Here is a 72,089-nt window from a genome sequence, read left to right on the forward strand (position 1 = left end):
ATCAAGAACTGATTCCTAGTACATCATGGCGAGATACATTGGTCATGTCTACTCTAGGTTCTGACTCGACTTACTGAGGCTTCCAAATAATTCCTAAGACATCCCCACGAGATACGCTGGTTATTCTAGCTATGGGCCCTTTCAACAGACTCCTAGAACATCCTTTCTAGATACACTGGTCATGTCGGCCCCATTATACGCACACAATTAAGTCCTAGTACATCTTTTGCAAGATACGTTGGTCAAAGAAAAGTGAGTCATAGTCTCGTAGAGACATTATTAGGCGTACAAGCCTTCTTTTTTTCTCTCAAATATGTCACAGCTGATTTCGGAGAAACTCAACCGCGTGAGACAAATCTCAGACGACCTCATTCGCGTCGGCCAAATCTCATATAGATTCAATTGCATCATCCAAATCTCATACGGCCTCAGTCGCGTCGGCCAAATCTTAGACAACCCACTACAAGAAAGTGAGTTTATTGCTACACCACTTCGCCACACATCAGCAAAGAGTGAGGCAATAGGTAGGTTTGAACCTCACCACACAAAAGGTGTGGCTTTAAGTGAGACCTTTTGCCACACCTATAAATGGTCGAGGCAAAAAAGTAATGTTTTGCCTCCTATAATTTTTAACTGTTGCAACAAGTCCATTTTATGCCACATCGGTGTGGCAATGTATACAAATAAAATAATTAATAAAATTGTGATTCCCTGTTTGCTGCACCTGTGTTGCTATAACTATTTACAAAAAAAATAAATCCTTTTTTTTCTGTACCCGATGATAAAAATAATTATCAATCAATATAATTATTATGTAAATGTCACATTGATGGATGGCCCACCACTTACCGTCGGAACAATCTAGATTTTGCTGAGACTAAATTTCGTTTCTCTCACTGCCTCATATTCTCTTTTTAGTCTTACTTATATCAATTGTCACCAAACTATACAGTACCTGTACACACGAGATTTACAAGCTTTCATGGACCATGAACCATTAAATTGATTTGATATTACAACAATGATGAGTCTCTAAAATTAATAAAAAAAGAAAATCGTGTTATTTCATGTGATTCAAACGCGCCCATGAACCAAACCTCCATTAGGCCATTACTTGACGGAGAAAACGAAGAAAAGAAACAGTGAAGTTTGAGTTCGTAGGGTTCTTTGTTTACCAAAATTGAGATATTTTTTTTTTAATTTTGTTAAAGTTCGATTATTTCTAAATTCGTATTGGGTATAAATTTGTAGATTTAGATTTGGGTTTTTTTCTTGTTAGGGCAGAGAGTTATTTTCATCCCAAAATCCTTTTTTTGTTTGTTTGTTAGTGTTTGATTTTTGATGTTTTTGAAATAATTGAGCCTTACGTGATCTTCCCAATCTTGTTTAACATCAAATTGCATCTACTTGACCTTATTCTTATCCGAGCAGTAAAAAGAAGCCGCCGCTGCTCAATTGGCGACGTCGTTGCCCACTTTCTCCGGTGATCTGGTAGCGTCAGCTTCTCTATTAGATTTCCTTGAGAAGTGCGGTGTTGCTTCACTGCAATGAGGACTTCCTGCCTCCTGAGTCCCTACACAAATCTTCTAACATTTTTAGATGGGACTATGATGGAGTCGCCTGCCTCCCATCAGAACTTTTGGGTTTTTCATTTTTGTTACTTGAATTTTGTTTATTTTATGTGTTTGCAATATGAGAAGCGTGCAGGAGAGTGTGATTGGGAAATTGAAAGGAGTCTATATACAAACCATATGATTCATGGTGCAATAAATTATTGAATCAAGCGAAATTTCTAATTTCTTTCTTGCATTTGCTTCATGATGACTCAAACTCAATCCACATCTATCCACCTCATGTACTAGCATCCAAACTTGGCCTATAAATTTTCTCACATCCTAAGTTTCTGTGGTTTCATCATAAACATTTTACTTTTGTTTTCTAAGATTCGAGTAGGTTCATAATTTACTTTTTTTATTTTATCTGTTTAACTATGGAGCTTATTAATAGTATTAGGTCATCGCATATGGCCAGTATGTTATATAATATACTAGCACGTCTTTTATGTTCGTTGGCAGTGCTGTTCGTATGATGTACGAACGTATCCTTTTTTTCTTTTCTTTTTGGTATCTAGTTAGCACTGCTCAGTTAGATGTAGTTTTGGTGTTGTGGTGTTCCACGTGTCTGTTTTTCTTTTGATTAAAAAGGGGTGGTGTTCCACGTGTTTTCTTATGGATAACAAAACCAAGAATCGAACTTATCTTCTCCACACCAAAACCCCAAATTCTACTTTTCTTTATCTCCTAGCTCTGCAACTTAACCCTAACATTGTTTACAAAATCTAACGCCAAAATTTCCCTCTAAAATTTTCGTGAAAATCAAATTCCCACTAAAATTCCCCAAAGTTCGCTCAATCCCCCAAAGTTTTCGCATCTTCTCAAATAAAACAGATTCAGTTTTTCTCTCCAAAATGGAAGAAAAAATAAAATCTCTCCAAACCCTAAAAAAAAATTCATCTTCTGTTCGAAATTAAAGAAAAACTCATTCTCTCGAATCTGCACAGAGCAGGTCAATTTTTCACATCTCATAGCAGGTCAATTCCATCTTTGGTCTAGATATCTACACAACACTCCTGACTAATTTGGGGTTGTTTTTTTGGTCACTCTCCAATCTCATAGCAGGTCAATTTTTCACATCTCTCTAAAGTTTCAATTCGGGGTTTCCTTAATTTAGGTTTTAATGTTTTTAATTTTTGTTTTTGTAGGTTTTTTTGTTCATTCGTTCATAAGATGCAATCTGAAGAAGGGTAATTTTCCAATTAATCCCTTTTTTTTGTTGAAATTTTAACTAAACTCAGACTACAAAGTCTGACAGTGTCTTAGGACTTGGTCTATTGATGTTTACTACTCATCATCCGTAGAAGTTTCATAGTTTAAAGAGTGCATCACCCTTGGCTTATTTCATATGTAATTGCTTGGATGTTTCACCTGAGTTAGATGTTGGAGACTTGAGCATATTTTTACCTTCTTGGAAGTTCCTTTACTCACATTTGAAAGTACTTAAGTATGGATATTTTTCATTTGAGAATTTGATTGAAATGAATGTTGAAAACGTTGTTTTACTGTCAGTTTTCTGCGGTCTTTTTCCCTTGATAACGGGCACAAATTAGAAAGGAATTAGACAATAGTTTCTTTTGGAAAATGTCTCTATATATCTTTTATAAAATGGGTTTAAAGGGTTTGGTGTTTTGATTTTTAGTTTAGGAGATTTGTCCCTTGAGGTAGAACACCATAAAACTGAAAATTGTAGGTTCACAGATCTGTTACATACTTTACGTATACTTTTGACCGACCATTTAAACTCGAAATTTGTATTTTTAAAATTATTATGCAAGGTGATTCTTTCTACTTTCTAAAATTGGGGTCAATCTCTTAATTCCGACTTCTAACGAAGTTTGGAGAGCCTTGACAATCCAGACCGTTAGGAACTTGTTTCTGCGGCATTTTGTTCAGATTTTTGTTGTGCCTTGGTTAGCTTTCTCTTATTTACTTTTTGTACTTTTGAAACAAGACTTGTTAGATGGATTTTTAAACTTTTTAGTGAGACTAATTAAGGACCGGTTAATAAGTTAAGAACATAAAATGTAAGGAGTGAAAATAGATTAAGTTTCGATACCCGCCCGTAACCTCTGGAATTTGGGTTGATCCATGATCCGAATTTTAGGGTGATACATGGTTGGTCGGTTGTACAATACCCAGGGAATTCTGGTCCTGAATTATTGTAGTGTTGTATGAGATTTGGGTTTGGTTCTCATTGTAAAGTGTCTCATTGTTTGTTCTTTCCAATTTTCGGATGCATTTGCTTATGTTTTGATTTTTTTTATTTATTTTTTTGAATTGTATGGTTCTACACAGAATGGAAAATCAGCAAAATGGTGAGCATGGTGAGCACTTCAACACCTTCGCTACTGGTATAGTACTAAATTGTTTTCTTTCATACTGATGTGTATTTTAGTAATACCATAGATTGCTAACTTTTCTCTCTAAGCAGTTATTATCCCTAAAGAGAGAAAGGTCTGACGTGATACCACTCTTGCATCTTTTATGGAAAAGCGGGAAGAAAAGAAAAAGTTGATTGGGATGATGGCAAACCTAAAGGATCCAATCAAGTGCGATTTTCGGACGCCATTGGGGTATTGTTAAAACAATCTCGGAGGTTCAACTGGACCAAGCACTGGGATAAGCAGGATACAGTGGTGAAGGACTGGCTATGGGGCGAACTTCAGGTGAACATACTTAGCATTAGTTAATACCATGTTTGTTTATTTTGCGTCTTATTTTGCGTCCCATATGATTAGTACCCGATGTGATAGAAACAAGAGTTGGTAAATGCGCATACTGTTTAAATGTTATAATTATAATGATAATCTTTTCTGTTCGGCATTGTCAATGTGCAACACGTACTGCTACTTTACAAAATTTATTTGTACATGCTCTATGTTTGTAGGCTTGTAGCCATCAACTCAGAACCAAACATCGCTAAGAAATTTAGTCTTATGTAAGCAATTGAGATTGTTATCATATTCCTTGTGTTCCTCATGCTTTTGTTGGTTTCAACCAGTTAAGTTGAAGAACTTAAATTGTTGATCAAACAATTTTGAAAAAATATGAAGTCACATGTCTGAGGTTTAATATGTTTGTGAATAAGTTATGCTGCTAAAATTACTTTTCTGGTCATATCAATGATTTTGTGGAGTTATCAAATAAATATTGCTATGAACTCGTTGATTGGCCACATCAATGATTTTGTTATCTATTTTGACACTAAAGTTGTAGGTGTTTACCCGTTAGTTGTTCACAGATATAGTCACTACAAGTTATCATTTTTTGTCTATTTCAGGATTTGTTCATAGTAGATGAACGTTATAAAACTTCCACCCTCTCTATTGCTGGTGATATATTTAGGGGAAAGAAAGGTGCATGGAAGGGAAAACACTTTACACGGCACGATACAACTGCAAAACGTCTTGCAGATAAACCAACTGCTTTAACTGAAGGGAAGTGGAAGGATCTCGTAACATTTTGGGAAACTGATGCAACACCAGGTAAGTTCACACATCTTATATGTCTGGGTTTATGTTTTGGTTATACACCATGTCTAATTAATTCTGCCTTTTATATTCGTAAGAAATATTCCCAACAAAATGTCAAGAGTAGAAGCTGCCAACAAGTAAATCACACAATGGGCAGGAAAAACCACGCTCGATGCAAAGCTGAAATGGTACATACATAATTTGGTCTTTACAACCACTTTTCACTTTGCAACTTCATTTTTTTTTTTGGATTTAAGTAAGGAGACATGACCTGTAAAAATTAGAAGTTTTTTATTTGTAACTGTACTTAGGCATGTCTTTCATTTCGCATATTGTAACATTTGTTGATCATCCAGATGGATTAACTGCAAATTGCAAAACCTTATTAAGAATTGGAATATCACATGCTAGGATAGTGCCTAAAGTTTTTCATATTTTGCTTTCAATTACTATTATTCATTGTACATGATGGAATTTGTACAGGCTGAAGATAATGGAGGAAACCCACCAACTGATGGTGATGTGTTCATTAAAACCCATGTGAATAAAAAAACTGGAAAAGCTTTGGACCCAATTTCACAAGGCTTCATAGTAAGTATCTGCTCTAGTAAAGTTCATACACTTCTTATCATAGAAGATAAGATCTTTTATCCTACATTTTTTATGATATACATAGGTCCAGATGAGGGAACAATCAGGGTTGGATGAGAATGGGTTTGACGAGGATGATAACCAACATCCAATTAGTGATGAAGTCTATGGAAATGTATTACCTACAACAAGGCAGAAACGTGTAAGAGCTGAAAGATATCCGACGTGCTCTAGTATGAGAGAAATGAAGATTTTGAGAGACGAGTGAAAGAGCGGGATGAAGATTTTGATAGACGAATCAGGGAACGAGATGCAGAATGGGAGGCACGGATAAAAGCACGTGATGAGGAGGCTAAGATGCGTGAGAACAAAATGTTGGAGTATGTTAGGGAGTATGTTAGATTATGCTGCAGGCCAGGGCACGTTTTGAGTCCGGGGCAGTTTTCAGGACCTTCATATTACCACTTCAGACCTGCGCAGCCACTATTTGCACCTTGGGAGCAGCCTTACAGACCTTTATATCAACATAACGGATCTGAGGAGCAGCCTTATAGACATGAGGAACGTCTTGTTAGACCTGCGAATCATCCTTACAGGCATGAGGAGCAACTCGTTAGACCTGCGGAGCAGTCTAACAGAATTGAGGAGCAACTGTACAAATCTCAAAATGATTGTAAGTATCATTTTCCTTGATTTTAAATTTATAGAATTCTGACTATCTCAAACAAACATGTGAATTAACTTTTAAGTGGTCATAATTGTTGGTATGTTAGTATGATATTTTCTCTTTGCATGTTGGTGTTATATTTAATATTTCTCTTATAGCCCAATATATTTAGACATGATGATTCTCTGCCACTCCGTGATTTTTTTTTACTTGTTGGTGTTTGTTTTGATATGTGATGTTCTTTTTTCTTGTTGGTGTTTGTTTTGATCTGTTTAGCAAGAGCGCGAGGCCCAGGGGTGGACGGCTGGGATGGATTTAGCATTGAATAGGTCTAGTCTGAAGATTAAAGTTTCTTTGAAGTTTGTTTACTTGGGGATTGTGTAAATCTTTTCTTATGTCAAAGTTGGAATCATCATGTAACAGATATTTTTCGTTTTAATTCAATTTGAATTCTTTGTTCTGATTTATTTCACGCGAGTAAAATGATTTCTTTTTAATACAATTTTACTGTATAACGTTCCTGTTTATGAACGCGTTGGCGCACATGTTGCAATAGATATTTTGTTGCTGTACTTAGGCTTTTGGTGTGGCAAAAATACTTTTTAAATAAAAAAAAATTAAAATTATTTATTATAAAAAATTGTTTTTAGCCGCACATTATTGCATCACTAGCTGTGTAGCAACAGATTTTTGGAATAAAATGAAACTGAAAATAAAATAATAATTAAATTATAAAAATGCCTTTTGCCTCATGTTATTGCCTCACCTTTTGGTGTGGCATAAAACCTACTTATAAATAAAATAAAATTGAAAATAAAATAATAATTAAATTAGAAAAATGCTTTTTGCCTCATGTTATTGCCTCACCTTTTGGTGTGGCATAAAACCTATCTATTTCCTCACTATATTAAAGGTGTGCCAACAACTTCTTGTCACACGGTTTGTTTCCACACAGTGTGGCAAAAAGTTTTTATGTGGCAAAAGGATGTTGCCACACAAAAAGTGGGTTCTTTCCATACAATCGACGTGTTGCAGTACATGAAGTTTCTTGTAGTGACCTCAGTCTTGTCAGCCAAACCTTCAGATGGCCTTATCCGAGCTGAGCCAGTTCGTATGAAGAGACTTATACAAGCATAAGACTCTGGCACAAGCCTCACTTAAGGCTCATGCCTCTTTCTCAGCTTCTCAAACACAATCACGGCTAGTAAATTGAGCCTGAACTGTACATCTCTATCCAAAAACGTGGATAAGCTCCTTTGAGCTCCACGTGCTCAACAAAGGGACCCGCATGCCATAATACGGTGTTTACGTGACATATTTGATCGACCACGGAGAAAGGGAGCCCAACATTAGCTCCTCTCACATTCTACACATGATTTATGAGTTATCTCATGCCTTTTCACGTGACTCATCCTAGTTATTTTCACAAATCAGAGAATATCTCTATCTTGGACAATCAGCTAAAGGTAATGTTTCTCTCGCTCAAAAAATCATCACAAAGGCTAACTCAGCTTTACACGAATGTGGAGATATCGGTTAGGGTTGGACTGGCGGTCTATGACATGTGTGAGAAATACCCAATCTATTTCTCATAATAGAAGAGAATAATAGTATCGTAATAAAGAGATAGACTCATCCTAGTTTATCTCTATCTATTCCTGAATTAGAGAATTCAGCTATATATAGGCCTTATATTTTTCCAAGATACACAACTTTCTTATAACCTCTTAGAGCAATAACTTGTTCTCCGATCTCTCTATGCATCGGCTTGCCTCCCTAAGACCAGCCCTAAGCCCCCTTCCCAGTGACTGAAGCATCCTTTGATTTCCCATTGTGCGTGGTTTAGGAGAAGACTGTTTGTATTCAATCTCCCGTAACCCACTGTCAGAAACCATAGAATCCCACTTTTAGCCTCTCATCGATTTTAGGTAACTAAATTTAGGCGACCACAGTGGGAAGTTGTCCACTCAGTTAAAAATCACAATCATGGTCACTATTAAGAAGGAAGCCAATTCCACTAATCTAAACACAAAACATCTCTTTAGTTCAGCAAGTATTCCAGAAACTTCTAGAACCTTCTGTATATGGAAACATGCCAAATTGTCATGGGACAGCGGATTTTACCAGTGACCCTTGACTTTGACCGTCAGGGTTTACTTTTATCGACGACATAATGGTGGTCCAGATTGAAATCTGGCCCATATGTGGGATTTTTACTCATGGTACAAACTACTTTTCTTCTTCTTCTCTTAACAGACGGTTAATAATAGTAATAGATTGAAGAATATTTTTAAGTTTTCTTGTTTTATGAAAAATCTTATTAGTAGTATGTAATGTGGTAACCATGAATGTTTGGGGTTCATGGTGATGGTCTTCGATATTAATGTTTATGCAAATGTATTGGTTAAGATTTCTTGAAACTATGAAACATCGGTGTGGAGGGAATGAATGATTTAATATGTAATTACGTTCCTTACTTATCGATTGTCAATATAAAAATCAATGATTTGAGGAAACGTAATAATCTATTTATGAAATTAAAGTCCCGGTCAAGTTAAAATAATAAACATAGATTAAAAGATTTCGAGATGAATAAATAACATAACATGTGAGAGAATGGTAGAACTCCATAACAAAGAAAGTTTAAGTCATGATGACAGAGCAGGGCTATTTTTCTCTTAAAAAAATAAGTGTCGCGGGGCAAAAACTTAATAACTTCTATCAAGAATGAGTATCTCAGAATGTATGGCAAATTGGCAATATGGCATGTCACTAACTACTTATCTAATGAAAGAAAAATGTTAAAATAATACTTTTATTGGGTGTGCAGGAAAGGGGACTCATAGTAATACGCCATTCAAAGGTATGTTTTTTGACTTCAACAAATCTAGGATCTTCTTTATCAAAAAAATACTGATGCACAATTAGGCATCAGGGTAAGCACTATTATGGTAATTCAGATAATTGACTCTGGGTTCCCATCTATTTAAAATAAGAAGCAAAATTATATCTTTCAAGCTTTGGAGTAGATAACCTGAAACACAAATTGGCTGGTTGGAAAACTACACACCTGATGTAGAACATCTAGACCAAGTCACCCCTGTTTGACATTAGATTCAAGCCGTATTCTATTTCTAGTATTATTTCCTAATTTATGATTTCCCTATTCTAGAACTATTCTAGAACTTATTAGTTTCCTAGTTTAGTATGATTTCCTTTTCTAGTTTTATTACTTTTAGGAAATAGTGAAGCCTATATAAGAAGGCCTAGCATTGTAGAATTCTTACACATTCAACATTATTATCTTATTTGATTTATCAAAGATATTTATTTAGTTATTGTTCTCTAGTTTTCTTATAGCTTTTTTGAATCTATTGATTTCACACTAGTTTTCACTATCTTTTGGATCCTTGATCCAAATTATTACACTTCCGCTACGTTAAGTGGTACCAGAGACTCGATTGAGAGCCTCCACTAACATGGGTGATAAGAAGATTGAAGAATTGGGGATTAGTTTGAACAAGAAACTAGAAACTGATATGCAAGCAATGTGAATCAGTATTGAAACGAAGCTAACTACAGTGATAAATAAATGTTTTGAAGATTTCAGACAAGAACTCAGAAATATGTTTCCTACTAACTTCGTGGGATAAGATGAAAAGAAGGTAGTTGGAGAATTACCTAAAACCCAAGCTGAAACTGTCCATTCCCATACTTCCACCCCTCCCAACTCTAATGCTCATCTTCAACCCCCCCCCCCCCCAGCCACTTCTTCCAGCCATTACGCCTCCCTAAATAAATCATATTATCATCCATTACAATCCACTCCATCATACTCTTCTTGTCCACCTTACACAACCCCGCAATTTGAATTCTTTGAAGATTTCAGCTCTTACTCTATTCCTCAATACTTGCTCAAATCTTCTGTAAAGCAACAAGCAATTGATGTTGAAGATTATGAGTCATATTATTATCCTCCACCACCGCGCCAGCAAAGGAACATGGGAAATCCACAAAACTATCGCCCCAAAGCTGATATAACCTCGTTTGATGGATTCTTACACATTGAAGATTTCTTAGATTGATTGTGTACAATTGATCGCTTCCTTGCTTATATGCGCATACCTGAAGATCAACACGTAGAGCTTGTTGCTTTCAAGTTTACTGGACCAGCTTCCTCATGGTGGGATCATCTTTAAATAGAACGAGCCAATCAAGGATATATTACGACCAGTTCAATCCTGGACATCCATGAAACAACTGTTGAAGAGAAGATTTCTTCCTACGGATCACATGCAAACCTTGTTCATCAGTTTACAAAATTGTTGCCAAGGCAACCGCACAATACAAGAGTATATAACAGAATTTTCCCGTTTGTTATATCGGAGCTAGCTGAATGAGACGGTTGATCAAACAATTGGGCAGTTAATCAATGGACTTGATTGGAGTATATAAGAAAGGTTAGATATTCAACAATACACTTCTCTTCATGTTGTCATTAATAGTGCTCTAAAGATAGAATCCACTACACCAAATTTAACATTTAGCAACAGCTAACATCTGTTGCTGACTGGACTTGCAACAGATTTTGCCGTTCTAAGAACCCTGTCGCATTTTTTCGCAATATCTCTAGCTCTATTGCTAATTTCGGTCAGCAACGGCAGCGCAACAGAAAAAAATGTTGCAAAACAAAATATTAGCAACTTTTATCTGTTGCTAATTTCACAGTTATTCCGGGATATTTTTATTAGAACAGGTTATTGTTGTTCTGGTTTATATTTAGCAACATAGTTGCTAATGTTTTGCAACAAAAAGAAAGTCAAGTCTTCGTTGACCTAGTCACCAACCCAGTTCCCTGCAATTGCCCCGATACTTCCTGTTCTGATAATTCATCAAATAACCCTCACATTCAGCATAACATTATAATTGAACTATGAACAGAACACACAAAAAACTGTCATTTGGATAAATCTATTAACTTAGCATTACATTAAGGGATCTTACAAAATGTTTTAAAGGGAAAATGAACTCGTCATTGTTGGATGTCTCTAAGGCAGAAAAATAAAATAACTGAAATACAAATACATGAAGTACCTGCCCATACTACCTACTTAAGCTGAAATACATAAACTCTTTCATTGCACAGAAGAGGGCAAGTATGAATACCTCTGCTCCAATTAACTTCTTGCATCCCAGGGACCCTTAGTACTGCAAGGGTGAAGTTTGAGGATAAGGCTGAGTCCGTGAATTTGAGTCATGAAATGAATGATGTATTTGGAAATAATCTCAAATTATTTAAGATTTAAGGTCTAATACAACTGAGGTTGAGCGAATTTATTGACATTAGAGTTTCAACAATTGCACCTCGTGCTCATGGAATGGAAGGAAGAAAGACGTATGACCTGTGCTTTTTTTACGCAGGTGAAAGCTTCAGTCATTTGGCTAAAGGTAAAGAGTTAGATTTCTGATAAGAATAAGTATCAAGGGAAATCCATGAATCTCATCTAATCGAGTATATAACAAAACATAATAGCACATTATAATAAGAATTGAAAAGGGGGACATTTTCCATAATTATGACAGGTTATAATATTATCACCTTAGCAAGCATCTTTGAATTTATGACACCCATTAATAGTCCATGTCTTTGCAGTCGCAATATCAAGCTTTTCGTCGAAGCAATGATACACCATTAATAATTTTGCATGTTGGTAGCTTGATAGCTGTTTGTACTGCAGACTTTTGAGCCTCCCATAATTCAAATTGTTGACCATCCTTCCACCAAAGTGTTTTACTGAAACACATGCCAAAAAGTTGAAATTGCTGACCATCCGAGGCAACCAAACAAAACAATAAATACTGATCACATGGCCGATAGTCCTGACTGGTCTAAAACTGGTTCAAGATGAACTGGGATTACTCAGGTTCACCAGTAAAAATCCTCAAAGGATTGCACTTGCAGTATGTTTCTTGACCTTCAGATCAGAAGCTTTTTTATTAGCTTATTTTGTGACTTCACAAAATACTACCAAAGAAGAATGCAAAGTTACATTCACTCTTATAATTAAAATAACAATTTGTTTAATGTTGTATAGGCCTATATTTGTGTGCTTACAGCTGTGAAGTTCATCGGCTCCATTGGGTTCCAGCAGAAAGCATTAGTCTCTGTCTGTCAAAAATACAGCTTCCTGTCAGCATCTCTTAGTAATGTAAGTTGAGATGAGCCCATGGGTAGTAAAAGCACGATGTGGAAGATATAAAACAATTCTAATATGACATTTAGCAAGAAATACCTACATGATCAGCTTCCTCACTGGAGTTAACAACTGCAACTCATATAAGGTAGTGCTGCGATTACTGAAAACCCCTAATAAATGGAAAACAACAAATATGAGTAACTCTTCTTTTATTTCTTTTGTTTAATCTACAATGTGACAGCGTTTTAAGAAATTTTTTGAAGCACGTATCCGTCGTTACAAACCTGCTAGATGTGGCTAAAATATTTGGTTCACCAGGACTAAATCGAAGAGATATAAAAGTAGCCTTCCCCCACTCAAAACTCATTATTGGCTCTGACCTATTTCACAAGATGTACTATGTCATATAACGCGGGTTGGCATATGCAAATTACTTGTATCAAAAAGTGTGCAAAACCTATTGTCATCCTATATATCAACTTGAGCACCAGATGTTTCAAATTAATCATCATCCCACTGGTGATCAATATCCCTGAAACAAACACCAAAGTAATAGGTGATTAAATGAAGTTTGGAATCTATCAATAGTTGTATCTAAGAAGATTACAGTACTAAGTCTGACTTTCTCTGATAAAAGCTGCAAGTTAAAAATTCATACCAAGCATTCTTCTATACATAAACGGCCAACAGCTGAACAGTAACAGAATATATATATCAGAAAAATAAAACTCACATCTACTTCCACAACACATATTGCAAACTTACACCAGTGCTTACCTCAGATGATTCATCTGTTTTCATAACACTTGAGTCTGGAACATTCCAAAGCCTCACCCATTCACCGAAATCAAGGGGGGAAATACGCACCCCTATCAAAAAATGCATAGATATGTACTAAGAAATTATGGCGCGATCAAACGATAACTTCAAAATGGTAGCATGTCCTTAACGAACAAACTTTACCTTCTCATAGTAATTTAGGGCGCAGTTAAGATCACCTAAACGAAGCACTACTTGGCACATAGCTCAAACTTGTAACCATCTGGATCTTCAATAAATGCAATTACATTACTTCCACCTTTAACAGGACCAGCTTCTCTCATTACTTCAATAAACCTAAGTGCTTCTTTCGTAAGTGCTAACTGAATCTTAGAATAACGGAAGTGTCAAGGTAAATAAATAAGAAATCTTTGCAGCATATGTCCTACATGTACCATACAGTGGTGTCTCTAGACCAATTATTAAAAGTGTCAAAAATAAATAAAAAACAGGGAAGTCAACATGACAAAAACCAAACCATGATACAGCCATTTCTAACTAAAGAGATTCATAGGCAAACCTGTCATTATATTGGACATACTGAATCTCCAATGCTGATGGACTTTGAACATAGGCAGGCTGTTGTATTGGTTCCACACTAAATTCTCCCTCTTGGTTTGAGATGCTGTGGATTCGTGTCAAACTCACATCCCTCCATGTTAGATTAAGGGGGCTAACGTAGATGACACCATCCAAGCATTTCAAACATCATTTAAAATGTCTTACTCACACTAAAAGGAAAAAGAACTTCATTATTGGTTTATACAAAGTATGGTGCTCTATTTTTGTCCATATGGTTCTAATCAAACAAACAATCAAAGGAAGACACGGTATAAGCGAACAATCGAGCGGACGCAATAATACAATTAAGCAAGAAATTACAATTACATCAATTACAATAACTAGCAAGAAAATAGATAAGTAGAAATTTGATAAGGAATTGATCTAACAAAAAGAAAGATGATTGAGTCAACACCGGAATAGAAAATTGAATTCTACATAAACACCACAAAGTGTAAATATGCTTGACCCTTGGAAGATGAGATTACAATACCACCATCGTTATTTGATCATCTTTTCTAATTCTTATTCAAGTCCGCTTGCATATATTTCTGATTCACGGAAACAAATCGCAACTCTGATTAGAAAATGCTAAACAAATCTACAAAAAAAGATTAAAAAAAAAACTTACTGAATGAAAAAAAAAAGCGGATGGAGATTAAATAAAGTGTTTAGAATTGAGAAATCAAACTGAACACTGAAGTTGGTTTCCATATCTTAAGGAACTGAAAATTCAATCGTTTCCATATTTGAAGGAACCGAAAATTCAATCGTTAACTGATAATTTTCGATTTGTTTTGTAACTCCAAAGACGCGTGTACAAAGGCCAGATCAGAAATTCCTGGATTAAAGATCAACACCCAGAATTTTCTGAAAGACAAAGGACAAACCACTGTGTTTTAGTTGATTGATTGGAAACCCTAATTGAAATTTTTGGGGAAAATCGATATAAATAATAGAGAAGAGAGATTTACCTCATATCACCCAGATCTTGATCATCTTCAACTAATGATGATGATTGGAGAAGAGTCTGTGTTCTGGGTTTTAGGTGTTCTTCATCGCTTCCAATAAATAACCTGAATCAGAAGCAAAATCTAAATCTAAATGAGAAATAAAAGAAGAAATCGAGATATATAGATTGAGAGTTGAGATGAAACAGAAGAGCAGAGATTGAGAAACTGCAAATGGAGGAATAAAGAGATAAGAGGGTTTCGGTTGCGGCTGCGGCTGCGGCTGCTCTGCTAGTAAGGAAGAAGAAAGAGAGAAAACTTATCTCTTTGATAGAAACAAGTAAGAAGAAATCCCGATTGTCTAAGGTCAAAGGATGAAGCAGTCAAGGGGGTGGAAGTATACCGGTGCATTTAAAAGGATATCAAAAATATGGGCGGAAAAAGAGTTGAAAAGTGTTACCTGGAAGCATGTGAATCACATACTTATAATCTCCGCAGTTGCTACTAGCAGCAGAACGCTGGCCGTTGCGAGATTTGAAGCAGAAAACTGCAGTTGCTAAAGCTTCGCAACAGATTTTTCTTGTTGCTAATTAGCAACAGCTCTAGTTCTGTTTCTAATCTGGGTTGCTAAATGTTGAATTTGGTGTAGTGATCCTTCATGCTTTCTCCACAACCATACCCAAAATCCTCATCCTCTTACCCTAGAAAAACCTTCGTTTCAAAATTTTCCTACTTGGCAACAACCTTCTCCATTCCAGTCCCGTACTTCTCCCACTCCCACTACCACCCAACCCTCTTCTTCGCAAACCCTACCTACCACAAAGACTCCACCATTTCCACTACCTTCACCACAACTTAATAATGCTCCACTCATTAGACCAAAACCTCAAAACCCTTATGCATACCCAACTGAAAACAAGTGCTATAAGTGTAGGCAACCAGGTCATACATCAAACCAATGTAGAAGTGGGCGTACATTGATGACCGAAGAAGAGCCTGCTGATATATATGAGGAAGAAAGTGAAGAAGTTATTGAAAATATGAGAGATATTCCTACATATGCAGAGAAAGGAGAGGAAGGAGATTATTGTTATGTTATCCGAAATCTATTATTTGTTCCACGTGTTGACTATCCAACTCGTAATCGTTTGTTCCGCACTCAATGTCATGTCCAGAATAAGATTTGTGATATGATCATTGACAGTGGTAGTTGTCAAAACATTATTTCATCTAGATTGGTGGATACGCTGCAATTATCTACTCATCCACATCCTAACCCATACTCTATTGGTTGGATTGACAATAACAACAAGAATAATGTAGATTCTCAATGTCTCATGTCGTTTAAAATTGGGACTTACAATGAGACAGTGGTTTGTGATGTTCTGGATATTAGTGCTTGCCATATATTACTTGGTCGTCCATGGCTATATGATGTGGATGTGACTTATAGAGGTAAAGCTAATACGTATTCATTCATGTACAATGGAAACAGAATCATATTGCAACCATCTTATGCGAAACCTAAGCCAAGTCTACAACAAGAAGAGACTACGATGTTGGTTTTGGACATCTTAGCTGATGCACAAGAATCAGGTACGATCTATGCCTTAGTTGTACAACCTTCTGCTCCTGACCTTCCTACAACTATTCCTACTCAAGTGCAGTCCTTACTAGATAAATTTGCATGCGTTTTACAATATGACATGCATGATTCTTTGCTACCTATGAGAAATACTCAACACCACGGATCTCATGCCTGGTGGAAGTTTGCATAATCTTCTATACTACCGTATGAGGCTTATGAATCAAGTACATTAATGAGGCTTATGAATCAAGTATTACATCCCTTCATTGGTAAGTTTGTTGTGGTTTATTTCGATGACTTCTTATCCATTCTAAATCTGAAGAGGAACATCGCTCTCACTTGTGGGTTGTTTTCAATGCTCTCATGGAGAATGAGTTATTTATCAATCTGAAAAAGTGTCAATTTTGCACTTCAAAGATTCTATTTTTGGGTTATGTTGTTTCTGCTGATGGTATTCAAGTAGATGATTCCAAAATCACAGTTATTCGTGATTGGCCAACTCCGAAGACAACATCCGAAGCTCGAAATTTTCATGGTTTGGCTTCATTTTACTTTCGATTTATAAGGGATTTCGGCTCTATCACAGCTCATATTATTGACAATCGGAAGGATAAAAGTTTCTTATGGACAGATGAAGCTGAATCAAGTTTTCAACTAGTAAAAGAAAGACTTACTTATGCTCCTATCCTTGACTACCTGATTTCAACAAGCTTTTTGAAGTACATTCTGATGCTTCCATATTAGGAGTTGGTGCTGTTTTGTCCCAAGAAGGTAAACCCATTGAATTTCATAGCGAAAAACTCACCGAAGCTCGTCAAAAGTGGTCTACCTATGAGTTAGAATTCTATATTTTGATTCGTGCACTAAGAAAATGGAGACACTACTTAATACACAAGGATTTTGTCTTGTATATTGATCACCAAGCCCTAAAGTATATTCATAATCAATCCCCATCCAATAGCTTGCATGCAAGTTGGATTTCTACCTTACAAGAATATACGTTTTCTATTCAGCACAAGTATGGTTTGAACAACAAGTTTGTGGATGCACTAAGCTGTTTCACAAATCATAGTGCCCATGAATTGCTCCTTGTTACTATCCGTGCTGAAGTGATTGCCTTTGACTCCCTTAAAGAGTTATATCCTAATGATCCAGACTTTTTTTTACTACGACAGAAATGTTCCGCGGCACAACAAGGTGCGGTAATTTTGTTTTACATAATAGGTTTCTTTTTAAAGGTAGCCGCTTATGCATTCCCGATGATTCCATTCGTGAACACCTTATTAAGGAGTTACATATATAGTAGTGGTCTTTCTGGCCATTTCGGGCGAGATAAGACTATATCTCTAGTCGAAGCTTGTTACTTTTGGAGTTCTCTCAAAACAGATGTCCATGATTTTGTGCGACGTTGTATGATTTGTCAACGAAACAAGGGTCATGCAAAAAATACAGGATTATACATTCCTCTTCCAGTTTCAGATGCTCATTGGGAAGATATATCATGGATTTTGTGCTAGGTTTACCAAGAACCCAAAGAGCTCATGATTCTGTTTTTGTGGTTGTTGATTGTTTCTCAAAAATGGCACATTTTATTCCTTGCACGAAGACTATGGATAATGTGACTACGACAAATCTTTTCTTCCGTGAGATAGTCCATTTACATGGTATTCCAAAGACCAATACTTTTGATCGAGACACCAAGTTCTTAAGTTGGTTTTGGAAGAAACTTTGGACTCGTCTCCAAACCAAACTGCAGTTTAGTAGCACAACTCACCCACAAACAGATAGGCAAACTGAAGTAGTAAACCGATCATTAGGGAATCTTATTCGTTGTTTATCCGGAGACAAGCCTAGACAATGGGATCTATCTCTCGCTCATGCTGAGTTCGCCTATAATTCAGTTCCTAATTGGTCTACATGTTATGCACCTTTTCAAAAATTTTATTCCAAGGTTCCTAACCATGCGTTGGATCTCGTATCTTTACCATCTGTTCCTAGTTCCAATGTTGCGTCGGATCATATGATAGAGTCTCTACAAGTGCCACATGATAAGGTAAAGAAAAACTTGGAAGATGTTAATTCCAAGTACAAGATAAATGCTGATCGTCGACGTCGTTTTCAATCCTATGAGGTTGGTGATATGGTTATGGTATACTTAAGCAAGGATCGTTTTTCGACGGGTACTTACAACAAGACAAAGTATAAGAAATTGGTTCTATCCGCATTCTCAAGAAAATCATCAACAATGCATATGTTGTCGACCTTTATTTACTTTCCCGGCGATGACGTTTCTCTTCCAACACCAAACTCGGGGTCGAATTTTTTTCAAGAAGGGGGGCCTGATGTAGAATCTAGACCAAGTCACCCCTGTTTGACATTAGATTCAAACCGTATTCTATTTGTAGTATTATTTCCTAATTAATGATTTCCCTATTCTAGAACTATTCTAGAACTTATTAGTTTCCTAGTTTAGTATGATTTCCTTTTCTAGTTTTATTACTTTTAGGAAATAGTGATGCCTATACAAGAAGGACAAGCATTGTAGAATTCCTACACGTTCAACATTATTATCTTATTTGATTTATCAAAGATATTTTATTTAGTTATTGTTCTCTAGTTTTCTTATAGTTTTTGTGAATTTATTGATTTCACACTAGTTTTCACTATCTTTTGGATCCTTGATCCAAATTATTACGCTTCCGCTACGTGAACACCTCAATCCCGTTGGCAGACAAACGCTCATTAGCTATGTTACATCAACTTCTGTCCTATATCAAACGAACTGTTTCAATCTTCCCAAAAATACTTGTCTGGACATTAACAAGATTCAGAGGGATTTGTTCCTGGGAAAAGATCCTAACAACCCAAAAGGATATTTTCCAAAAGCATGAGATTTTGTATGCAAACCAAAAGATCTGGGAAGACTAGATTTTTTTTTTAACATGGAAGATTTTACCAGTCTATGATCACTAAAATGGGATGGAGAATCACACATGACAGAGATTCTTCTTATCTACCATTATGTCAACTAAGTACATCAGAGAAAAAAATGTTCTCAATGTATATACAAAGGAAAACACAGGAGATTCATGGATTTGGAAAGGGCTATTAGGTGGAATTAACATAAGTCTTGTAATGTTGGTGATGAGGTAGACATTAACACCAAGGATGACATATGGATTTGACCGTAAGATTTATCTAACTAAACCACCTAATTGTCCAAGGGATTGTACTCTGGTGAAACACCTCTTCTCCAATATTGGTATTCGGGATGAAATTGATCTTCAAGCATACTTTAATCAGGGAGAAATAAAGCTATTAAGGATACGATGATCCACTTTGGAGAGATGGATGCTATTAAAGGTGATTTAACTGAGAATGGAAACTTTATGGCCAAATCTCTCTTTATACTACTAAGTTGAAGGGAAAATATAACCGGGATGTAAATCGGCCGAATTGGAGTAAGATTTGGGACATGGATACTTCGCCAAACATTAAAATCTTACTCTAAAAATGTGCACATAGGATTCTTCGTGCTACTTCTAAGATTGCAAGCCTCATGCACTACATTGATCCAATATGTAAGTCATGCAAAAGTGGGGACGAGACTATCAGACATCTTTTCGTTGAATGTCCCTTTGCCATCAAAGTATGGTTGGAACTGTTGGGATATAGTCATGATATTGGTGGTAATAAAGCTACCTTCATTGATTAGATGAATCCTAGGTAGAGAACAATAAACATCAAACTGCCACTTATGTTACTGCTTGTTGGTTCCTCTGGAAAGCTAGATGCGCTTTTGTATTTGATTTCGTCTCTCTAAATGCTAAGCAAACAGTGAAAACACCATCATTCATCTGAGTGATCGTAACAGAGTGTATAATCATCCATATCACATCCTAAATAATCACTATTACAGAAGATGTGACACTATGCAACCAACTAGCTATAACTCAGCTACCCCGGGACAATATGGGGTCAACATAAAGATCTATTTGACAGGCAAACTAATTGCATTGTTATGTCTAAATTTACATGAAAGTTCATTGGGGCTAGAGGATTTTTCTAAGATACTAGGGAACAAATTGAGCATATAGAGGAGCTCAATTAGCTTTTGATTGGGATGGAGAAAATAAATGTGACAGTAGAAGTTGAAGCTACTCCAGAAAGTTTTAAAAGTCTATAGCATGATGCAGTTCAAGGACTTTGTCCAATATGCTACCATGCAAGAGAGAGATGATAGATTACAACAGATATTTTTTCTTCTTACAAATCTTAGATTAATTCATACAACTAAAAACGGAGATGCCTTGCAAGTAGTTTAATTTTGTAAAAACTCTAATTCTTTGGGGCCTATTTTTTCTATCCTGTTAAAGGAGCGGCGGATTTCATTGGAGTGACGGTATTGAATAGGACAAAAAGGATCGTTACATGGTAATTCGAAATGTCCCTTATAAAACAAAACTGAAAATGAATAATTAATCTAATCAATTTACACCCCTATAAAAAATCCCCTAACCAATAAGAGGGACATAGCTATCACACTTGGCGCCCCTATAACACGGTTGTATTTTTTTGTATGGATGAGATGAACCTTTTTGTTCTGAACGGTATTGAACACTCTTGAAACGGCAGGAATACCATACATGACCAAACTCTGTAATTGGCGCAGGACACTACGGTGCACTGATTTTGTATCTTCCTCATATTTCCATGTTTTAAAAGAAAAAGAAATCTAAAAAAAATAATAATAAAAAAGTATGTTTTTTTTGTGGTGCTGCAGGAGATGCAAAGATTTAGGCTAATGAACTGGCCGGTTCGAGTGCGAGCCATGACGCATGCATGTGACATTGATTTCTTGCATTCAATTTTTGTTTTGTTGTTTTGCACAGGACTCGAAATTCAAATAAATACTGTTTGTTTGTCTTCATTTTTCAGCTCAAAGACTTGCACACATTAATGGAAGTGTACCACACAAGTGTTTTTCCCTAGATATATAGTTAATTTCATTTTAGAGTTTGTAATTGATAATAAATACTCCATAATTAAATGTAGTATTCTAGTACTGCTCCCAAATCTCAAGCCTCAACGGCTCTATCATGTTACCTTTTGTTTTGGTACAACCATGGTCCATGGCTAACGGACAAGACTATATCTTCCACTTTTTTTAAACTTTCGTTAAATTTCTTTATGTTGATGATTACTACATTACAGTTTTCCTCTTTTCCAGCTTTTATTACTCCTTTTTTTCACTTTTCAATCTTTAAGAAAGTGGATTCCCTTGTACCGTAAATGTTTGGCTTTGTTTTCTTTCTTTTACACTCCAGTTTCTCCTCGGATCCTAACTTTTTAGGACTCTCATTCGGTTTTCGGGTTAGCTTCCCAAGCAAATTATCGAAAAAAGGAAGATGATAGAGTTGAAAAGTTGGGTTAAATAGCCTTTTGTTGAGGTAAAATGAATATGAAATAACGGGGGCAACCTTCTTTTGACATTGTGCCTAAGCAACTTGAGTACTTATATAGCTAGCATTCCTTTATAAAAGTATCTCGAGAAGCTAGTTTGGCCGTCTAATTTCGAAACGATTTTTGAAAATCGAAAAACTAATATTTTATGGGATAAAATAATTTTGATTTCTGAAGAAGCAGAAGTAAAAAACAGATTTATATCTAGACGCTACGGAAGTGTTGGCCTACGATGAAGTTTGGTCCCAGAGGTGTTCAGCAGTCCGCTGAGTGAGTTGAACTTTTTTTGGCCAAAAAAAAAAGTGTCTGTCAGATGCACCATGACATTATCACACGCTAAAAAGGAACACGTTTTCACAGATCTAAGCTAATTATGATATCACTGTAGCCATAACACTCCAACAGATAAAATATTAGTATGACAGATTAGTCAATTTTGTCTCAACTATCGAAGCAGTTCACACGTCAACGTATTACGTACGTGCCTGCCTACCTCCAGAAAACAGAAACAAAACCCCAGAGAATCATTCAATTCAATACTTTAAGTAGACCACCATCTCTCGGAAGTCTTTGGTGGTTCAACTCTAACTCTTCTTCTCTCAACACCACCTCGATTAGCTCCATAAACCCAAACTTAACATTGTCTCATACTGAAAAACAAACAAACCATTCAGCTCTGCAATAGAGCTGCTGAGCAATGAAAATGGCTGCTCTGCTGTTTTCTCTGGTTTTCTTCTCCTTCCTATCAATCTCAAGTAAGTTTCTTTTTTTTCTTGGATATATCAGCAAAATAAAACATGGGTTTTTGTTAATTAATGATTTTAGGTTCTGAGTCTAACCCCTTTGTTTAATTTTTCTCATCTGCAGATGCAAAGCTTTCAAGTAGTCTTGGGGTATGTTATGGTCAACTAGGAAACAATCTACCATCACCAGCCAAATCAGTTGAACTACTGAAATCACTCAAAGTAAGTCAAGTGAAACTCTATGACCCAAACCCTAAGATCTTAACAGCATTAGCAGGTACTAAGATCCATGTCTTAACTATGGTACCAAATGAAATCATTTCAAACATTTCTAAGAATCAGTCTCTTTCAGATGAATGGGTTAGACTCCATATCCTTCCTTTTTATCCTAAGACTAGAATTACAGCTTTGCTTGTTGGTAATGAGATTCTTAGTCCATGGCAGACTAACAAAACTTGGGTAGATCTTGTTCCTGCTATGAGGAGAGTTAGACAATCTCTGAAGAAATACAAACTTCAGAAGATTAAAGTTGGTACTCCATTAGCTATTGATGCTGTTGATCAAGCTATTCCATACCCACCTTCAAATGGAACTTTTCGATCCGATATTGCTGTCTCTGTTATGAAGCCAATGTTGCAGTTTTTGAATAGGACTAAATCGTTTTTCTTTCTTGATGCTTATACTTATTTCCCTTGGTCTGCAAATCCTGATAAGATTTCTTTAGATTATGCGCTTTTCGAAGGGAATGTAACGTATACTGACCCGGTTAGCGGCTTGTTGTACACCAATTTGCTTGATCAAATTCTTGATTCGGTTGTTTTTGCTATGACTAAGATGGGTTATCCAAATATACCTATATTTTTAGCTGAAACTGGTTGGCCTTCTAATGGTGATGTTGACCAAATTGGAGGTAATGTTAAAAATGCTGCCACTTACAATAGAAATCTTATCAAGAGAGCGACGGCTGTGCCAACTTATGGAACTCCTGCGCGACCTGGATGGGCGATTCCTACTCTAATCTTTGCTTTGTATAATGAGAATACAAAGCCTGGTCCTGGTACAGAAAGGAATTGGGGATTATTGTACCCCACTGGGAAACCCGTTTATGAAGTTGACTTGACAGGGAAACGGTATGATTACCCCGTGTTGCCCGAGGGAAAGAATAATGTGCCTTACAAGGGTAAGGTATGGTGTGTTGTGGCGAAAGGTGTGATAAACATGACAGAGGTCGGAAATGCGGTAACTTATGCTTGTGGACAGGGTAATGGAACTTGTGACGCGATCCAACCTGGAAAAGCATGTTATCAACCAAATTCATTGGTTGCTCATGCTAACTATGCTTTTAGTTCTTATTGGTCTCAGCGTAGGAGTATCGGTGCCACTTGTTACTTCAATGGTGTTGCTGTTCAAACCACGAAAGACCCTGGTACGTTTCATTTTGTTTCAGAGTTATCTAAATATAACAGTTTGTTCTCTACATGATTTTAAGTTTGGTCCCTGCTTTGTCTAATTGGGTGATCATGAGTTGCATATGGCGAATTTTAAAATCAAATGGGTTTTATTGTTAGCAACTTCTGTTTTCGATCTTAAAGTTTTTTCCTTTCATCTAATTCATTGCAAATTTTTGCTTTGTGCAGGTTATGGATCTTGCAGGTTCCCCAGTGTGACTCTCTAAGAAGTTCATCTATAAAACTCACTGTTTCAGTTACTTCTATTCCACTCACTAGTTTTATAATTTTCTTATAGTTTTCATTATTGTTTCTGAAGGTCTCAACGGCAATGTATCTCAAGTACCAGTAGCTAAGGATACCTGTAGAGTGTAGTGATTGGGACAAGAATTTAGCTTGTCCTTTGTTCAAACTTGGAATGCTAATTTTATTTGAAAGCTTAGATTGGTGTAATTGCCGTTTGTTTTTCAGCTTATAGTTAATAAGATCCTTACGAATTTGCAAACATCTCAGGAATCTGAAATGTGTCTTACAGTAGAATCTTTTTACAAATTTGCAAACATCACCAACCATAGCTAGTAAAATAGAACTGAACATCTCAAACAAATACATATTCATGAGCGATTACAAAAAGCTTCACCACCTAAAGAGTGATTCCACTTGCAGTTGGGGTGTACGTGATGGTATTCCCTTCTGCCTTGATATCTAAAATGGCTTCAACTTTCATTTTCATATCATCTCAACGAATACGAAGGATTTTGTTGATACACTTGTTAACCCATTGTCTCCCTTTCTTCCAAAAATATTGAGGTCCAATAACCATGCCTGCACCTACAACAAATCCCAGAAAAGTCTCAAATTCATCCTTAGATCCCGACGCATTTTCATCCTTAGAATTTGACTGGACAGTGTTCTTGCAGTCTTTGGACAGGGGAAAACCACATAATCCATTATTTCCTTGGAAGGAACTGGAGTCGAAAGTTTGAAATTGAGTGCCTGACGGAATTTCCCCAACCAGTTTGTTGAAGGAGACGTTCAAAACCGAAAGGGATGATAAACCTGCTAACTGGAAAGGGATATTTCCTGTGAGGTTGTTCCGCGAGAGGTCCAATGACTCCAGATGTGTGAGATTCCCAAAAGTCGATGGAATTTTGCCGGTGAAATTTAGAATGCGAAGTGCGGTGAGACTTCCAATGATTTCTGGTATCCCTCCTTCAAATCTGTTATTTGACAAGTCAATGCTCGTAAAGGTGGTTAGAATCTTCACCAATTCAATATCGATCCCTTTGCTTGTTACTGTCACCTTTGGTTGGTAATAGAAGTCCATTTTCAGATCATCAATCTGTAATATCTGATCCTCGCGGTTCCAGTCTCTTTCTTGTTTGTTTATTATCATGGCATTCCAACTTGAAAAACAATCTTTGGGTAGAAGACCTGAAAAGTCATTAGTTGAAATGTCGATAATTTGTAACACTGAGAAGTTACACTGAGCTCCCCATGCACCAAAAAATTTGTTTGACCGCAACTGTGGCATACCACCTAGCCAGGAAGGGAAAGTATCATTTAATTGATTGTTCCCAACATCTATGACCTTCAAGTCAGTGCAGTTGGCAATAGATTTTGGTAAACGCCCTTTGAATTTGTTGTTGCTGAGGTCGAGTGTCATCATAGCACATGGTAGTGTAAATTTCCTTGGAATAAAACTCTTGTTAGATGTCGCAGATTTATTAAGATAGAATAATGTCTCGGGTATATTTCCTTGGAAGTTGTTCTCGTTGATTATTAGATGTATATTCTCGTATATTTTGTAATTACTTTCTTACCTAGTTTGAGAGATATTTACCTCTGTTAGGATATCACAAAATATCTCTCAAACTAGATAAGAAAGTAATTACAAAATATACGAGAATATACATCTAATATGAATGGAAAGTAGTGGTAGAGAGTTTCAATCTTTTTAAATTGTACATCAATCCTTAAAGTAAACTTGCCGTGTTAAAATGGTTAGAATGGCTAACCCCAAATCTAGCTAGTAGAGCCTCAGTTGCACTCTCCCCTCGATTTATGATAACCATTGTCTCCCCCACCACATTTGATTCAGAAAAACACCATTGGGCGATGAGAGATAGATTTTTCCACATGGAAATTAGTCGTCTGTGAGTCTCCTCTGATTTTTCTTCCAAATACTACTAATCAATGTAGGTTTTAGACACGAGACGAGACAAGAAGATGAGAAATCTGTTTGATCTTTTCTGCCTTGTTTCATTACCAAAGGACTCCTATATAGGGGAGTTTGATTACAAAATATATTATGCGATATCCTTACAGAGGTAAATATCTCTCAAACTAGGTAAGAAAGTAATTACAAAATATACGAGAATATACATCTAACACCCCCCCTCAAGTTGGAGCATGAAGAGTCGAAATGCCCAACTTGAGAAGAAGAGTTTGAAACTGCCGGCGTCCCAAAGCTTTAGTCAAAATATCAGGTAGCTGAGAAGTAGTATGAATATAAGATGGAACGATAGTACCTCGAAGTATTTCATCACGCACAAAGTGACAATCAATCTCGATATGTTTCGTACGCTCATGAAAGACCGGATTATTAGCAATATGCAACGCAGCTTGACTATCACAGTGAAGCGAAACTGGTTTCGGATGTCCTATACCAAAGCTGGGAGCAATCCTTTTAACCATATAATCTCACAAGTTGTTGAAGCCAAAGCACGATATTCTGCTTCAGCTGAGGAGCGAGAAACTGTGGTTTGTTTCTTCGTTTTCCAAGATATAAGAGAACCCCCGAGAAAGATAATGTGTGCCGTAAGCGAACGACGACTAAGTGGACAACTAGCCCAATCTGCATCATAATAAGCGTCAAGAACTAAGTTGGAATCATCCCGAAGTAAAATACCTTGTCCAGGACTAGATTTCAAATAACGCACAACTCGAAGTGCAGCATCCCACTGAGATTGAGTTGGATGTTGGATAAACTGAGACAAAATATGAACAGAGTAACACAGACCCGGCCGTGTAAGATTTAGATAAATCAGTCGCCCCACCAACCGTCTATAACGAGCAGGATCAGTCATGGGTGTGTCTGATGCAAGAGCTAGCTGATGGTTCTCCTCCATTGGAATACTAGCTGGTTTAGATCCAAGAAGACCAGTTTCTGTCAAAATGTCTAGAGCATATTTACGTTGGAAAATAAAAATTCCTTTGGAACTTCTAGCTACCTCAATACCAAGGAAATATTTTAATTTTCCCAAATCCTTCATATGAAAACATCTGCTGAGATATGCTTGAAATTCACAAATGGCAGCTTTGTTATTGCCAGCAATAACAAGATCATCCACATATACGAGAATATACATAATAATATTTCCCTTGCGATAGATAAATAACGAGTGGTCTGAGGCACTGGTAGAGAAACCATATGTACGCAAAGCAGTTGCTAGATTTGGATACCAACACCGGGGAGCCTGTCGTAAACCATACAGAGACTTACGAAGTCTACAAACTTTTCCAGATAAACCATTACTGAAACCAGGGGGAAGTCGCATAAATACCTCTTCATTTAAATCACCATGAAGAAACGCATTGTGGACATCCATTTGAACTAACTCCCAGTTATTGATGGCAACAACCGCAAGAAGAGTTCGTACAGTAACCATTTTTACTGTAGGAGCGAAAGTTTCCGTGAAATCAATTTCTTCTTTTTGATGATTACCAAAGACAACTAATCTAGCTTTATAGCGCTCAACAGTGCCATCCGATTTCCGCTTAATCCGGTAAACCCACATACAACCAATTGCAGATTTGTTAGAAGGTAGATTTTCAATTGTCCATGTGCCATTGGAAACTAGTGCATCAATTTCTTCCTGCATTGCTTTACGCCATTTCGGATCAGCCATAGCTTCCCTGAATGACTTGGGTTCAACATCATTCGAAATAGCTGCAACAAAAGTACGATGTGCAACAGAGAAAGCATCACAGTTCACACAATGTGTTATAGGATAGGGAGTACCCGAGGACTTGACTGGTATAGGTGAAGCTTCGAGGGGAACCAAGGTCGTGTTAGTCTTCTTAGGAACACCTTTCCATTAAACAAAATCCTTGTGACGAATGTTATCAAATTTTGTACGTTTACCCCGTCCCAATTCCTCATCTGCGACCATATGGTGATGTTCTACACTATCTTCAGTCACGGTGGTTGGAGAAACAATAGAGTCAGTACCAGGCACAGGTACAACGTGTGGAGAAGCATTAGAAACTTCTAAGTCAGAACCATCTTCAACAAGACGTACATCAATCACAGCAGGCTCAGACTGACGAATCTCCTGTACATCCTCATTATCTGTGTTATGTATCGTTGTAGGTGCAGTGCCCTGAAGAGCTGATGAACTGCCTTAACTAGTCTGTTGAAGTGCGTTGTCGATTATGTTACTGCAGTCGTCCTCAAAGTGAACAACAGACATATCCCTATACGTTGTTCCAGCAGCCTCATCAAGATACAACGAGTGCAGTCGCATAAGTTCGTTGCTATCGGCCAACGGAAAAGTGTCTTCAAGAAACTGCACGTCTCGTGACTGAAAATATTGACCTGTATCTAGATCAAACAAGTGCCATACTTTCTTCCCAAACGGATAACCAAGAAAAATACAACGACGACTTCGACTATCAAATTTATCGCAAGGACTAAGATTTTTCACATAACAAAGACATCCAAATACTCTAATAGAGTTAAGAGTTGGAGCTGAACCATACAGAAGTTCATAAGGTGACTTGAAATTAAGCACACGAGAAGGAGTTTTGTTAATCAGATATGCAGCGGTTAGAACACATTCACCCCAAAAATCAATTGGTAAACAAGCTTGAAAACGTAATGCACGAGCAACATTGAGAATATGATGATGCTTCCTTTCCACTCTAGCATTTTGCTGTGGTGTCTTAACGACAGAAGTTTGATGAACAATACCATTCTTTCGAAAATAAGAAAGTAGACCTTTAAACTCAGTCCCATTATCACTGCGCAGAATCTTAACCTGTCGCTTAAACTGGCGTTCAATTAACGCAAAACAAATTGTTAGCAAGGTAGGCACCTCATCTTTGGTTTTCATCAGATATACCCAAACACATCTAGAAAAGTCATCCACAATAGTTAAAAAATATCTCGAGTTACAGGCACGATTTACACGATAAGGGCCCCAAACATCACAATGGATTAAATCAAATAAATCAGCTGCTTTATTATCACTCAACGGAAATGAATTACGATTTTGCTTGGCTCTATGACAGACTTCACAAGCATGAAAATCTAACTGACTATTAATGCTACTGACTTGAGGTAGAAACTTCAATGCTTGGATAGAAGGATGGCCAAGCCGTTTGTGCCATAATTCTATAGTAGCCTTCTCTAACACGACATTAACACGAGCTGGTACCCCAGCTATCAAGCAATAAAGCCCATCAGTGAGCTTACCCATACCAATCTTCGTCCTCAAAGTGTGGTCCTGTATAACACATTCAGAATTAGTGAATTGAATACTTATAATATGCTTCTGTGCACGTTTATCATGCGGGGAAGACAAAAATTGAGACACGGATATGAGATTGCAGTTTAACTTTGGAACAAACAACACATTATGCAAAAGAAGAGAGTCATTCAACTTCACAATCCCAATTTTGGTTGCCTCTATACTTACACCATTAGGCAGACCAACTTGAATAGGACAAATATCACGACAAGATTCAAACAAAGTGTCATCGCAACAGACATGATTGGAGGATCATGTGTCAACAATCCAGGTAAGGCCACTCTTACCATTTAGACGAACGTGATTTGTAGTGGCTGACACCTCACTAAAGATAGCATTTGCCTTAGTTGATGGTTGAGTACTGAAAGATGGTGATTCAATGTTGGTATGAGCCGCAGACCGACGTCTTGGTTGGCGACCATATGGATAACCATGCTTCTCCCAACAACGATCCTCAAGATGTCCATTGTGCCCACAATAAGTACATTTCAATGGAGGTTCCCCCCCCCCCCACCCCCACCCCCGCTTTTCGAACCTTGTGGCTTATGTCCGTGAGCAACAAAGGCCATTGGAGTAGCTATGTCCTCCCTTTTCTGAGTATATATCTTGACTTCTTCCTCTTATATGAGACGAGAATATACAACATGTAGAGAAGGAAGTGGTTCGGTGCCCAAAATACTAGAGCGTACATTAGCATAATAGGGTACGAGACCCATTAGGAGTTCACGCACCTGATCATTATTACGCCGAGTACGTAAAGTCACATTCAAACCACAGGTACAACCGGAGCAAGAACATGAAGGTAGAGCATCAAAATCATTGATGTCATCCCAAAGTTTCTTCATCTTCCCGTAATAATCTTGAATGGACTCTCCATCATTTTGTTTGCAATCAACGACATCGGATTTGAGTTGATAGATTTTTATTCCATTCCCTAGAGAAAAACGAAGCCTGATATCTTCCCGTAAATCGAATGCAGTATCACGATAAGAAATTGAAGACCGAAGAACGTGATCAATCGTGTTAAAAATCCAAGCAACAATCATATAATTGACAGTCCACCAATCATCCAAATCAAGAGAATCAGCAGAAGGTTTTGAAACTTTACCATTAATAAAACCGAGTTTCCGTTTCGCACCCAGTGAAATACGAAACCCTTTAGCCCATTCTTCATTGTTCGATCCTTTGAGAACTACATGTGTGATGATAGTTCTCGGTCCATCATTTGAAGCTAGAGCATATATTGATGTCTGATTGTTAGGTGAAGAAGAAGATGAGTTATGCAAATTGTCACCCATATCTACACCTGACTCACGATAACATGTAGGTTTTAGACACGAGATGAGACAAGAAGATGAGAAATCTGTTTGATCTTTTCTGCCTTGTTTCATTACCAAAGAACTCCTATATAGGGGAGTTTGATTACAAAATATATTATGTGATATCCTAACAGAGGTAAATATCTCACAGACTATGTAAGAAAATAATTACAAAATATACGAGAATATACATCTAATAATTCACTCTGGTTATACTTTAGAACAATTTGGCTCGCCAGGTCAGTGTCAATCATTAACATTTTTGAGGGGGTCAAGAATCCATTTTTAAATTTGTCATGATGATCAACAATGAATCATCTGACTTTCTAAGTCAATCCAACCCACTAGACAGGAGTGGAAAAATTGTTCTGTTCAAGGCAGAAGTAGCTCTAAATCGCTTTATCACGTTAAGTCCACAAATTCAATCGAATATGTTCTATTCAAGGGAGAATTTTCTTTTTCTGTTTCCTAATAATCGATACTGCTTCATGGGATATCCTATTTCAATCTCCTATTAATTTGTTGATCTTTTGATTGAATCGAAAGGGTCTCTGGATTGAACCCTGAATCCTTTCAATTGGCTAAAGGGTTTTAATGTGAATTGGTTTGGGGTATTTTGCTATTCTCAGACTGCACAATCCGTGTTTGATAAAATTACTCATCTAGATGTAGTTCTGTTTTAGTATGTTTTAACATTATGATATCAGAGGTAGTTAGGAAAATAAAAATTAATGACTCAATTAGTTGTCTAGTTGAGGGCATAAATTTGAGTTGGATGATGGGGTATCCAACTAAGGGTATCTGGGTATGTGCCGCTCCATTACGTTTCTTATTGTTTCCTTATCCCTAATGCCCGATTAAGATACTGTCTAATTTTTGTTGATTGTTGTCTAATGTGGATGTCACAAATATGGTTGTGTAGAATTTTTTTCAAGTGCTAATGCAGTAGGGAAGTTAACATCAGTGATATGGATTAACGTGTAACAGGTTAAGTAAGATGAAATGCATAATTATCTCATAACAAATGATATATTCTCTTTTGGGTGTTCAATATATTGAATGTCAAAGTAAACCATTTGTGTTATGAAATTTCCCATTTTATCAACTATGTCTGACTCTGCGTGCTTAATTTGGTCAAAAACTACAATGGAGCACATCTCCAAGAGTTGAAAAAAGGTTGGTTATGATTCTGCGGAACCAACAACAATTTATCCATGTTTAAGTAGTTCGTGGATTTTTTGTAGATCAGTTCCAAGTTGATCTACCTATCTGTTACAGGGAAGGACAAGATCAGGCCCATGCACATGCCATATTTTTATCTTTAACGAATTATCTTTTTTCTGCATGTTAAATTAGATTTTCTCATACAACTTTTCCACTTTTAGGAGAACGAGAATACAAGATGGAGAAGAAGAGAAGTCGTAAAAGGATGACTATCCAGAACGTTTTGAAATCAAAGAGTAAATGTGAAATTCCCTCAGAGATGCAAATGTGCATGGTGAACAGGATCCCCTCAGAAATTCTCATGGAAATACTTTCTCGCTTACCAACTGATTCAATCTTGCAGTGTAGACAAGTATGCCGACCATGGGAAAATATTACTCATCATCCTTCCTTTGCTGATATGCATCCACATCAACTTTTGCATCTGAATGGTAAAAGTTACTCATGTCATTCTTCTGTTATTGGTGCTATGGTCGATGTTGGTTTGCTTTTTTGCTTTCGGTTTCCACGTGAACTTGGCTTCCAACTTTACTATGGTGAGTATGGCAGTCAACCAAATAGGAAGCTTAGAAGGATCAACCAGCCTTCCATGAACTATCACTCAATTGTTGGTTCATGTAACGGGTTGATTTGCTTTTCTGAAATGAATTTATCTACTTCTGTGAAGTTTGAACCTGTCTGCATTTGTAATCCTATCACTAGAGAATACGTGAACCTTGCAAGACTGCTAGAAGTGAAAGGTGAAAATAAGTTAGATTCTATGGTGTGTGATTTCGGTTACCATCATTCTATCGAGAAGTACAAAATTGTAAAAATCAATTATATTGAGGGCAAACCCCTTGGGCAAGTCCAGGTATATACACTTGGCGATGGCAGTGGTTGGAGTGACGTAGGAGAAACCAACTACTCACTGCAATTCAGTAAAGATACTTGGAGAGGTGCCTCTTATCGCCGTTCCCCCTTAGGGGCATTTGCAAATGGAGCGAGGGTCATTGGCTTAACAAGGATCTGAAGATTGTGTCCTTCGATTTGGCGTCGGAGAAGTTCTACTTGCTCTCATCACCACCTGTTGTCCATGTTGTAAATGTGTGGAACCTCTTTCAACTTCAAGTATTGGGAGGATGCCTGTGTTTTGTTCATCAAAAGCTAGATGAATTCTTAGATATATGGTTCTTAAGGAAGAAAGGGGAAAGCAGTAGTTCTGATGTAAATGAGCAGGAGGACGACTTATGGACTTGGATTAAGGAGTTCAGTATACCAATTGGAGGGAGTGCAGAGCCATTGGCCCTTACAAAAAGTGGTGAAGTTCTATTGCGGTACAAGTCTAATCTCTATCGTTATGATCCAGTAATTGCAGACCTGGAAAAGCTTTTGGAGAAAGGATTTGGTGCTCGTTTCGATTTTTGTTGTGCAGTTCCTCACATGAACAGTTTTGTTTCCCTGAAAGCTCTTGGAGAAAGGTGTAGGCGCAGAAAACGATACGATGCTAATCCATCAACCAAGGAGTTTTTCTATGACACGGCAAAAGAAGCCTAGTGGAGAAATTGATGCATGAAATGTTTCAATGGATTTTAGTTGCAGGCTTTCCGGAAATCATACGATTTGCACCACGTTTTTGTTGTTGCATGAAATATTATATTCTCTTTTCTGTTTCAAGTTGAGGTGAGCCACTAAATTCTGATTCTGTAAGTTACTTGTCACAAGCAGTTCTTGGTAGACAAAATTGGATATTTCATATTCATTGCGAACCATAATTTTGGGCATACCAAAATCTTTCATGGCATACTGAATGAAGACAAAAAAAGGTTGTTGAATAGCAAAATCAGATAACCCCTTAACCCAAATTTTTTTAATGGCAAATCTGCCCCTTACGTATTAGTGTTAATAATCTTGATTAGTGATTAAATATTTTGTTTAGAGATTAAGATAATTTTCAGAATTATAAGAGTTGTTTAGATGAAAAATATGAGGAAAAAAAAAATCAAAGTTTTGGTTTGGTTAAGAAGGAGAGAAAGAGAAGGAGAAAGTGAGAAAATTATAATTCTTGATTCAATGGAGGATGAGGAGGGTCATATATCATCTAAAAAACCTGGGAAAATACACATCAACTACACCAATGATTCCCAAATGGCTGATTTCTTAGATTATGAATCATGGTTCGGCGAAACAGGTTGAGGTTCGGCTCACATCTATGAGCCGAATCTACCAATTGATGAACGGTTCGGCTTACTGAATCTGTTTACTGCATGCGCCGAACCTATAATTTCCAATTCCCACCCTTTTGCTAGACACTAGTTAGGCTTATATGAAAGTTTCATAATAAGTCGAACAACATCCTGAATAGCCCGGAATAGAATCATTACTAATTCGGCTTACAAATCCAAATTCGTATGTGCCGAACATAATTTTTTAATTTCTGGGTTGAAATATTGTTACTGGTTCGGCACATATGGAGAATATCGTATCAGCCGAAACCTCTTATGTTCAAGGTTCGGCACATAATATGATTATCGTCTGAGCCGAACATGAATTTGTTAATTTTTGGTCCAGCAGGTAAGCGAGCGTAGCCGTTCCCCAAGCAAACTTGTTACAAGTTTCAAGATTCTTTACCAATTGGAGATAATTAGCATTTACCTTGTTTCCGGTAGTGTCGGGAAAGATGTCTCTACCAAGAGTATAAAGCAAGTAGGCAGTTCCGGTTTGCTTCACTTTGACGGGATCCATTATCAACAAACCTTGTGTGACTCTTTCCTTTGTGTTCTCAAACTCCCTTTTCAAGTTAGTCAACTTGATCTTCTTATTCTTCTTATTTCTGCCACCTGGTATGAAAACGGTATCGACATCTTTAACTGATCGACAAAACTCCAACTCAGTTTTCATTGAACCCCAACCAACGCATTCCAGGTACAAATTGTATAGCTCATCCCAACTCATGTCATAAAAACCAGCATCCACACTTACACCCCTTGCTTTAAGACCTGTAATCTTACTAGCCTCATCAGGAGTGATTGACATCTCTCCAAAAGGTAATTGAAATGTGTAAGTTTCTGGACAAAAGCGCTCGGTAAATGCAGAGGCCGACACACTATCATATTCCTTATGTCCATAATTGATAGCAGGCCATAAAGCACTGGCTTGTACGTAAGCAATCACCTCAGGAACCTCTTCATCAAGACTCCATTCCGCTTCCCTCTGGTTTCTCAATACTCGGACTGCACGGTTGTGATCAGGAGTCTCATAAATTCTCTTCGCCCAAGAATCGGCATAACCAATCAACACATTTCCTCCATCTTCCGGAAGACCATGAGGCAAACCATCTGATCGAGGTGTAATTACGTCATCTTCATCAGGAATGTGTAAACCAGTGATCCGTCGATCATCATCGTTCTTCTCTTTCTCGGGTTCTGTCACCTTCTTACCTTTCTTGTCTTTCTTGGGTTTTCCTTGGGGTTGTGTTTCTTGATGAACTTCTTGATTATCATAAACTTCTTCATCTTCAGCTATTCCTTCTTCTTGTCTTTCAATTCTTACTTGTCTTTCAATTCTTACTTCTTCTAAAGTTCCTCCTCTACCTCCCGCTCCCAATTTTTTATTACCTCCTCGTCTAGGATCGGGAGTTTTAGAAGTAGAAGGTGTTACCTCCATCTTCTTCCTCTTTGTAGCTGCATTGGTCCTGACGCAAGTATGAAAGTTATAAGACTAATTCGAACAACAAAGAGATTTGGAAAGCCAAAAACTTGTAAGAAAATAAGAAGGCTCGGCTTACCCGAAATAACACATATGAGCCGAATCATGTCTTGAAATTTTTATTAGCTTACACAGAGAGTGGAACGGCTCATACCACAAAACAATTATAAGACGATCCCATATATTCGGCTCACAACCGATACCGTCGAATAAGCCGAATCTATGATTATGAACTCAAACATGTATTCGGCGCAACATGATATAATATAAATAAGCCGATCCTACACACTTGTAAAATTTACGAAATTTTAACAATAATATTCGGCGCAACACTAATACTATCGAATAAGCCGAATCTATATTTATGAATCGAAACCTTTATTCGGCGCAAAACTAATACAACCATACAAGCCGATCCTAAGCACATGCAAAAATTCTGAAATTCAAACAACAATTATTCGGCACAAAACTAATACTACCATACAAGCCGATCCAACGCACATGCAAAATTATTAGCCGATCCTATATATTCGGCTCACAACCGATACCGTCAAATAAGACGAATCTATGATTATGAACTCAAACATGTATTCGGCGCAACATGATATCATATAAATAAGCCGATCCTACACACTAGTAAAATTTATGAAATTTTAACAATGATATTCGGCGCAACCCTAATACTATCGAATAAGCCGAATCTAGACTTATGAATTCAAACATTTATTCGTCACAAAACTAGTACTACCATATGAGCCGATCCTATACACATGCAAAAATTCTGAAATTCAAACAACAATTATTCGGCACAAAACTAATACTACCATACAGGCCGATCCTACGCACATGCGAAATTTATGAAATTCACAAAACATATTCGGCGCAAAACTAACACCATCGAATAAGCCGATCCTAAATATAAGTCTCTGTGTCACCAAGTTCGGCTCAAAACGGATTTCAGATATACGCCGAGCCGTTCAAATGCACTTTCAGGGTTCAGTTTCAAGAACAGCTCGGCGCACATCTAAGATTTGTTTTGCACCGAACCATACCCTGTAACCGCCGCAGAAACATGATTTTGACGAATTAAATCAATCAAACCAATCAAAAACATCAAATACGAGATGGATTTGTAAAACTAACCTTTTTATTCTCATTTGTGGAGTTGGTTCTTCTTCAATCTCTTCTTCCGGTTGATTTTGTGGTTGATTTTGAGTTTCTTCTTCACTCTCTAAATCTTCTTCTTCTTCAATGGGTTGTTCAATCGCTCGATTAGAACGAGATACTGGCTTACGGCGAAGCATTATATAGATGAGTTTAATCGTCGACTAAATTTTCACGAATCGACGATTAAATTTCCGCGATGATACGATGAAAAAAAAGGAAGAAGAAGTGTTCGGCTGTTGTGGAGGAGGAAGAAGAAGGGGTTAGGGATATGAAACTGATTTTGGTTTATTGATTATAGGTTTTTGTATTAGGGATAGGGATAGATTAGTAGTAATTTAGAGAATTTAAGGGCATATAGGTAATTGAACCACCCCATAGGGTACGCCTTATAAGGTCACCCAAGTTAGGACTAGTCCTTTGTATGCCTTGAAAGTTTTAGGCATGCCCAAAATTGGTGTTCATTTCACCCCGTCATCAACCTCCTAAGATTTCACTTATTGTACTTGTGACCTTAATAAGGCCTTCCGAGGCCAAGTCCAAATGATTTGGGCTACCTTGCTCTACTTTCATCTGAATCTTGCATTTTTTGTGAAGAATTTCTTAAATGTAAATTAATTTCAGAATTGCTAAATGATAGGAAAAAATACAATAATCTCTCTCATACAGCTCCTCCCCCGTTGGAACCAAACCAAACCAAACCAAACGTATAGAAGTAGTAGAAAAAGACACCTAGCGGGACCTCAGTAAGTTGGATTATATGCATGGACGTTAAAGACGCGACTAGGTTATAAATCTGGATAGTCCAGTTTCTGATTTGTCTGTGTATGGCAAAACAAATAGAAAGCAAGACGTGCAATTTACTATTACTGTGAGAGAATGTGAACGTGCACCAAAGAAAAGAATCATGGTGCTTACTAGTTCCTACCTACTAACCGTTGTCTCAAGAAAGAATAGTTTGTTATGATATTGCTAGATCGAAAATACCCGGAGCATAGCAAAGTTTCGGATGGAAAGATTTAGGAGAAGGTAGGTAGAATAGAAGTGGATCCAACTGATCATGATGCAGCACATGAGATGATTTCCCTAAATCAGGAAGGGCAAGTAAAAGGATGCATGTGCGTCGATTACGAGACCACGAGCATGTTGTTTCGTACCACCTACTTTCCGGTCCTACACCACGGAAAAAAAAAAAACGCGAAACGTATCTTTCTTGCTGGGACAGTCGGACCCCTCCTGCAGTCCGTGGAGGTACATAATTCGTTTAGGTCTTTAGTTTAATAATACACTTCCTCGATTGTTTCATTTCATTTTGTCTTTCTTTCTGTACAACAACAATGTTGTCTCTGTAATCCTCTATCTTCTTCAACCATTTTATCTCTTTCTTTCAGAAGATAGAGATCAGATGGCTGTAACATCCTCATCTTCATTGTTTAATAACATCATAATCACTACTACAAATTCTTTTGATCGTAGACCATTGCTTGGATACTTATTCTCTAATTCACAAATCCTTCACAAACAAACCTCAACAAGATTATCTTATTCTAGGGTTTACTGCAATTCTCATGTAAGAAGAAGCTCTATCTTTCCAATTTCATTTGCTTTTTGATATTTTGCTGATTATTCTTCATTAATTATGTGCACAGTTTTTCAATTTTCACTAATTTGCTTAAAATTGGAACTGAGATGCGTACTAGGAAATTTCTTTGGTATATGCTTTTCTTGGTTACATCTTTCAAATTCGACCAGAACTGTAATTTCTTGATTCATTTCAAGATTTTAGTGGTATCTGGAAAATAAATTCGAACAATTAGGGTATGGATAAATTGTGATATGCTGAGATTCTTTGGTTTTGGTTATTTTTAATCCAAGACAAGTAGAGAAGGACTGAATTGTGTGTTTTATGGATTGGCATACAGGCAGAGGAGCTAAAACCACGAAAATGTTCTCCAATTCTAGAGAGTACATTACTCTCAAATGATAAGGTATCGTCTACTGGCGACTGGAAGGTAGTTCCTGATATTTGGAGGTCTACCACGGAAAAGTATGGGGATCGGACAGCGTTACTGGATCCGTATCATGATCCACCTTCAGAGATAACTTATAAGCAGGTAAGATTTCTGAATTGGCTGTTATGTCTGGGTACTTTGTGACACACTTTTTGTATATATGGAGGTGGGATCTGTTGTCGAGATGTATATGCACAGCTATGTAGATGATATGATGACTGATTTTTGGTGAGGGTGGTCTACTCTCCTCAACATGATCCTCGCCATATGGTATATCATTTTAAAGTTTCTAGTAAAATATGTCATATCTGTGGAAATCCATTTCATCATTAGCTTACCCAGCATAAAACGTGTTGGAAAGTTTTAGAATGGTGCAGCTTATTGATTTATTCATGCCCTTGTTGAATCCCCAATGCGCTACACTTTTCCTCATTTCAACAGAATAAAATTTTTTAACTGAAATTTCAACTTCCTAGATTCCAATATGTATCTGTTTGGTTTCTTGCCTTACGTTTTCATTTGATTGTATCTTCAGTTTTGTTCATGGTTATTCACTTTTCTCCTATTGATTTAGCTTGCTTTCATAGGATTATAATATGTAGATATTATAATCCTTTTCTTTCTACTGGTAGCTGGAGCAGGACATATTGGACTTTTGTGAAGGACTACGTGTTGTGGGAGTAGAGCCAGATGAAAAGATTGCTCTCTTTGCTGACAATTCGTGTCGATGGCTGATTGCCGACCAAGGTGCTTTGTGTTCTTATGATTTCTTATGTTATATGAATTCTTTAATGCTAACACCTTTATTTTGGTGGAGAAACATTGGAAAATTTACAAGAGTGGGAAAAAGCAATGTTGGAATACATTTCTGATTGCAATGATTTTTTTTTTTTGCCTCGATTCATAACATAATAAAACAAACAGAACAATTCCGTAAAGCACACATAATGCATTTATTCTCTATATTTTATAATTAAGTGCAAGTTTTTCATTGCATCAAGTTATTAAATCGAGATCTTGTACTTAAACATTGACCAGGCATCATGGCGACCGGGGCAATTAATGTTGTACGGGGGACAAGATCATCTGTTGAAGAGTTGCTGCAAATATACAGTCATTCTGACAGGTTAGAGAAAGAGCTTATTTATACGGTATATGATATAGAGTATATGTAAAAAAGATGCATGGTGTGAGATGCTCATGAGTTGACACGTGAAGGATAGAACTCCACTTTCAAGGTTTTATGCAGGAATTATTTTAATATCTTACATTTTGACGTTTCAAATGTATGACTTTCATTTTTCTTGGCATCTCAGCGTTGCACTTATCGTGGACAATGCAGAGTTATTCAAGAGGATTTCAGAAACTTTCATCTCCAGAGCAGGTGTAAGATTCATTGTTCTTCTCTGGGGTGATAAATCTTGCTTAGGCGACAGAGCAGTAGATGGGATTCCTGTGTATGACTACAAGGGAATTACAGATCTGGGCAAAGAAAGTCGTAGAACCTCGCTTGATTCTGCTGAAGATGGTAACTTTTTTAGCACAGTTGTTGATTGCTAATTGCATGAGATATGCTCTATTTTGTGTTTTCTCTGATAGATTATGCGTAGATATATTTTTTTTGTCCATTTTTTTTATTAAGTGTCAATTCACATTTAGGGTTTTGTCACCCTTACCGACGGCGCATATATTGGAGATTTAGTGCGCAATTTGGTATGCAAAAAAATAAAAATCATACATATTCAACAGAAATGTTAACGAAATGCCTTTTCTACAAATCTTATCGAATTGTTTACGAAATTCTTCATTTGGCTCAGCAAGATATATGGAAGTATGAAACAACCACAACATAAATTCCTATAGATTGCATTGACTGAGCACTTTTCTTGATAGCAGTAGGTTCGTCTCCGTAGCAAATTGTTGGAGATCTTCAAATTTATTTCTGATGAAAAGTTTCAGTATATGAATATCCATATCCTGTGCTCAGTGACCTCTTTTCTATATTTTTTTTTCTTTCTAAGTACACTAAAAATTCACTTTCGAATTGCTTCTTAATCGATGATTTGAAATACATTCTAAGATTGGCGTGTAAATATTAAAATTTTCAAACATGTAACTTAGGTAGCTATGTCTTTTGTATACATATTTTCTCATTTATTTCCATTACATCATCTTATATCCTTTGAATACATTTTGTTATGTTTCCGTATGTTTTCCATTTCATTTTGGTGGGAGCTTCATGATTCCTGGCTTACTGATATAGGTGGCAGGAGATATGCTTATGAAGCTATCGACTCTGATGACATTGCTACACTTGTGTACACAAGTGGAACAACTGGCACCCCGAAAGGTGTTATGCTCACACATCAGAATTTATTGCATCAGGTTTGTGTTGCTTGTTATCGCATTGCTAGAATAGTTTCCTTCTCTAATGGCTTGATGAGTTTGATGCAGAACCACACATCTTTGTTTGGTTATGGTTGTATTTATATGTATGTGTATAATCATTGGTATCATATATTCATCATGAACCTTACCAAGACTCTACTTGCTTGAAGCTTTGATGTGGATTTTGATATTTCATGTATCTAGCTCGAGCCATGGAATTTATAGGAATCAATATGTTGGCACTTTGAGAAGAATAGAAAGTTGTTAGCTCGTAAGATTCAGTTGCTAGATATGATTTATTTGGGAGACCTAGGTTGGGGTAAAACTTTAATATGTGAGTTATGCTCTCGGTTTACCTAGAAGATAAAAGGTTATATTAGATTGGCAGATGGTTGGATTATTTAATCATATGAGTTCAATGTCTTAATCTAGCCCAGATGCATGCCTGGGAATACTCAAGCTCTTCACATGATCTAGGTCACATGCCCAACCCCCAAATATTTGTCATTGCCCAAGCTTATATTTGTATAAATTTGCTTTTTGTTTTCTCAGTTCTGTTTGCTCAGTTTTTTGCGCAAGTTTCACTCTGTTTTATAATTGTGACTTACTGTTTTCAGTAAGAAATTTTATTGGATCTTGACTATATATTTCTCATTGTGTTTTTTCCTACGTCATGTCGATGGTCATCATTTCTATTTTCTATTTGTTTTAGAAAACCTTCAAACTTATCCTTCAAGTGTTTTTATTAATCGTAGATCAAGAGCTTGTGGGATATTGTACCTGTCGGACCTGATGATAGATTTTTGAGCATGCTTCCACCTTGGCATGCATATGAGCGAGCTGCTGAGTATTTCACATTTACTTATGGGGCTGAGCAAGTATACACAACTGTAAAAAATCTGAAGGTATGGTCTTCTTATCATTCTTTTGAATATCGTTAGCAAAGAAGCCTTTTTTACATCAATTATGATTTGTACTGGCTCAGAAATGTGAAAAAGTGCCCTTATCTTAACTACAGGCGGGTTCTTTAATTGGTTCTCGTCAAGTTTTATGTCTGGCTTGATCCTATTTGACCTCATAAAATATTTAGGTGGTACATTTCTTTTATTTAAGGAGGTGTTAGTTATGGCAGTTTTCTTATATTTGAAATCGATTATGTTGATAGGATGACTTGCGAAGTTATCAACCACACTACCTAATTTCTGTTCCTTTGGTATATGAGACGCTCTACAGGTACCTTTTACCTTTTTGTTCCTGAGATTTTAGTGTATCATTAGAAGGAATTTATGGTTTGTTCACTTTGTTACTTTGCATCTGCCATAGAATTTTTCAAAAATATTTGATTGTTTGGATATCGGGTCTGGGTTGTGCGTTGCAAATGTGTTAAGTCTTCTGTATGGAACCATAACCTCTACATATGTTGAGACTTCAAGGTTAAAACATTTTAACCTTTTATATTCGTCTTTGTTAAAATCAGAAACCCCACATTACACCTGTACTCGTACACTGTTATTGGCTCCGTAAACCAAAGCAGTTTTGTTTCCTTCTAAACTGAATGTAATCTTGATTGTACTGGAGACTTTTCAATTCCTGTGCATGTTTGAGAGGTCAAACCTAGATAAAACTTAAGAAGAAAGGGAAGGTAGATTTACAATAAAAATAGTTTATATCGGCATTTAAAATGTCAACTTGTTGAGAGAGAGATCTGAAAACCAAATTACAAAAGTATCTTTTCTACACAAAATGTTAAGATAACGCTATCCGCACGCACTCCTGGATTTCCTGGTATTGGTTATGTCACTCTTCTCATTAGAGTTTGTTTGCACTAGGTTAGATCTTTTATTGCACTACTCTCATTGTCTTTGTTTTTAGTATACGAGGAAAATATCTCTTTGTAGGAGTTGGATTTCTAGTAAGTCTTCATTTTGTCTTGGTTGCTTTTAAAATAATGTGAGACCAATTTTGAGTACTGAATTAAATAAAAGATAGGGTTTCTTTTTGAGGGCCTAACTATTAGTTGATGCAGTGGTAACTTAGCCATTATAATTTCTGAAACCAGGAAAAAATGATGCATTGCGTGAGAATTGCCTATTTGACATTCAAAATTATGGAAACAATGCATCTCCTTTACAACCACAAACCATTTACTTTTACAGATATGACTTGGGTTATGTGTCTGTACTGCAAGGTTGTTCCTCAATGTTCTTATGGTCTTTCATTTCTTCACTGCAGTGGAATTCAGAGGCAGATTTCTACAAGCTCAACCATTCGAAAGCTAATCGCACTTACTTTACTAAAGATGAGTATGATGTACATGGAGGCAAAGCGAGTATATGAGGTGTGAACCTTATCTTTTTGTCTAGCCTTGTGAGTAATGTCTTTCAGTGCAACTTATCAAGGAAGATTAGTGGGAGAAGTTTACTTTTCTGTTGTAGAAGTTGGACTGGAAAAGCTCAGTACTGCAAGTTCTAGCTAACTGTGCTATTGTACAACAAGCTGAATAAGTTATAATTTCAAAGTTGCAGTCAGATTTATTGCATCAATTGATTTAAGTTTCTGTTTTAGGGGAAGTTTCTCACGAGAAATCAAAAGGCACACCCACTCTTTATTTCAATGGTAGACCTGTTGTGGGCAAGGATTACAGCTGCAGTTTTGTGGCCATTGCATATGTTGGGGAAGAAACTTGTCTACAGTAAAATTCACTCAGCAATAGGAATCTCAAAGGTATTGCTGTAACATATTCTAAATGTTGTTAGCTAGTAGCATGTCTGATCAATCATTTTAACACACTGCAGGCTGGAATAAGCGGTGGTGGAAGCCTGTCATTGCATATTGACAGATTTTTTGAGGTCAGATGATTCTTTCATTTCTCACATTGGATTCTGTCAGAAGTTTGTTTCCATTTTACTCAAATTTTCATACCTACAGGCAATTGGCGTCAAAATACAAAATGGTTATGGTTTAACAGAATCTTCTCCGGTTGTTGCTGCTCGAAAGCCTGACTGCAACGTAAGCAACATTTAGTTTCAATCTGAGGTTTTAGTTATAACTAAGCAATATTGTTTTCTTGAAGTACTTGGACATTTGTATGATTTCTAGTGTGAGCTCGTATACTATATTGCTTCACGTTGGCTTTCTTTACCCCCTCATGTTTTTTAGTTTTGCTAATTTTATACATCAACACTTGGCTAGAGTGGAATTCATTTGACTTACTGCTGCAGACTTACCGTTTGAAGGTAGGTTCTTGGCTCGGTTGGGCACCCACTGAAACATACAGAAATTAAAGTTGTAGATTTGGAAACTGGTGAAGATCTCCCAGCTGGTTCTAAAGGAATTGTCAAAGTTAGAGGACCACAAGTGATGAAGGGTTACTACAAGGTAAATGTACCATTTAATTCTACTAGTCATCAAAGGTTATCAGTTTTTACATATTGTTATTTGAATGTGCTTCATTGTTTTTGTTTCTCGACTTAGAACCCTTCCGCTACGAAAGAGGTCCTAGATGAAGATGGCTGGCTTGGTACGGGTGACATAGGTTGGATTGCTCCTAACCATTCAATAGGACGGAGTAGTAAATGTGGAGGAGTGGTTGTTCTTGAAGGGCGTTCGAAGGATACAATAGTTCTTACAACAGGTAATTCTGGAAGCACCAAACTATCAGTTGGTTCTGTTTTCCTTTCTGTCACTTGCAAAATCATTTGTATTACAAAAGTTATGTAAGAAGTGAGAGATAAAACTCAGACAATTATTATGTGATGAATGTAAGGTGAAAATGTTGAACCATCGGAACTAGAGGAAGCTGCTATGCGGAGTAAACTCATTCAGCAAATTGTTGTCATCGGCCAGGTAAATACTACGAATCTTTCCATGAAAATCTGTTTTTCCTTGCATAACTTTTAAGGTTTAAAGGACTAAAGCCTTCAAAGAAATTCATATTTGTAATATGCCAACTGTTCTATACACAGTTAGTTAGCCCTTCCTTCGTAGAGTAAAACGGACACCAAGAATAAGCTTACCATCTTAGTATTCTTAAGGCGGGTATTAACTCTGATAATTTTCCTATAGGATCAAAGGCGACTTGCAGCTCTAATTGTTCCAAATAAAGAAGAACTTTTAGCAGAAGCGAAGAGGCAGTCGATTTTAGATGATGGTGCCTCTGAAGTCAGTAAAGAGAAAACAACTAACATTTTGCATGCAGAACTGATTACATGGTAAATCTCTATCTTTAGCTTATTACTGGATCATCACTTGGAATCTAGAAACTATGTTAAATGCATGAATGTCTGAAATTCACTATGACTTTTTTTGTAAATACATTTTACGTGCTGTATTTGTTATCTGATATGTTTTTCTTACATGACGGGCTCTCTATTTTGTGCAGGACCTCGGGATGCTCATTCCAGATTGGACCAGTACTAGTCCTTGATGAACCTTTTACGGTAAATATATTTAACCATCTTTATGCCCTCCATTCTCTGTGTTGGACTTCACCAGCCAAAGAATAAAACATCAATATGAGGGTGGTTATGTCAGAACCAATCAAGACTGCCCTATGCTAAAAATGGCTCAACATATTGGCAATCACATTCTTTTTGTTACCTTTTCTAAGAATATGTGATAATTAACATATCTGTATCTGACGGCTTGTTGCAGATTGACGGAGGTTTGATGACACCAACCATGAAAATAAGGAGAGACAAAGTTGTAGCTAAATATACAGATGAAATTCGCAAACTTTACAAGTAGATATGCAAATACAAGATGTATTTTGGTTGATAAAATGTTGTACCAAGACTTGATCCTTAAATGATTGGAAATGTAAACCCCTCAAACAACTAAAAATGAATAAAAATGGATACCGGAGTTGGTCGATTTTATGACTTGCTCCATCAAGCTGATTAATCAGTGTCTTCAAGGCCTCTCTCGCTCAACCTCTTCATTCTTTCAGACCTCTCTCCTAGGGCTTCCAATGAAACAAAGCTGCTGTTCATGTGGGGAATTGCATTAAGTAGAAATAACTCCCGATTCACAACATCTACATCCCAAAGTTCTAACACCGTATTGGCTTTTGGTTCATAACAATAAAGCGTTGAACTTTGGTGCATAAAGAGGACTTCATTCTTCTTTGTAATTAATAACGGCGTAACCGGCGAGTCGAGTCGTATGATATACTGAAGTCCCTACTCCAACTTGCCGCCGTTGCGTTTTTCTGTAGAGACCACTGGTATATGACCCGTGCTGTAACGGCCCGGGATTTCGTTGGATGTCAGTAACTAATTAAAAACATTATTTTCTTATTTTTATCTTGTTGTTGACATATTTTGTTTGCTTGGCGATGGGCATCAAAAAATTTGATATGTTGGTTATCTTAGTAATAGCAAAAATTTTGATATGTTGGTTATCTTAGTAATAGGGCACCCATAAGAATCCCCAGTTATAATCTTTTTTTTTCATTAAATTATTGTAAAACTAATTTCAACTCAGAAAAGTTTTTGGTATAAAAATCTTTTAAATTTTTTTCGGTTTGCACGAATATGTATAAATCTATCTAAACTCGCAAGTGATCAAGCGAGTAATAATTATTGAAATTAATACTATTTGAATTGCCTTATTGCAGCCTAAATAATTCGTTCCCGAAAAATTTGTATTATAGTCTTATGTGTCGCAGTCGCACCATTATGCTGAATCTTTATCAAATGAGCAATAAGCCTGCAAAAATTCTTCCTCGATCGTCGGTATTATCGGCCTACATTCATCATCCATCAGATTTGGTGATTCTATTCCGGTAATTTTTCTTGTCATTCCATCGTATGATTTCATTGAATCCTCAAATCCACTCTTTCATTTTCTGTTGGAATATTTTGAACCCTTTATAAATAGCTTCTCCCAGTTTCGTTTAAGATATAAGAAAAATCAATCTGTTTTCTCTGTTTCAAAAAGCATCATCAGAAATCAGAAATCTCTTTGTGTGTTCTTGATTGAATCAAGGGGTACAAACCTTGAATTCAGTTTTCGTTGCAGGGCTTTCATTGTATCCTGAAGGCAATATTTCGCATACCTGTTGTAATCGCCAATTGTTATTGGGAGGGTAGAAATATTTGTCTAAAAGAAATTTATACAAGCCTTGAAAGTTTTGGAGTGCAACACTTTCTTCTCTGTGTCATTCATCCTTTGTGAAACCCAATTTTTTTCCAACAGTTTCTTCACGAATCATCAATAATTATGTGTTTAGGTGATGCATGAAATATGGCTTTTGCTTCATTTTCCTCCTCACCGGAACCTGCAATTCTCTCGACTACATCGTCGTCTCAGTTCTTCACGATATTCTTCAGCATCCTTGATTAGTTTGATTATACTTTGTGAGCTTTCGATTAGGCCTTCCTAGACGGTGACCTGGTCGAAATTCCGACAGTAGATTCTTCCGTTTGTCCTCATCTCGGTTGATGGTTTCTAAGTGTGTGTAAGCATCGCGGTTCATTTCATAATCAAGATAGTATATTTGTCTCCGCCACGTTTTCTTCTTTTCTCCCGACTTTCTTCCCACCATGGACCATTTTTTTGTTTGAGTTTCAGAACTTGCACTACCATCCGTTGTCGTTTCCTTCGCTGAGACGCACATTTTGAAATAATCGTCATCGTATATATTATTCAAATAAAATTGTCGTTGGTTATTACAGATAATACAAATCACGGAAAAGTATCACTGCAGTTTAAATGAAAGGATGATTTTGAAAAGCGACACGGCGACACCACTGCTTCTGCATGCAAACTGGTATCTCCACCATGTGTTTATTCTCCGACTTTGTAACTGTGCCATCCCACCAACACTCCATTTAAAGTCTTTCTATTCGGATTTTCTTTTTGCTTAGCCAGCTCAGTGGTTCTTTTTTTAGGGAACGATTCACGAGGGTATCCCGTTTATTTAGGATTGTCTATAAAACTTGGTATATTGTCATAACAAAACTAGTGACAAAACCCCTAGGTGACCAACTTAAAGGAACAAAAAAACCACCCATATTAATTTTAACAAATTAAATCAGTTTCGTTAAATAGTGACACAAAAACCCCAGCTCAAATAATAATTAGCAAATTTAATTTTTTTTACTTTGAAAAAACCCAAACATACCCTTCTTCATCTTCGTCTTCTCTCCTTTCTTTTTTCCTCTTTCTTTCTCTCCTTCTCCCCACCACCATCACCACCAGCAGCGATACCAGATCTCACCAGCAGAAACTTTATGCTTCCCCGACCACACTAGCACCTTCGTATCTCACCACCACCACCACCTTCGTCCGCCTCCTTCCATTCCATCACCACCTTCGTTCCCTTAACCCTTAATTGTTGAAATTAGGGTTGCGATTTTAACTTCAGTTGAAGAACAGAGATGGGTTGGTGACGAATTGATGATTGAGATCGATTTTTCTAGGAAGGGATGATGGAGTGGTGACGTTTCTAGACAAGGTCTAGGAATTGATTCCATGGTGGAAATGAACTACCGATGACGATATGCTCGTGTTGGGAGAAACGGTGGATTTAGAATGATAATTTGAAGTTTTGAAGTATTAAAAAATCTTATCATTTCACTAATTTTTCAATTGAATTGGATACCAGATTTCGTTTTGTTTGACATTTCGTTGGTTTTTATTCTTGAGAATTTGATTTTGATTGTTACTGTAAGGATTTATTGACTTGGTAAAAATCTTATTTCCTTCTACTTTTGATTGTTACTGTAAGGACTTATTGACTTGGTAAATTTAATTCCATTTACATGTTTGATGATGAATTAGATTTATTCTTGAAAATGTTATACCAAATAGTAGTGAGATTAACTTGCCAGGTGCAAGATTTCGTCCCTTGTTTGCTCTGTGTTGGTGGAAATGGGATATGAATATCACAGTTAGTCTTATGTTGCTTGTTGGTGGATTGATTTTTTTAATAGTAGATGAATTTTGAACTGAAGTTTGTCTAAGTACTTTAGTCTAAAATGTTGAGATCAATGAAGTGTGCATTACTGTCTCTTAGTGAGGTCCATTTTATGGGCTAACTTTTTAATTGAAGTCCATGCCAGTTAAAGAATTGGTTAAGGAAAGTGTACAAGTTGTTGGTTGTGCAATTATTGAAAACTTAAGTTGCGTTTCCACAGTTAACTTAGCAGTTGACATTATGTGGTTTGTTAATGTTGAGCCATCATGCATACATTTCAAAGTCATATTTTGCAGTTCAATCTGATAGTTATCATCTATGGTTAGAGTGGTTAGACTAGGTGCCCCTGTTGAACTTGAAAACTTGTATAAGTACCACAGTGTGGCCCTCTTTTGACTCCTGCACCGACACTTGTGTGCAGCGTAAGTGAAGGAAGCATCTCCCTAAAACATGCTCTTTTTAATTTCCGAGTACCTACTTGAGATGATTTGAGCATATGGAAAGAGAAAAGTAATTATTCTATTCTTGTTGTCCAATATTCTTATATCTTATTACTGATATGTTGGAACTGCTTGTGTTTGGTTCAGGGTGTCAGGTACTCAGTCAGACCCATCAAATTGATGCTAGAAAGGAGAGAAAGATGGAGACATGAAGGACTGCTCTTGGGATGAATAAAGTTGATGAAACTTCTTTACTACAGGAAGAAGGGAAACATGAAACTGTTCTGGAAACAGTTGAATCTGATTCTGAAATTAGGTGAAGAAGAGGGTCCAAAAGAAGGTTTAATAGAGAAAAATGATGGCTAGAATTGAAATGGGAAGCAGTTGCAGGTGGTGAATTAGATTGTGGAGCTGAGTAGAGTCAGCTAGGAGATGTTGCTGCCGCTGCTTTCAGATTGGCAGTGTGCAAGTGTAGCTGCTGGTATTGTTGATATGGTTATTGCAGTGATGGGTTTGATATGGTTATTGCAGTGACAGGGTCTTGTGACGAGTTTCATTTGATGCTGCTAGTAAGCTCCGGTTGCAGCTGCAGTTAATATTATAGAGAAGGTGGTACTGGTGTCGGCTTTGAGTTGGTTCTCTATGAAGAATGGTTTGAGCTGATGCTTGAGAATGGTTTTTAAGTACAGTTGCAGGTTGAGAGTGTAAAGAAGAACTGAGATGCCTATGTTGGTGGTGATTATGAACTGCAGCTGGTGATAATCAGAATCCATGGAGGAACTGGTGTTGCTCTGGTTGAATTAATATGGATATTGCAGGTCCAGTTGAAGATCAAACTGAGCCTGAGATGGAGCATTTGTGGTGTTCAGGTATGAGCTTGAACTGAAATGGAAGGCAGTAATGCAGTGGGTATGGGATTTGAAGTGAATTTGTAGTTGCAGGTGCAATGAAGTGCTGCAATACAATGAGGAATTGCCTGTAAACCTAGATGGAAAGATATACCAGGTGAAGCTGAGTAATGGGTCTTGAGACATAACTGGTGGTATTGTTGTTGAAGCGCAGAACCAATTATGGTTTCATCTTATTTATGATGAAACCAAAATCGGTTTCATCGTATTTCAACAATGTATTTCTATCGATGAAGATGTATAATACCTCTTACAAAATTTCTTGCAGGTGATTTCTCATGAAACCAATATGAAACCAAAGTCGGTTTCATCGTATTTATGATGAAACCAAAATCGGTTTCATCGTATTTTTGGGAGGTGGTGGTGGTGGGCGGTCGTGGTGCTGGTTTTGGTCGGCGGTGGTCGACAGTGGTGGTGCTGGATGGTAGGGTGGCTGGTTTTGGTGGTGCAATTACGTAGTATCGGTGGTGGTGGTGGTGGTGGTTGTCGGAGGTGGTGGTGGTGGTTGTCGGAGGTGGTGGCGGTGATGGTCGACAATGGTGGTGCTGGATGGTAGGGTGGCTGGCAGTGGTGGTGCAATTGCAGTATCGGTCGCGGCGGCGGAGCCGTGGTGGTCGGTGGCAGAGCGGTGGTGGTCGGTGGTGGCGGCGGTGGTCGGTGGTGGTGGTCGGTGGTGGCGGCGGTGGTGGTCGGTGGTGGCGGCGGCGGGCGGCGGAAGTGGTGGCGGTGGCGGCGGTGGTCGGTGGCGTTGGCGGTGGTCGGAGGTGGTGGCGATGGCGGCGGTGGTCGGAAGTGGTGGCAGTGGTTATCGGTGGCGGCGGTGCTTATTGGTGGTTGTTTATTTCTTATTGGGGGTGAAAATATAATAAGAATTAAAGTGTGGTTGATTTTTGTTTTTGTTGGGGTGATTTAAACTAAAAGGGTAATATAGGCAGTTTATATTAAATGGGGTTTTTGTGAACAATTTGTTTCGTTGGAGTTTTTGTATATGGATAATGACAGCTTTGGGGTTATAACTCGCGGACCATTGTCATAATCAAATATCAATTTTTGTGCTTTTTTTCATGAATAACGAAAATTTATTACGCCATTCCGGATGAATTTAAGTAGATAACGTCTCATTTTGAGTCATGTCCCGTATGTAAATGAGCAATGTAAGTGTATGATGACGACATTCTTGGGGCGGAATCGAAGGGGAATTTGAATAGCAATCGAATGAGGATGTAAAGCCAAAAAAAAAGGTATAGCAATCGAATGAGCACACTTCATCGGGAACTGTTACCTTCTTCGTGTCAAGTAGGGATGGCTTATTCTCATAAATTATGTTTTCCCTGTGTTCGTCATTTGCTTCTAACCGTGCCGGATTCATCCTCCACCTTCATTCTAAGGCGTAAATCAAATACGTCATTTAGAGGCGTACTTGATTTCAATAATTATCACTGCAATATAGATTTTCATTTATTTTTTTTGACTACCGCTCCATTCGTTGTGTATCCATTTCGCACAATACACAATAGTTACCGTCGCTTCGACTTCTATGCCAGATTTCTTCCCAAAACTGCATTGTATCGTAAAAAGCTTCCTTCTAACACTGTATCGTAAGAACTGTCTTCTGATCTCTCAGGTTTTTGCTAATGGACAACCATCCCACGGAAGGAGTTATTTTATATTCACGCCAGTACGCTATGGTCATAAGACAGAATTTGTATGTAGGTCAACAGGCGAACTGTGACGCAACATTTGTTAAATTCAAATTTCACGGGGATTGGTGACTAATGAAAGTAATCATTCTCAAGATAAATGGTTACTACAACACTAATTAATTCAATACTTCCATTGATCAGTTCAATGAATACAAAACACCAAGAAAAAGGGGTTTGCAAAACAGAGATGGATTGCATTGACTCATATATCTGGTTCAATGTGTTGAAAAGAAAAATAGAACTCGTTACAGACCCTTTTTTATCTCAATTAAAAAGGCAAATATGCTCCCATGAAGAAATCTGGTTCTGCTTGTGTGGTGCTCTTCCATTATTTACTATTTCTTGACTTGATAAACGACGTACCCTGGAAACCATGTCAATAGTCAGTGACAAAAAAATCTTGTCGCCCAGATATACTGGTGCTCCAGCATTGCACAGCCGCTGCAATGCTGTCTGGTTCAAATTTACAACAAACATAAGCCAAAATCAACAAAGAAACCATCCGAGAAACAAAAACGCCCAACGGTTGCATGCATCAAAAGATATACTATGTGTAAAGTGATTCTGACTCACCGGATATAATAGTTAGACTCAGCTATAAACCTACTCCAATTCATAAATTGCATTTCGAAAAGCTGTAACCCTGCACATGTGAGATGCCCGTATCATTACCAATCTATAATGTCATTTTTAATAAGATTTTCAATATTGCCTGTATTTAATGTAGGAATAAATAATTCTAAATTGCACAGGTGAGATGCCAATATCGCCATCAATAATTTTAACTGTGAAACCTAATCCTTGGAACGCAAACAACAATGTGTAACGTCATATACATATATACTTAACCCATAAATATTTCACAAAAGGCGGGACCGATATCCTTAAGTTTTCCTGCAAGTTTCTCCTGCCCTTAGCCTAGTTAATTAGTTAATCTAAGAAAATGAGATTTGTATTATCTTATTCCAAACAGGTACCGCACACTCAGTATGCACTAATTAACGTTTGTAATATTGTTGAATCAAAAACTTCATTCTCTACAGATTAAATCAATTCTTAAACCTAAGAATGGGCAATCTTTTTTATTTTTTTAAGCATCTATCAAATATGCTAAAACAACCTAACACCGAAAGAATCTGAACTTGCATAATAAACTGAACTGAGAGATCCGATTGAAACAATCAAAGGGACATACAACACTGAAAGTATGGCCTAATATATCCCAATACCATTCAGATCCAGTGAAATTTAATTGACACATACTTGAGATGGATGCTGGCCTGTAACACAAAAATGAGGGAAATTATATCGCACCAACCACTTTATTCGTGCACTTGTTGCAGCCAAATAGTACCAAACAATGGAATCCTAACATCCAACTTGCACTGTCTTGACAATAATTCAATTGAGTACCTGCACGCCACAATCGGTTAGCCATCTGTGATGTCTTTTAGATGTGACAATACAAAGATATGCAACATTTCTAGATACTTAAGTGCACTTGGTGAGTGAGATCTCATTTGGCATCCATTAGTTCAGAAATGGTTTTTTATATAATTGGGATCAAAAGGTCCAAAGCAGGAGGGTTATTTAGAGTTGGGATTGTTATTTGCATAATCCTTGTCCTAAAGATGCTGTGAAATGGCCAAGCCAAATTCAAAATTAGCAATCTAAGTGCCCAAAACCATTCCCTATATTTAAAAATTACAATTGCAGTAGATGAATATGGAAGAAAAGATAAACCTGGAAAGACTAACCTGGTAAGCTAAATAAATGCTCAAGTACAGCTGTTGGTTATGTCGTGATTTTCCTTCTATTTCCTGTTTCTTCAATATTTTGCAGCTGTTGGTTTTGTCTACGCAAATGACAAAACCTCCATTTCTTCAAATGTCTTTGGTGGATTATTAGAACTACAGTCAAATTTCAAAAGCTTTATTTTTAAACGAATATGATGAACCGAAGTAGGAATGTAAGATTTAAATATGCTGTTAGCGACCCTCGGCAGGTAAAATGATTGAATATTGAAACCTAATAGAGCAACAATTATACAAAAGGATAACTATACATTGACTCCAAAGACAACAATTTCTACTGCATGCTTACTTCATTATCTTGATAGTCCGTTTCAAAGGGTTTCCTACTTTTCTGCTCTATTAAATACACGTCACCAACCCGAAGCAAGGCCAATTTCCAGATTAGGTTCTTTGGTACATCCCCTTGCAACTCATCACCCTGAGACACATATGGATTATTTTTGATCAAGTTAGACCATTTTAGATTTTTATCTTACATTGTCATTTCAGAATTGCATTTCACCAATCCATAGAGAAAAATACTCATAAAATCAAAAACTAATCAAATTTTTCAGAAGTTGCAAAGCTCATGTTAAATTTTATGAGTAACGAATCACAATAGAGTTCCAACAGAATTTCATTCAAATCCTAACCTAAAACATCACAAACCGATCCAAATCAAGTAGAATTTAATTGACCTTTACCTAGGATGGATGTTGCTTTGTCTCGGAATATGTCGTGCACCAACAAAAATCTGCAATCAAAAAATCAATCAGATATATTTCTTGAAAAATACCTAATAAGCAACAACTTGGATGGTCAGTGAATGGATTGATCACTATTGAATGAAATTATGAATGATTGCAGGGGATGGGTATTGTAGTAACGCAATTAGTGAATCAATAGCTACTAAAAAAAATTGTGAATCAGAAATCTAGGGCTTACCTTTTGATAGCGAAAAAATAAAAACCCAACATTAAGGAAGAGAAATAAGAACCCTGATTTGAAATACCTCATACGTGTTCTTCTTCGATCTGTTGGACAGATTTCTAGATGCATGTGAATTTATAAGTTCCGTGAGCTCATAAGAAGAAACGTATGTGGGTAAGTTGATGAGGTTCAAAAAAGATTCCATTTGATTTCAAAGAAGACAACATAATCCCATTGATTTCCGAGAATTTGAAACGGTTCTGTTCTATGCGTTTTGTTTTCTCAAGGGATTAATTAGACGCATTGAAACAGGCTGGGTACGTGAGATACTGCCAGACGTTGGATGTGGGCTTAAAATAGGAGTGCATTCTAAGCCGCCATTTATCTTTTGCGTCTCCCTCCATTTTCAAAGCAATAACAGCCGCCGATCGAAGAAAAAAAATACTGTTCTCATTCGTTAGATTGGGCAAAACACATTTATTTTTGTAAAAAACAATAACAGCCGTCGATCGAAGAAAAAATACTTTTCTAATCCGTTAGATTGGAAAAAACACATTTGTTTTTGTAAAATAGATATACTTATAAGATCGTCTTTCTCTCTATGATGACAAATGCACAAATTCCCTCTCAGTGCTCGCAGCATATAATTATAGTATCGGGAAATATCATCGGTGCTGACTGGATTAAACGGAATTCTTCATTTGCCAAGCCGAAAGCCACGATCTTCTTGTCATCAATCCAGTAAAGAGCTCCATTTGCAAAGGTTCCCATGACAATAGGCTGGTAGGAGGTTACACCTATGGTCTCCACCCACTACCACTGCCGATTGTGTATACCTCGACCACTCCTTTTTCGAGATCATCCGATTCATCAGGGTAGCAGATCTTAACAACCTTGTACTGTTCATTAGTCATTGAATGAACATATCCAAACCCAAAGACGGCCACATGATTTTCTTCAACTATGGCTTTTCCAGGAAGATTGACATATTCCCCGATGATGGGATTGCATATGTGGATATTGCCTTGGTGGTGTCTTCTGAGACAAATTAAGCCATTACATGAACCAACTATGAGATCCCCGGGAGAAAAGTTAATGCTGGTATTTTGTAAGAGAAATTCCCATAGGTATTCATCTCATTATTATACTCGTCCCCATAACAAAGTCGTGGTTTATAATTTCCTAACTTGTATAGTGGTCTTATTTTCTCTACAAAGGTGAAACTAAGACCCGTTAATGAAGATGCATGCAAGTTGTAGTAATTGATGTTGATGATGCATCTTAGCAAATTGATTCCTCGGATGACTGATGAGATCTAGGAACCTTTTGCAAACGAATTTGCAATCTAGAACAGATACAACCGGCAGTCGAGAAAGTATGTCTAATACTACATACATTCCATTGAATTCTTTTATTATTCCTGTGTGTCTCTCTCGCCGTTGCTTCTGCCGTAGGTTGAGCAACCAAATTCCGCACAAATATGAGACGAGATGTTTAGACTCTTCTTGGTGTTAATAAAATTCCGCATAAATAGCTTTGTTGTATTTATAGTGATGATAGCTTTGTACTCATAAAGGAAATCTACGTATAATAAAACTAGGAATTACCAGTAGGTACCATTATAGTGTTCTTAGTTAGTGGCAGGTCCATCCATTAAAGCCCACTAATCAGAGGTCCATAATTAAAAGAAAACATGAAAATGGACCAAATTTTTTAAGCCCAGGTCCTGCACACGTGTGGGATATACTACGCGCATTTTTAAAATTTCCAAAACACCCTTATGTATATAAAAGCAGGGTAACTAAATTTCATTTCACTTTTTTGTTTTCATTTTAATTTCTCATATCCAAACCGGGAGAGCTGCTAGAAGAGAATTTTTTTCTTAGGTTTTCATCGCCGAATGCGAGAATTATTTCGATTTTGTTTGATTAACCGAGATTTAGTTAGTTTTAATGTTGTTTTATTTTATTTTAAGCTATTTAGATCTTGATTTTCACTGTAATGGAGAAATTCAATTGAGATACGTACATGAAGTTGTTGCTACCTACAGATCAAGATAATCAACAAAGAATCAGTCAAGGTATGTGGTGTATATTTTATTCTTAGGTTGATTATTCAATTCATCTCAATCTTTTGTTGGAGATCATTATAGATCTTAGTTTTTATTTATTGATGGTAGTACACATAAATCTTAGTTTTAGGTTTATTTTTGTTTTGGTTTGTTTTTTATGAATCTTGATCGTAATTACTCAATTTTTGGTTAGATTATGGTGTTTGTAACATATTTGAACTATCGCTTTGATTATCTTGTTGTTTTCGCTTCTTTATTTTATCAAATTCGTGCTTGTTTGTTGTTTCAGGGGTATTATCTAGCAGTACATATGTTGCATACTGATACAAATTGCTTTTGATTCTGTTTTATTTTTAGTTATATCTTATCATTTGTTGTTGTTCGATACATAAGTACATATCTTCGATACTGAAATAAGACTCTCTCGATTCCGTTTTTTTGATAGATTCATTACATATGGTTGTTTTTAGTTCATGAATTAGCAGTACATATGTGTCATACTGATACAAACTGCTTTTGATTCTGTTTTATTTCTTAGTTTTACCATTTGTTGTTTGATCCATAGGTACATATATGCGTTACTGAAATAATACTCTCTCGATTATTATTTGTTTGTTCGTTGTTTTTTGTAAATGATGTGTATAATTTCTTTGATCAGCTTATGCAGTGGGTAAGCGTATTATATAGTTGATATAGAGTCACTGAAATGTGGTTTTTAAGTGATTTTGTCCTGGAATCAAAATCAGCTAATGTTCCGGCAGGGGTCCTATGTTTTGTTGCAGATAAATCATATTGTATATACGATGCACTGCAGAACAATCACAGTATATATACGTTGCACTGCTGAACAATCATAACTTAAAACAGCACTCCAGATAAAATCGCAGTGCATAAACTATGTATTGACAAGTGGGTGAAGGCAAGTGAATAAAAGCAGTACATAAAAGCATCACTCTAGAGGAAAGGCAAGCTTGAAGTCCAAAATAATCTCTAAATAGGTGAGAATCTCTCTTGTGACTTGCTAACTGAACAAAGAATCCTTAAATTTTATACAATTATTCATTACAGTTTAAGTTTATTGAGAAAGTGGTCACCATATAAATTGAGTGCATATTTGATGTATTGAGCATGATTATGAAAGATTGTATACGTTAAACTTTGTTAGTTGATATAGTTTTCTAGTGATAAGAAACTAGCAATGTCATTGGTTCTTAAATAATAAAACCACTATTGATATTGAAACTTTAGAAATGTTGGGGATTGGAAATTAATTTTAAATGCCCTTCCACCGAATTGTTGAGCATATTTCTTATTACCATTTTTTCAAATGGACAGTACCTATGTTTTTGCTAAACCAAATTTAGACGGAACATATCATCTATTCTCTACTGAAACCCCAACTGTCACGTAGAAACATATAGATTTTCTTATCTAAAGGGCAGTTCTTATTTGACAAAGAACCAATTATGGAGCAGGAGAAGAATGGTTAGGTTGTGGATGAGTTTTCCACTAGCAAGGACCACTGCTATTTTGATACATGATTACAATACATATGCGAAATACTGAAATATGTATTGTATTTCTCATTTTTTACTGCATTCTCATGCATTTATAGTGTGTTTGATGGAGTGCGTAATGAGTGCACTGTATTTTCATTTTTTTTATGTATTATGATGATGGAATGAACTAATACTCATTTATATCTGTTGTTCATCATGGTCGTGTTAATATTGTTATGTTTTGGTCACATTTACAGGTTCAAGATATTTAGTTATAATCCAAACACTAGGAAATTTTTAAGTATACCATTTATGTTCTGCAGATTAACTAGTTTTGTTTTTAGTATAATATTTATGTACTGCAAATTCATAGTGTCTAACATACGTAGACTCATATATGTAAGCATAAACATGGGTTTTTAATCAGTATGGAAGTTATGTACCGAAAATTCTGAGTCTTTTTCCGGTTTCTATTAGTGTTTCTTTTTAGTTTCTGAGAGTATATCATATATGTACTGTTATATTTTGCAGGTTTATTATCCTCTAGCATATGCTTAGTTTCTGGAGAAGATGTTACACTAGTTTCTGAAGAAGATGTTGCTTCTTGGTCCTCTTCAAATAAGGATAATCTCATGATGTTTGATTTCTTATGATAACACATTTTTTGTTTGGATGAATACATGTGCATGGTAAAACTAAAGCTCATGAGGATCTGCATACTACAAGTCTTATTAATGCATGCATATAATTTCATCTTTTTAGTTTGATTATTTGAACCAATGATAAGTGATTTAGTTCTTATATGTGCGGGTTAGAGAGTAGAAAGTTGATTGACTACTATTGTAGGTTTTATCTTGGTTGCAGCATGACTTGCTGAGATAGAGAAACCCAAGTTGCATCTGACATGTAGTGGTCTCTAATACCACCAAAGTATGTCTCATTGGTCTCCATGTCTGCATATTGATACTCATTTTTATCTGTTGTTCATCATGGCTGTGTCAATATTGTTAGGTTTTGGTCACATTTACAGGTTCAAGATGTCTAGTTCTAATCTAAACACTAGGAACTTTTTGAATATACCATTTATGTTCTGCAAATTCACATTTACAGGTTCAAGAGTTTAACGCACATAGACTCATATATGTAAGCATAAGCATGGTTTTTGAATTAGTATGTAAGTTATGTACTGAACATTCTGAGTTTTTTTTTTTTTCCGGTTTCAATTAGTGTAGATTTTTAGTTTCTGAGGGTATATCATATATGCACTGTTATATTTGCTTTAGTAGCTGAATTTTACATGAAATAATGCTCTGGTGTTGGTTGTTGTCCATGAAAGGCAATCGATGCTGCTAAACAAGTTAAATCGGGATTTGGGAAGAGCAATTTCATTGTTCTGGGAACTATATAAGGGTAACTTGTGAAAATTATGGAGGAAAGCCTTGCATACCTGGAGTTAAAAGTGAATGAAAGTGTTTTCAGTCATTATTTTTCTTTCAGTGCATCCATTATGCACTCACTTTCTCAGTATGTATCAGATGTACTGATTTTTTGGTTGTATGTGAAGTACTTGAAATAGTATGTAATAAACCACCACGCCTTGGTTTTTGCTCAAGCTTATGTAATTTTTTATTTATTTCTTTTCTTTGCATCTATTGCTAATTTTGAAGTTTCCATTGTACACTTTTTTTTTGTAGTATAACCAATATATATTTTTATTTTTTTTTGCAGTACAACCAATATATACTGAATTTAAACTTTTTTGTAGTACAATCAATATATACTCTATTCTTTTTGAGTAGAACAAATACTAACTGAATTTAAACCAGTACATGTAATTATAAACTTAAACTAATTAAAGCAGTGCAGCAGATATACACTGAACTTTATCACACACATATATTGAGTGATCACTATAAATTAATTCTCAGATGTAAATTTATTTGAGTTTTAACTATGTTTTTTATAACCAATATACATTGTAGTATTTTTTTCATAGTACAACTAATATACACTGCTAGTATTGAGCACCTTTACTTCCATAAGAATGTGGCTTTACTTCCATAAGCGTCCAATGCTTGAAGGGAGGTCCGCGAATGACGATGCTTCGTCTATCTTTTGTAATTGCGCATCACTCAAAGTATATCCACTCAATCTCATGTTGGCTACTAAAATATGTAAGTCTTTGAGTCCAGATCTACACAACTTCGTACCAGATTTTGGCACAACCTTCCCTACAAAAATTTAGTTAATTTTATTTCAGTGTAGCATTTATGCACTGCACAATCATCATGTCTGAAACACAATCATATATGGAAGCATAAACAATGTTACTTAAACACAATCATATATGGAAACATAAACACATTCATCAGTATTGGCCTTATGTATTGCATACCCAAGATCATTATCTCATAAACCAACATAATGATTTTATAGTACAAAAGCACTGTTATACCTCAGTACAACATATATGTATTGGTATGCAGTGAAAAGAAGAAAGAAAAAAAACACACCTCATGTCACTTTTGATTGTTATTCAACAGTTTTTGAGTTATGTGTACTGAAAAATCTACATGCAAGAAACACAAACAATCTTATATAGAAGCATAATCAATGTTACATAATCAGTACTGGCCTTATGTACTGCATACTCATATGCCTAAAACACCCAAAATCACATGTGAAAGCATAATAATGGTTACTATTCAGTATGTGAATTATGTACTTGATGTTCATAGGGCTTAAATCCAATGAAAGCATAAAAGACTTATTTCTTAAGTACTAGAGATATGTAATGGTGGATCATTATCTCATCAACCAAAAATAATAAACAACATATTGATTTTTTTGAGTATATAAACAATATAGTGATTTTTTACCTCGGTATTGTATCTATGTATTGGTGGATCTATGTGTCAGAAAACAATAAAAACACACCGTGTGTCACTTTGATTGTTATTCAATCAGTTTTTGAGTTATGTACCCACAAATCTATATGTCAGAAAACACAAACTACAAACACGAACACTAAACGCATGTCACTTATGATGATTTTCATTAGATTTTGAGTTATGTACCTCTGATTAAATAGTCAAAATCCAAAAAAAAAACATCTTATACGCAGTGATGTATCATATTGGTTAAAATAAATTAGGCTTTTCCCGTACATCATATATGTACTTCTGATTCATACCTTTTTCTGCTACTGATTTCGATACTCTTTTTTTGTTTGTTTGTTTTTTGCTCGCTTATTTGGTTTTTTGTGTTGGTGATTCTTCATAATCATCTTCTTCTTATATAGGAGCAGTACTATCTTCGTAGATTTGGAAAAAAAATCTTGATTCAATATGGAAAATCGAAATCTAGGTTTAGAGTTTAGAGTTTTGGTTTCTCAAAGATCGGAATCTAGATTTTTGGTTTGTGATTCCTTGATTGAATCACAAGAATTCTCTTAGAATAGAGAAGAGAAAGGAAAAACGAAGAGAGACGAAGACAGAAGGTGTTTTTGCTAACCAGTGGGTTCGAACTTCGAATAGAGAGAAGACGTTCACACGTATCATGGAGGGGCAGCCAGGTCTTTTCCATCTTGTGGACCTAAGAATAATATTAGTTTTCAGTTGGACCCAGGAATAAATAACTATTTGGGTCTAGGATCAAACAAGAAAATTTTCATAATAAAATTCTGTATATACAGTAAGACGTGACGCGCACATCAACAAAAAGTGGTTAAGCCCAGTTATTTTATTAAGGATGCATGTAAGTTGTCAAGCCCCTCCTCCCATGTTGGATTTGTATATCCGCCCATGTTTATCGTTGGAAATGTTTACTTCTAAAGTATCAACAAATCCTCCTCCAAAAATATTTAACCTGCTTACTAGCTACTTGCTTGCCTTTGTTTGGAGCTCGAGGAATGACTAAAATATATCATATGGACTCTCACTTAAAAGAGAATATATAACCCTCAAAAAAATAGAATCATATTCGTTCTGTTCCAGCTGTTTTATTCATACTTAGTCCTCCCTTTGTAGACTAAAACGGAAACCAAAAATAGGCTTGATTGTTTAGTTGTTAAATTTCAACATAGATTTCTTGAACAAATTTGTCCAGGACAACGCTGACATAACCACCTAAAATTCATCTTTTAATATGATAGTAAGTGTTATGGGGAACCTTTATGCTGTTGACTATTTTTGTTCCCCAAAAGCGGCCTGAGTCAGTCGGACCAGAAGAGCGGTTATTGGTTAAAACCAAAGCAAAATAGATTAAATTTTACATGTACTTTCATGATTGGCGAAACGAATAAACGTAAATAAAAATGGAAGCCCTGGTCAGTCGATTGCACAAGTCGCAAGATTTGCTCCATTAAGCTGGTTAATCAGTGTCTTCGAGGCCTCTCTATCTCTCGCTCAATTTCTTCATTCTCTCAGACCTCTCTCCTAGGGCTTCCAATGAAACAAAGCTGTTCATGTGGGGAAATGCACTAAGAAACTGTAACTCCCGATTCATAACATCCACATCCCAAAGTTCTATCACCGTATTAACCGATCAAAAAAAAAAAGGTTCTATCACCGTACTTGCTATTGGGTCATGACAGTAAAGAATGGACCTTTGGTGCACAAACATGACCTCATTTTTCTTTGTAATTAATAATAATGGCGTAGCCGGCTTTTTTCGGTACTTTGTCCTAGGGCCGTCGCCGTCGCTGAGCATAAGCCAGCTAGGCGATGGCCTAGGTCCCCCAAATCATAGGTCCCCCAAATCTTATATATTTCCCATTAAGTAATCGATTTTTTTGTTCTTTTTTCCCTTTTTTTATCTTTTTGATTTGATTTCCCATCTAGTTCACTATATTGTTTCTCTGTCCTTATACTCAGGGGCGGAGCTGAGTGAGGACTAAGGAGGACAGATATCCTCCCTAGAATTTACAATGTGACTATTTTAGGCTTAGAAATTTTAGGCTTTTCATAATTGTCCCCTTGGATTTTACAAAGTTACTATAATATGCTTCATTTGTGTAACTATTTACATACATTTCAAAGTTTCCTATAATAAACTCTAGCACTAGGCATACATATTATAAGGTTCTATGAAGTATTGATTATATTTTGTGGAGTCTTGAGGCAAGTTCTGTTCCTTTTATCGCAAAAGACCCTAAAAATTTCGGGCGGCCTCCGACCGCCATTAGTGCTATCTTCCTTTTTATATATTTGTCCCCCCAAGTTGGAAAGTCTAGCTCCGCCACTGCTTATACTTACTACAATTTACAAGTGTTAGGGTTTCTCCTTCCATAATTCAAAAACAAGAACAAGATTTTCGACAATGAAATCAAAGTAAATTTTATCATTTGACTTTTATATTCTTCTATCTGGATTCCACTTCCAAACTTATAATTCAAAAATTCGTTGCCTCAAAAAAAAATCAACAATTCAATTTAGTTGTTGTGTATGAATATGGTGCAAGTGCTTTGGAAAAAAAAGAAGTTAAGTTAGGTGATCGGCAAACAACTAATTTTACAGTTTCTTATATCAACTTGAAAGTTATCTAAGGCATAATATGGGTCCTGATATATTAACTTAAATGACTTATATGCAGAATTGTTGATTTACTTAAAAAATATGGAAAACTGCTATCTCAATGTATGTCATGCAAATTTTTATTGAACATTCTAGCAACAATTGGCTTGTCCAAACACAGTTTGGAAGTTGATAGTGGATAAAGTTATTTTGTATGATTTTGATTCGAAAATGATAGGAATATCGATCTTTGTAAGATAAGGTGTTTTTTTCGATTTTTTAGGCATCTTTTCTGGGCCAATTTCATTTAATTATCAAAGGAGAGAAAAAAAAATGGCTTACAGAGGCCCCCGTTTCTCTAACTTCTCCTAGAGCCCCCATATAGTTTGTTACGGCCATGCTTTGTCCCGCCCGACGAGTCGTATGCTATGTTGAAGTCCCTACTCCAGCTTGCTCCCGTTGCGTTTTTCTTTAGAGACCATATATCTAGAAGGTTTTCTTCGTTCCTATGATGAAAAATGCATAAATTCCCTCTCAATACTCGCAGTGTATAATAATAGTACAGGCAAGTATCATCATCCAAGCAAGGTGGTGACTGGATTAATCGGAATTTTTCATCTGCCAAGTCGAAAGCCGTGATCTTCTTGTCATCATCAATCCTATAAAGAGCTCCATTTGCAAATATTCACGAGAGACTTGTCCTATACAAGTGGGAGGTTACACCTATGGTTCTCAACCCGCTGGCACTGCCGATTGTGTATACCTGGATCCTTCCATTTAAAGAACCATCCGGGTAGCTGATCATAACAACCTTGTATTTTTCATTAGTCACTGAATGAACGTATCCAAACCCAAAAACGTGCCAATGCTTTTCTTCACACAAGGCGTTTCCAGGGAGTTTGGCATATTCCCCGGTGATGGGATTGTATATGTGGATATTCGTATTCCCTTGGTGGTGTCTCTCGAGACAAATCAAGCCATCACATGAACCAACAACGAGATCATGAACAGAATAGCTGATGCTGGTATTTTGAAGTGTTTTGTAAGAGTAATTCCCATAGATATTCATCTCATTATTGTACTCATCTCCGTAACAAAATCGTGGTGGTTTATAACTTCCTAGTTTATAAACAAATCTTGGTGTTGGAATCGGTTTATCTGATCTTTTTTGAAAGGTGAAAAGAAGACCGCTTAATGAAGAAGCATCATCGCCATTACTTGCGAGTTGTAGCAATTGGCGTTGATGGTGAATGTAGTCTATCCCCATATAACTTGGCAGGGGTGTCACCGGGAAAGTGGATTAGTGCAGAGATTGAAACGTGACGGAAAGCCGAACTATCGGCATCGAGAAGGTTCGAGCGAAGAGTGTTCCCCTTGGAAACAAGGGAGCTTAGGCGGTCTGGCCACGCCGGCGGGACATCTAATGTCTGCAGCACTCATGGTCTAAACGGTGCGATTAGCTCACGCCCAAAACCACCCAACCCGAACAAAGGGAACAAAAGGGTCATTTTCACTGGTGAATGTAGAAATGACCAAAAATATGATTGATTCCCAATAATATGACCGACACTGTAACAAATACAAATAGTTGACCAAAACTATGGGTGTATTTTGATAATGGCTAAGATACCCTTTATACGGTGGGTATCTCGACACCGGCGTTAATTAGGAAACCACTAATTAGTAATTAGAAATCAATACCTATTGGAGTAAAATATATCACATTTCTACTGATTTCAGTCCATAATTTGAGAAACATTTATCTTTCTCTCTCTCTCTCTCGAAACTGGGCGATAACCTAACCCAAAGATTTTTCACTCTCTAAATCAAACTTAACCTATTCATCTTCATTGTTTTGTTTATCAGAATCTCGTTTTCCTGTTTCTTCTTCAAATCAAGGATTATTCGAGATCAGTACAAGCTATTTTGAAGTTTTCTTAAGAGAATCACACTTGATTTAGGTCTGTGGAAAAACAAATCGAAGTAGATTTTTTAATCTCAATTTCACTTTTTTAGATGGGTATTTGATTAAATACACTGTTCTTCTTTCAATTTCAATAATCACATTCTCTGTAGCTTGGATTTTTTGGATTTGAATGAAATTTAGGGTTCATGGAATTTTTGGGTTTTCAGCAAGAATAAGTTTTGTGTACCTAGAGATATGGATGGGATAAAGAATTTGTGATATTACAAGTTAAGATTTTGATTTTTAAGATGAGTTATTCGATTTTTTTTTTGAAGCGTTCTAAAAGATCGATTGCTGGTGGTGTTGCTGATATTTTTGGAACGCATTGAGATTCTCTTACAGGTAATTAGTTAAATTAAGATTTTTGTGTAATTGTTGATTTGGGGAAAATCCTGATCTTTTTATTGATTTTTGGGGGATTTTCATTTTTAAACTATAACAGAAGGTTTTCATTCAATTGGTGTGTATCAGTCTATGAGCAAGTTATTGAAGTATGAGAGTGTCTTTGTATTCTATAAGTAAATCATAATATGCTACATTGCTTTATGAATTCTTTTGTGATTTCTTTAGATTGGTTTTTGCTGAAAAGAGAAGTTTTTAATTCAAAGGATTCTTTGTTTGTGGTCAAAATCAGAGGAAACGGTGTTAGTCTTATTCGGATAGTTGTATTCAACATTACATTTCATGACATAGGAGAAATATTGATGTTGGATCTTGAATAACTGTCATGCAATGGGTATAGATTATGTTGTTGATCTTTTAGCGGGTTCTGTAACCGGTGGAGTTTCCATTTTGTTTACTTACTATTAGATCGAACCATAACTAATTTTGGATAGAAGTTGTGAATTGCTTCTAAGTAGTTACTGGTGCTTCACTGCTAAGGGTCAAACCTTACGTACACGCTTCCCACCAGATTAGGGCATGTCCATCAAGTCTTAGTCTAGCGAAACTTACCTGCTGCTCTTCAGTAAATCCCTTGGTGCTGAAATAAACCTCCAAAGACTTGAGCCATCCATCTAACTTCTCTGGATCTAATTCTCTGTTGTAGGTAGCGATTTCGATTCTTGCCTCCACTTTGAATGACGAATCATCTATGAACTCTGGATATTTTTCTATATTTGACTTGGAACTGTTTTTTTGTTGTTGTGTTTGTTGTAATCCTTTTATCATCTCCATTAGTTTATCCATATCTTCCTCCATAGCGTTTTCTTGCGGATTGGGTGATGATGATGATGAAACATATGTCCTCTTCTTTCTATCATTATTAGGATCTAACAGTAATACCTTGTTACCCTTAGATCGAATCCCTTCCATTCATCGCTGGAAACGTTGCTTACTTAACTTCTTGCTCTGATACCACTGATCAGTTTCTAGCCCCAAAATGATAGATAGAGAATATCTACACAAGTAGAATAAAAATAAATGACATATTGCAATACACGTTTTATCTTTATTGTTTGTTTTGAAAGAACAATACAATGTTTTCCTTTAAGTTGTTTTCTGCCCTTGGAATTGTACCCTTGTTCTTCTTTTTCTCTAGAATTTTCTTACTAGTATTTTCTCTAGTAATCTCTAGTTTCCTCCCCCTGCCTACAGGTACTAAACTGCACCTTATTTGTAGGTTGAGTTACCTCTAAATATTAATCTCTCTATAAAGGGAAAACTGCCCTATGTTTGTAATATTCTAAAAACAGGTTTTATTCTAGGATTAGGAAACTACTTGTAGAATTACTAGGACTATATCTCTTATATGCAGATTTGGGTATAGGGTCTTTTAACGGGCCTATACCTAACAACGGATCATGTAATATGTATGTGATGGGATTTCGAAATCCAGAATTTGTAGGTATAATCAATGGGTTCTGGTAGACTTCCCAAGAAGAGGACCAAGAAGGGGATTATGAAGGCGATTAAATTGGAAGTGAGTGGAGGAAAACCTTTATATTTTGAAGTTCCTAGTGCAGATGTGGACGACAGGTAAAAATAGGAACTTCTAGTAGAGGAATATACTTCTTTCAGATAATGTTTTGGTCTTGAGAACTTATCAACCAATTATTTGTAACTTATTCATTGTTTCTTTCAACTTTTTATTGTGTTTCGCAGTAAGTTTGTCTACCCACTCAAAAACCAGGGACTCGCCTTTAGTATGAGCAATTACTCGAGCTTGGGAACACTACTAGACCTGTGGAAGGTGTTTTCTAAAGATGAGAAAGACTTGTTCATGACAACTGTGATCGGGCATTTAATGGACATTCCCGAAAAAACAGAGTTGGTCTTCTGCAATATTTTGTTTTCTAATGAGTCGGCAGATCGAAGTCGAACCTGAAAGAAGGCAAAATGAAGAAATGTATTTTAGAGTTGCAGACAAAAAATTGTGTTTTCAAAAGACGGACTTTGCTCTGATATCCGGTCTTAGTTTTTGGGATTTGAGGGATAGAGCTCTCGATGTTGACTCTCAATCGGCCTCTCAATCGGGGGCGTCAAAAGACTCAACACTCAGGCAAAAGTATTTTTCCAAAAATAAAGAAATCGTGGGAAAGGAATTGTATGACTTTCTATTTTGAAAAACTGTCTCACATGATCGGGTAGAGAAGGTTGACAGAGAAACCAGTGATAGTAAAACAAGTGATGCCACTGCATCCATATCTAAGAAAATGCAAGGCCGTCAGGAAGGATATAAATACATAGAACCGGTTCCATGTCCGGTTGAAGATAGGGTGAAGGTGGCATTAGTGTATGTGGTCAACATGTTTTTGTTGGGGATACAAGACATCCATGGAATTGCTGACGATTTGTGGCACTTTGTGGACAATCTCTCAATGTTCAACAAATATCCATGGGGAGAGAGGGCGTACAAGGCGACTCTGTTTGAAAGTGACTCTGCAATCAAATATCAAATGAAAAAGAAACTGCAAGAAATATGATTAGTAAACCAAATGTCAAGCCAAAAGGAATTCCACAAGTGTTGGTGGTAAGAGTGATTGGACTGATATTTTCTGCATGTCTAGTATCTCGTAAATGTTGTTTTGATAGTTTTTGTTTGTACCGCAGGTTTGGTTCCTTACGTTGTTCCCGGATGTGCGTGGAGAATGGGAAACAAAGAATACAGTTGAAGGGTGGCTCCCTCTTATTCTTGACGTGTTGTGCACGAAAGTCGTTCGACGTCAACAACTATGTGAATCAGTGGCATGTTCAGAAATGAAGGTGAGTGAAGAAATGACATGTTATCGAAATGATTCGGAACTGTTAGAAATTCTTGGGATAGCTGAAGGACCCCTCAGTTATAAACAGTGGGAGGATCTCGAGGCCGAAGGACCCCTCAGTTATAAATAGTGGGAGGATCTCGAGGATGAAGGACTGTTACGAAAGTATGAAGGTCGTGTTCCGGGAAATGCGCCTGATGGTATGGATCATGAAGATGAGATCCTGGAAGATGGGAAGACGAAGAGTATGGATTCTGGTTTAGGTCAACTTCGCAGCGACATGAATGTCTTTAAGACTCAACTAGAGCATACTAACGTTCAGAATAGTGCAGTGTTGCGGATACTGATGGAATTGAGACAATATATGACCGCGATAAAGAAAACTATTGTGAGTAAATTTGAAAATTTTGGTTGTGCTACAAGTTAAAATCTCAGATAAATCTTGTTAATTTGTTATGCACATAAGTTAAAAGGAAAACTTGACTAGTGATGAATCCATATAATAACGGTTGAAAACGATTTCCAGATATCGTGTTTTTTTTTTGTTTTGGTCGGTGGCTTCATATTAATTTGACTTTGTTTTGATATAACATAACAGGGTCGTCCTTCAGAAACAGATATACCACCCTTGGACGAAATACCTCAAGATTTTGAGGCGTACTGGAGACAGATGAAATCTTCTAAACTTGAGGCTGGTATTGAATCTAAAGACTATAACCAGATAGATAACCAAAACATTTATAATGAAGGAAGTCGCCGATCTGATTCTCGTGGATATGAACAACCCGATAAGTAACTAACTACTCTTTTCCTGACATTTGTGTTCTATTTCTAATTTATTTAGGGATGTTGGTTGTTGCAAGTAATAGATAATGATATAATCTGATGTCAACTCCATTTATGCATAGTAGCACCTCATGCGACATTAGTGGAGGCCATAAGGAAGAATCAAGCAGAGCTGGTTCATATGACTCTCTATCTGGCGGCTCTGAAATAATTGTAAGTATTTCGTGCATGTCTTCTTTGGGACAAATAAAAATTTATGTTCAAAATTAGGGTTGTTAGTCTGGGTGTATGTTTCTCTTGCTGTTGTTAGATTAGGGTTATTAATCTAGGTGTATCTTTTTTTTTAAAGATTTTTGTTTGTGCTATAGTAGGGTTTGTTGATATGGGTGTATTAATTCCATTTCATTGTCTCCGACCCTCTGGATATGTAAGCCGATATGGTTCATGACATCTTAACACAGAAAAGAGAACAACATGATGAGGCACGGTCATCATGTCAGGCCAATGAGAATGTACTTGAGGGTGTTAGGAAAAAGAAGCTTGGGAAACAAATTAAGTCACCATATGCTACTTCTGCATGTACTACTCCTGGATTGACTACTCCTACAAATCCTAAGAAGAGAATGAGTGTTACCGCTGATGAGACTGCTCCAAAAAAGGTAAAGTTTTTGCAAGATGTAATCAACAATGTGAATAATATTGGGGCCGAGAATGAAGTTGGTAAAAAGAGGAAGCGTGGTAAGAAAAAGAATAATTCTGTGGATGTCGAGAACAAGGGAGAGAAGAATTATGGTATTTTAATTGATAGTGGATGCGCTGTTAGGGAGAAGTTTTTTTCGAAATTTCAAAACTAGTCGGCTGATAACGAAGCAGGACATAAATGGTGTGAATAATTTCATACACCAAGGGTGAGTGTCCCTGATATATCAATTATTTTATTCGGTGTACTTGTTTATTTAGAAAGTAACTCTTTTAACTATCGTGTTGTTATTGTGTGGCATAGCGATGACGGTGTTAAAGGCGACTGGTTAAGCTGTCAAGGTTTTAAGACATTACTCGACAAGGATAGGATTTTAGAGATGGATGTATGTTAAGTCGAATTAAACTACAACGTTGATATCATATTTTTACTCTATGGTGTTAACAGTTTTAGTTTTTGTGGGGGTTCAACTTATATCTTTTGGGTTTTCATACAACATATCAACATCATGTTACGCCTCATGCGCGAGCCAAATCTTGGCAAACGTGGCAACTGGACCACTATAGAGACTTATTTTGAAGTATGTTACGTGAGATACTGAGATTATTTTTAATTGTTAGAGTAATGCATTGTTTTAACTAACCTTTGATTTTGTTCCGCAGCCTTATGTGAATGGGAAGACGAACACCTCTAAATTGCAGGAGTATGAAAAGGGGATATTGCCACTTGGTGGGGCTAAACCGTGGCAAGGTGTCTCTATGTTGTATGGTGTGCTGCATATCGTCAAGAAAAAACACTGGGTGGCGGTACGTATCGACTTAGAAAATCAAGACATTTATAAATATGATTCCACGACCGCCACGTTCTTCTAAATCAGACGGAGTTTATCCTGAAATCACGGGTATAGGAGAGTATTTGTTTTTATTACGTTGAAACGGACTAGTATGCCAAGTTTGTTGAGAATTTCCCTGAACAACCCGACATGTAACTACTATTTTCCTGACACCTGACTTCTATTTCATCCCAATTTATTTGAGATGTCGGTTGTTTTGTAACTTAGGTAAATAATGATATAAATTTTTGATGCCAACTCGGTTTCTGCATATATTAGAACCTCATGCAGGGTATATTCCTTGAAGTTCGTCGAGCATCTAATCAGGGGGAAGGATTTGGAAGCTATTGATAAAAGTCAAATTCTGTGATATCGTCGGG

The 72,089-nt window shown here is 36.6% G+C and overlaps 4 protein-coding genes and 2 long non-coding RNA genes across 16 annotated transcripts; 3 read left to right on the plus strand and 3 right to left on the minus strand.

The window, feature by feature from the left end:
* Nucleotides 1-11,347: 11,347 nt before the first annotated feature.
* On the minus strand, nt 11,348-15,161 carry LOC113277863. Of its 8 annotated transcripts, none has more exons than XR_003325183.1 (9): nt 14,899-15,161; nt 13,508-14,794; nt 13,322-13,413; nt 13,203-13,234; nt 13,002-13,076; nt 12,829-12,924; nt 12,645-12,714; nt 12,463-12,516; nt 11,348-12,141 (listed from the first exon to the last, which is right to left on the minus strand). It is a non-coding gene; the product is annotated as an uncharacterized LOC113277863 (long non-coding RNA). The 8 variants fall into 8 exon arrangements; XR_003325186.1 differs by having other exon boundaries at nt 11,348-11,555; nt 11,947-12,141; nt 12,829-13,076; XR_003325182.1 differs by lacking the exon at nt 13,203-13,234.
* Nucleotides 15,162-22,461: 7,300 nt separating this feature from the next.
* Nucleotides 22,462-24,623, plus strand: LOC113282870 (probable glucan endo-1,3-beta-glucosidase A6). Its single transcript, XM_026531974.1, has 3 exons — nt 22,462-22,680; nt 22,793-24,094; nt 24,306-24,623. The coding sequence occupies exons 1-3, from the start codon at nt 22,623-22,625 to the stop codon at nt 24,341-24,343; spliced, it is 1,398 nt and encodes a 465-aa protein (XP_026387759.1). The 5' UTR covers nt 22,462-22,622; the 3' UTR covers nt 24,344-24,623.
* A 232-nt stretch (nt 24,624-24,855) lies between these two features.
* LOC113279688 (receptor-like protein 33) lies at nt 24,856-25,782 on the minus strand. Its single transcript, XM_026528361.1, has one exon. It carries the CDS (start codon nt 25,780-25,782, stop codon nt 24,856-24,858), a length of 927 nt encoding a protein of 308 aa, XP_026384146.1.
* Nucleotides 25,783-31,196: 5,414 nt separating this feature from the next.
* Nucleotides 31,197-33,936, plus strand: LOC113282871 (F-box protein At3g07870-like). The gene is made up of 2 exons (XM_026531975.1): nt 31,197-32,145; nt 32,355-33,936. Exon 2 carries the CDS (start codon nt 32,372-32,374, stop codon nt 33,203-33,205), a length of 834 nt encoding a protein of 277 aa, XP_026387760.1. The 5' UTR covers nt 31,197-32,145; nt 32,355-32,371; the 3' UTR covers nt 33,206-33,936.
* Nucleotides 33,937-38,344: 4,408 nt separating this feature from the next.
* Nucleotides 38,345-46,346, plus strand: LOC113282872 (probable acyl-activating enzyme 16, chloroplastic). Its single transcript, XM_026531976.1, has 18 exons — nt 38,345-38,614; nt 38,967-39,158; nt 39,689-39,803; nt 40,095-40,182; nt 40,373-40,584; nt 41,320-41,441; nt 42,200-42,349; nt 42,610-42,677; nt 43,677-43,782; nt 44,010-44,168; nt 44,240-44,293; nt 44,373-44,453; nt 44,685-44,822; nt 44,919-45,078; nt 45,211-45,290; nt 45,510-45,655; nt 45,826-45,883; nt 46,098-46,346. Exons 1-18 carry the CDS (start codon nt 38,450-38,452, stop codon nt 46,188-46,190), a joined length of 2,187 nt encoding a protein of 728 aa, XP_026387761.1. The 5' UTR covers nt 38,345-38,449; the 3' UTR covers nt 46,191-46,346.
* Nucleotides 46,347-52,517: 6,171 nt separating this feature from the next.
* LOC113277864 lies at nt 52,518-55,447 on the minus strand. Of its 4 annotated transcripts, none has more exons than XR_003325189.1 (7): nt 55,222-55,447; nt 54,914-54,963; nt 54,520-54,648; nt 54,174-54,326; nt 53,680-53,829; nt 52,990-53,059; nt 52,518-52,780 (listed from the first exon to the last, which is right to left on the minus strand). It is a non-coding gene; the product is annotated as an uncharacterized LOC113277864 (long non-coding RNA). The 4 variants fall into 4 exon arrangements; XR_003325190.1 differs by having other exon boundaries at nt 53,735-53,829; nt 55,155-55,447; XR_003325191.1 differs by having other exon boundaries at nt 53,731-53,829; nt 55,155-55,447.
* Between the last annotated feature and the right edge of the window lie 16,642 nt (nt 55,448-72,089).

The sequence above is a fragment of the Papaver somniferum genome, chromosome 5 (genome assembly GCF_003573695.1).
Source record: "Papaver somniferum cultivar HN1 chromosome 5, ASM357369v1, whole genome shotgun sequence".
Taxonomy (NCBI): Eukaryota; Viridiplantae; Streptophyta; class Magnoliopsida; order Ranunculales; family Papaveraceae; genus Papaver; species Papaver somniferum.

Excerpts from the sequence above, each read along its gene's own strand:
- LOC113282870 (XM_026531974.1), top strand. The coding sequence starts at position 22,623 with ATGAAAATGGCTGCTCTGCTGTTTTCTCTGGTTTTCTTCTCCTTCCTA. Across the intron at positions 22,681-22,792 it reads CTCCTTCCTATCAATCTCAA|ATGCAAAGCTTTCAAGTAGT; the intron begins GTAAGTTTCTTT and ends TCTCATCTGCAG. Across the intron at positions 24,095-24,305 it reads TCAAACCACGAAAGACCCTG|GTTATGGATCTTGCAGGTTC; the intron begins GTACGTTTCATT and ends TGCTTTGTGCAG.
- LOC113279688 (XM_026528361.1), bottom strand. The coding sequence starts at position 25,782 with ATGACACTCGACCTCAGCAACAACAAATTCAAAGGGCGTTTACCAAAA.
- LOC113282871 (XM_026531975.1), top strand. The coding sequence starts at position 32,372 with ATGGAGAAGAAGAGAAGTCGTAAAAGGATGACTATCCAGAACGTTTTG.
- LOC113282872 (XM_026531976.1), top strand. The coding sequence starts at position 38,450 with ATGGCTGTAACATCCTCATCTTCATTGTTTAATAACATCATAATCACT. Across the intron at positions 43,783-44,009 it reads AGGCAAAGCGAGTATATGAG|GGGAAGTTTCTCACGAGAAA; the intron begins GTGTGAACCTTA and ends TTTCTGTTTTAG. Across the intron at positions 45,656-45,825 it reads CATGCAGAACTGATTACATG|GACCTCGGGATGCTCATTCC; the intron begins GTAAATCTCTAT and ends TATTTTGTGCAG.